Below are 72,089 nucleotides of genomic sequence, written 5' to 3' on the forward strand. Positions count from 1 at the left end.
CCCCCTTGAATCCATTCAAGGTCCCAAGCAGTCGTTCCAGGTGCGGCAGAGGTTCACCTGCATCTCCTCCAACCTCACCTATTGCATCCGTGCCGAACAAGCGTAGACTTGGCGATCGTTTCGCCGAACACCTCCGCTCAGTCCGCATTAACCAACCTGATCTCCAGGTGGCTCAGTACTTCAACTCCCCCTCCCATTCCCAATCCGACTTTTCTGTCCTGGGCCTCCTCCATGGCCAGAGTGAGGCCCACCGTAAATTGGAGGAGCAGCACCTTATCTTTCGCTTGGGCAGTTTGCACCCCAGTGGTATGGAAACATAGAAAATAGGTGCAGGAGTAGGCCATTCGGCCCTTCGAGCCTGCACCGTCATTCAATGTGATCATGGCTGATCATCCAACTCAGTATCCTGTACCTGCCTTCTCCCTGATCCCTTTAGCCACAAGGTCCACATCTACCTCTCTCTTAAATATAGCCAATGAACTGGCCTCAACTACCTTCTGTGGCAGATAATTCCACAGATTCACCACTCTCTGTGTGAAAAAAAGTTTTTCTCATCTCGGTCCTAAATGACTTCCCCCTCATTCTTAAACTGTGACCCCTTGTTCTGGACTTCCCCAACATCGGGAACAATCTTCCTGCGTCTAGCCTGTCCAACCCCTTAAGAATTTTGTAAGTTTCTATAAGATCCCCCCTCAATCTTCTAAATTCTAGCGATTACAAGCCGAGTCTATCCAGTCTTTCATCATATGAAAGTCCTGACATCCCAGGAATCAGTCTGGTGAACCTTATCTGCACTCCCTCTATGGCAAGAATGTCTTTCCTCGGATTAGGAGACCAAAACTGTACGCAATACTCCAGGTGTGGTCAAACCAAGACCCTGTACAACTGCAGTAGAACCTCCCTGCTCCTATACTCAAATCATTTTGCTATGAATGCTAACACACCATTCGCTTTCTTCACTGCCTGCTGCACCTGCATGCCTACTTTTAATGACTGGCGTACCATGACACCCAGGTCTCGTTGCATCTCCCCTTTTCCTAATCTGCCACCATTCAGATAATAGTCTACTTTCCTGTTTTTGCCTCACATTTATCCACATTAAAGACAGGCTTGAAATTAAACCCCTGGTCAACTCGTCCCTTCCCACCCGTACTACCCCCTCTCCGGGCACTTTCCCTTGCAACAGCAAGAAATACTACACTTGTCGCTTTACCTCCCCCCCCCCCCCCCCTTGACTCCATTCAAGGTCCCAAGCAGTCGTTCCAGGTGCGACAGAGGTTCACCTGCATCTCCTCCAACCTCATCTATTACCATATAACCATATAACAATTACAGCACGGAAACAGGCCATCTCGACCCTTCTAGTCCGTGCCGAACACATAATCTCCCCTAGTCCCATGTACCTGCGCTCAGACCATAACCCTCCATTCCTTCCCCATCCATCGGCTGCACTATTGCATCGGCTGCACTAAGTGTCAGCTGATCTACATCGGTGAGACCAAGCATAGGCTTGGCGATCGTTTCGCCCAACATCTCCGCTCGGTCCCCATTAACCAACCTGACCTCCCGCTGCTCAGCACTTCTACTCCCCCCTCCCATTCTGAATCCGACCTTTCAGTCCTGGGTCTCCTCCATGGCCAGAATGAGGCCCATCGTAAATTGGAGGAGCAGCACCTCATATTTCGCTTGGGGAATTTGCACCCCTGTGGTATGAACATTGACTTCTCAAATTTCAGGTCGTCCTTCCTGTCTCCTCCCCTTCTCAGCTCTCACGCAGCCACTGGCTCCTCCTCCTCCTCCTCCTCTCTTCTTCCCCTCCCACCCTCACTTTAGCCTGAACAAGGGTTTTGCCAGAAACGTTGCCTATTTCCTTCGTTCCATGGATGCTGCTTCACCCGCTGAGTTTCCCCGGCATTTTTGTCTTCCTTTGAAATTAAATCTCCGGTTTTTCCCCGAGACATATATCATTGCAGATTTGTTGACCCATCTCATCCTCCTATGTACGCCTATAAACCTCAGATGCTGTGGTGTCAATGTTTTGTAGGACATTGTAAATGTAGGATATCAGCTTCTGTGTATCTGCATGTCTATTCAAACACTCACCCAGTTGCCTGGACCTGCAGAGGAGTAGTCTTGCCTGTATGTTCTCACATAGTCCCTAACTTTGAGGTGTCTGAAAACATTATTGGTGTTCAGATCGTATTTCTCCTGCAATTCTTGGAAGGAGGAACGATTCCTCTTCTGATAAAGGTCTCCCACACTGTTGATTCCTTTGTTCTTCCATTGGGCGAAAACACCATCTAAAGTAGTGGGTTTAAAAGAGGGATTGTTTGCAATAGGAAGAAGTAGAGACATGCCTCTCAATTTGAGACTGAGCTTCAACTGTTTCCAGATACAAATAGTGCCATGTATTATAGGGTTATACTCATACATTGACTTATTCGGGGATATTGGAGACGGGACAATGGAGCCTATGGAGAAAGGCAAGCAATCTTCTCTTTCCATTTTTAGCCAGTTTGCCTGTTGGTACCAATCATCCCGCCAGAAAATTATGGTTTTAATATTTGTTGCCCAATAGTAAACGAGGAAATTGGGAAAGGCTAGTCCTCCATTCTCTTTGCATTTGCACGGGTGTCGTTTATGTATTCGGTGGCATTTGTAGTCCCAATTGAAGTTAGTAACAATGGAATCATATTTTTAAAGTAAGATATGGGAAGATATATCGGTATTGTCTGGAATATATATAAAAGCCGTGGGAGAAAATCATCGTTACGGCATTTAGTCTGCCGAGGAGGGAAATAGGCAATGGTTTCCAAAGTTGAATGTACGTATGAAGTTTACTGATTAATGGAGGGAAATTTGTTTTGAACAGAAGGGAATGTTTTCTGGTAACGTAATCTCCGAGGTATCTGAGTTTACCAGTAACTATTCTAAAGGGGAACTGTTGGAACTGGGTGACGTCTTGCTCGTTTATTGGCATAATTTCACTTTTATTCCAATTGATTCTGTAGCCAGAGAAGCAGCCGAATTGATCTATACTGGCTAGTAGATTTGAGGATACTGGTTCGGGGGTTAGTAATGTACAAAAGTACATCGTCTGCATACAGGGAAATGTTGTTGATAGTGTGTTTAGTATTGTATCCATAAATGCCTGAGTGGGACCTAATACTCTCGGCAAGAAGTTCTATGGTTAATACAAATAGCATCAGGGGAAAGAGCGCATCCTTGTCTATTGCCCCATAATAGGTAAAACATAGATGGAAGTATTTGATTGGTTAATACTCTAGCAGTCGGATTATAGAAGCTTCAGCCATGAGATGAATTTCTCGCCGAATTAGAACTTTTCCATCGCTGTGAAAAGATTCAACTTGGTCGAAAGCTTTTCCCGCGTCCAATGCGATGATTGTGAAGTCTTATTCGGTATTCTGTGTGAATAAATGATATTAAACAGGCGTCTCAGATTTAAAAAAAATGAGTGTCGTTTAGGTATGAACCCGGTTTGATCTGAGTGTACATGTTTGTCAATGACTAGGCTGAGTCTACGAGCCAGAGTCTAGGCTAAAATCTTCTGGTCAGTATTTAAAAGGGCTATTGCTCTATAAGATCCCGGCTCTTCAAGGTTTTTATCTTTTTTAGGAATTAGTGTGATAATTGATTCCGCTACAGTGTGCGGTAAGGTCTGGTCTTTGAACGCTTGGGTATAAAAGCTTTGTAGGCGTGGGGGAATTATGTTGTTAATCTTTTTTGTTAAATTCATTATTGAGCCCGTTTGGGCCAGTAGTTTTTCCATTTTTCAATGACTTAATGGTCTCAAATGTCTTTTATTGTTATCTCTGCACCCAACTCCTCACGTTCAGTCTCACTGAGGGAATGGAGATTGCACTTATACAGAAAGGTCTTCATCGTCACTGAATCAGATGATGTTTGAGACGAGTAGAGGGTTTGATAAAATTGTTGAAATCTTTCGTTAATATCTTTGGGCAGTGAGAGCAGTTCACCTTTTTCTGATCTGATTTTATGTGTGGTGCGACCATTCTCTAGTTTACAAAGTGGTCTTGCTAAACGTTTATGGGGTTTATCTCCGATTTCAACGTGGTTTTGTTTGCTGTATTGAAATGCCCTACTGATTCTTGCCGAGAGTATCTGATTTAATTTGAATTTGAGCGCAGCTATCTTATTGTGTTTTCTCGTGGTCGGGTCAGCAGTATTTTCGAAGTCTAATTGTTTTATTTGTTTTTCAAACTCCAATTGTTCTGCCCTATTTCTCTTATTCTGTGATGCTTGGTATGAAATGATGCAGCCTCAAAGAAGATTTTGTCTCAAAGAAGATTTCCATCTGTGACTTCAGGTAGTCACGAAACCCAGCCTCAGCGAGTATTTGTGGGTTAAATCTCCAGCACGGCAGTCTAGTTTTATTAGTAATGTTTAATGTATCATTGCTAACTGTCACTGTACGTGGGTGTTGTCACTTGCGGTTGGAGCACCAAAGCAAATTCCTTGTATGTGAAGGTACACAAAATTGCTGGGGAAACTCAGCGGGTGCAGCAGCATCTATGGAGCGAAGGAAATAGGCGGCGTTTCGGGCCGAAACCCTTCTTCAGACTGATGGGGGGTGGGGAAAGAAAGAAAAAGGGAGGAGGAGGAGGAGCCCGAGGGCGGGCGGATGGGAGGGTGGGAGGAGACAGCTAGAGGGTGAAGGAAGGGGAGGAGACAGCACAGGCTAGCCAAATTGGGGGAATTCAATGTTGATGCCATAAGGACGCAAGGACCCCAGACGGAATATGAGGTGCTGTTCCTCCAATTTCCGCTGTTGCTCACTCTGGCAATGGAGGGGACCCAGGACAGAGAGGTCGGATTGGGAATGGGAGGGGGAGTTGAAGTGCTGAGCCACCGGGAGGTCAGGTAGGTTATTGCGGACTGAGCGGAGGTGTTCGGCGAAACGGTCGCCCAACCTACGCTTGGTCTCACCGATGTATGTGAATACTTGGCCTCATTTTGATCTGGTATTTTATTTAATTCACATGTTTAATCGATAATATTTTATTATTAATGTTTACTTTTTTATGTGTCATTCCGAACTGTCACTATATGTCATTTTCACTTGAGGGCGGAACACCAAGGCAAATTCCTTGTATGTGAATACTTGGCCAATAAACGTATTGTACATTCATTCAATCATTCCTAAATAAATATGAACGATCTCTTGCGGACAATGCTGGAAAGTATTACGCACGACAATCCTCCAAACCCTAGTGTCCTCATCGCTCTAAAACTCGCACGGGACCACAATCTTGAGAAAGACATTTGAAAACCTCAAGAAAGAGTTGGCACGGACACTCAATGAAGGTAGACATCTCTCCCCCTTATCTGTGGAATGAGCTTCAAGTGAAGGTAGTGGAGGCAGGTTCATTTTTATTATTTAAAAATAAATTGGATAGTTATATGGACGGGAAAGGAATGGAGGGATATGGTCTGAGCGCAGGTATATGGGACTAGGGGAGAATACGTGTTCGGCACGGACTAGAAGGGTCGAGATGGCCTGTTTCCGTGCTGTAATTGTTATATGGTTATACCCCTCTCTCTCTCCCCCTCTCTCCTCCTCTCAATCTTCTTCTCTCTATCCCCTCTCTCCCCTCCTCCCTCTCTCCCCTTTCTCTCTCCCCCTTCTCGCTCTCCGCTCTCTCTCCACGCCTCCTTTCCCTCCCCTTCTCTCTCCCCTTTCTCTCTCTACCTTCTCTCTCTCCCTCCCTTCCCACTTATCTACCCCCTCTCTCTCCCCCTTATCTACCCTCTTCTCATTTTCTTTCCCCCTTCTCTCCCTCTGTTCCTCTCTCACTAAAACCAAATTTAAAGTAAATGAAATTAATGTAACTAAAACTACACTAAAACTAAAATTATAACTAATCTAAAACGGAACTCACCTAAACTAAGCTAAGCCAAACTATCTCCCCATTTCCCTAATCATGATTATATTTTATACCAATAAAAAGCAACAAAACACACAAAATACATCTTAACATAAACATACACCACAGTGACACCTCCACTGTGATGGAAAGCTAAAAAAAAATCAATCTCTTCCCTTCTTTGTCCTCCCGTACCTTGCCTCGTACCTTGCCTTGACGTACGATCTTGGCTCCCGTAGCCGGCGGTCAGTCCCTCCGCATCAGGGCGATCAAGCTCCTGCATTCGGGGGGGGAGGGGGGGTCTCAGCTCTCCCGCGCAGGGCGATCAGACCCCGGGTCGGGACTGGTCGAAACCTTCTGCGCCGTTTGGAGCTACTGACATCGCTCTACCCGAGACTGCGAGCTCCTCGATGTTGAAATCCGCAGGCCGCAATTGTCGCGTCGATTCCAGCAAAGGGATCGGCTCCGATGGTAAGTCCACGTCCCCGGGGCGGGGCTCAAGGTCAGTCCCGTGCGAGGCCACCAGCTCCAAAATGTTAGGCCACAGAGCGACCGGCGATACGACCCGGAAAACAATCGCATCTCCGGCAAGGTAAGAGTTGAACAAAAAGTTCCCCCGAGCACCTCCGCCAACTCCCACATAAAACAAATCACAGAACATTAACACAAACTTTGACAACACACTAAAAATAACAAAAATAAGATGAATAGACAGACAGACCGTTGGCAAGGCTGCCATCGTAGACGGCGCCACCTGGTGGTCTTTTATTGAAAACTACACTAACACTAAGTTAAACTCAAACTGAAGTAGAACTAAACTAAATTAATATTAAACTACAAAAAAAACGCTCTCTATCTCCCCTCTCTCACTTACTTTCTATCTTCCCCTCTCTCCCATCTCCATCTCCACCTCTCCCCACCCCCCCCTTCTCTCTACCCCATCTCTCACTCTCCCCTCACCCCTTCTCTCTATCTCCCCTTTCTATCTCTCCCCCCTCACTCTCGCACCCCTCCCCCTCCCGCATCTCTTTGTACACCCCTCCCTCTCTACACTGCCCCTTTCCCTCTAAACTACCCTCTCTCTCTCCCCTTTCTCTCTCCCCTTCTTTCTCTCCTCTTTCTCTCTCTGATCTTCCCACACCCCACTCCCCCCTCTCAACATCCCCCTCTCCCTCTCTCCCCCTTTCTCTCTCTCCCCCTCTATCTCTCTACACCCCCTCACTCTCTCTCCCCTCCCTATCTACAACCCTCCCCTCTCTCTACACCCCTCTCTCCCCTTTCTCTCCCCCCTCCTCTCTCTCCCTCCCGCTTTCCCTATCCACCCTCTCCCTTTTGAAACCCCCCTCTCTCTCTCCCCCCCTCTCTCTACACACCCAATATCTCTCCCCCCCTCTCGCTACACCCCTCACTTTACCTCCCCCCCCCCCTCCTCTCATTCTCTCTCTTCCCCCTTCTCTCTTACAAATACTGAACTATAAATGTCCTTACTTAGCAGAAGAGATTCCTTCTGGATTTCTGGCCTTGTACGTCTTGGCATTTCGAGCCACCTGTCATGGTCCCGAACATTTTGAAGCTGGGGGCGTTTCTAAGAATCTTTGAAGGCTTCTAGCTCGAAAATTAGAGTCGGAAATCGAGAGTACAAGTAAGAGAGTGAATCCCCCTCCGCACTGTCCCCTCACACACACTGCTCCCGGGGGGGGGGGGGGCAGACACACACGCACACACTCCTCCCGAGGGCCACACACTCACTCACACACATGTACGCGCACACACCCCCCACACACGCTCACCCCTCACACACACGTAGGCGCACAACCCCCCCCCCCCACACACACAAACGCACGCCCCTCTTACACACACACGCACACACACATACAAGCACACATGTACACGCACGCACACACACATGCACGCACTCCTCCCGGGGGTCACACACGTACGCGCACACCCCCCACCATGCGCTCACCCCCCACACACTCACTCACACACACAGTGAAGCTCCGTCCGCAATATCGTTTAAACATTTGCTTATTTGCTACAGAAAAGAGCTCAGTGCCTTTAACAAGTTACTACCAAGTTGCTCTCGCTGTCCTTGCCCTGTGTATCAACAAGCATGGTGTGTCCCCCCGAGCTATCTCTGCGATCGAAAATGCAATTCAAGATAATTTATATATGCATAGAAAAAAATTGGATGTTGGTAAGTTCGCTTGGAATCTATCACTCTCACACGCTTACCTCTCCCACACACACCTGTCTCACCTCTCTCTCACAAACACTTCTCAAGCACACACACACACACACACACACACACACACACACACACACACACACACACACACACACACACACACACACACACACACACACACACACACACACACACACACACACACACACACACACACACACACACACACACCTCTCTAATGCAGGTACAGCAGGCAGTGAAGAAAGCGAATTGCATGTTGGCCTTTATCGCAAAAAGAGTCGAGTAGGAGCAAAGAGGTCCTTCTGCAGTTGTACAGGGCCCTAGTGAGACCACACGTGGAGTATTGTGTGCAGTTTTGCTCCCTTAATTTGAGGAAAGCCATTCTTGCTATTGAGGGAGTGCAGCGTAGGTTTACCAGGTTAATTCCCGGGATGGCGGGACTGTCATATGCTGAGAGAATGGCTTGTACATTCTGGAGTTTAGAAGGATGAGAGGCTATCTTATTGAAACATATAAGATCATTAAGGGTTTGGACACGCTCGAGGCAGGAACCATATTCCCAATGTTGGGGGAGTCCAGAACCAAGGGTGAGAATTTAAGAATAAGGAGTAAGCTATTTAGAACGGAGATGAGGAAACACTTTTTCTCACAGAGAGTTGTGAGGCTGTGGAATTCTCTGCCTCGGGTGGAGGCCGGTTCTCATGCGATACTTTCAAGAGATAGATAGGGCTGTTAAAGATAGCGGAAGCAGGGGATATGAGAAGAAGGCAGGAACGGAGTACTGATTGTGGATGATCAGCCATGATCACATTGAATGGCGGTGCTGCTCGAAGGGATGAATGGCCTGCTCCTGCACCTATTGTCTATTGTGTCTCACACGCATCTCTCTCACACCTTACGCTCACACAAGTCAAGTCAACTATATTTGTCACAAACACATACAAGGTGTGAAGTGATGTGGAAGTGATAATGCCTGTGGGATTGTGCAAAACAACAGAACAGACCAGAACAGAACCAGTATTAACATGAAAAAAATTAAAAGACACACGCTACAGTAAATTAGTCCCTGGTGAGATAAAAGTTTACAGTCCTAATAGCCGGTGGGAAGAGACTCCGTCTCGTCCTCTCTGTTTTCACAGCGTGACAGCGGAGGCACTTGCCTGACCTGAACAGCTGGAACAGTCCGTTCCTGGGGTGGTAGGGGTCCTTCATGATCTTGCTGGCTCTGGATCTGCACCTATATAATAACCATATAACCATATAACAATTACAGCACGGAAACAGGCCATCTCGACCCTTCTAGTCCGTGCCGAACACATAATCTCCCCTAGTCCCATATACCTGCGCTCAGACCATAACCCTCCATTCCTTTCCCATCCATATAACTATCCAATTTATTTTTAAATGATAAAAACGAACCTGCCTCCTCCACCTTCACTGGAAGCTCATTCCACACAGCTACCACTCTCTGAGTAAAGAAGTTCCCCCTCATGTTACCCCTAAACTTCAGTCCCTTAATTCTCAAGTCAAGTCAAGTTAAACCTCCTGGTTTAAACGTCCTGCAGAGGGGCGGGGGTGAGTGTAGTTCCCATAGTGTGTTCGGCCGAATGCACTACTTTATGCAGAGCCTCCCTGTCCTGGGCAGAGCTGGTCCCAAACCAGGTTGAGATGTTGCCGGACAAGATGCTTTCTACAGCCCCAGAGTAGAAGCATTGAAGCATCCTCAGAGAGACTCTGAATTTGCTCAGCTGCCCGAGGTGGTAAAGGTGCTGCCTTGCCTTACTCTCCAGTGCGGCAGTGCATGTTGTCCATATCACATCCTCTGTGATGTGGACTCCCAGGTATTTGAAGCTGCTCACCCTATCCACAGTAGCTCAATTTTTCTCCAGTTGTGTGTATGTACTCGGATGTTGAGACTTTCTAAAGTCCCCAATCAGCTCCTTAGTTTTAGTGGCATTCAAGAGGAGGCTGTTGTCCTGACACCAGAGTGCCAGGTCAGCCACCTCCGCCCTGTAGCCTTCTCATCGTTATCAGAGATCAGGCCCAGCACCGCATTGTCATCAGCAAACTTGATGATGGAGTTGGAGCTGAACCTGACCACACAGTCATGTGTGTACAGGGAGTACAGTATCAGACACTCTCCATCACCCACACCTCTCTCATATACAGCTCTCTCTCGCACACCCACACTCACGTACTAACCCTCTCTCGCCCCTCACACTCCCCTCTCTCATCTTCTCTTCCCCCCTTCCTATCTCCCCTCTCTTTCTCCCCCCCCCCCCCCCCCCCCCCCCCCCCCCCCCCCTCTTCCCTTCTCTCTCTCTCTCTCTCCCAGACACAGCAGCAATGAGTGTACTTGGCCTGCAGTGTGCCTCCCCGAAATCACCCAGCATCCAGAAAGTTGTATGTCAAATCTTGAAAGTTGTTGGTCAGGACGGGACAATTGGTAATATCTACAGCACAGGATTAGCGGTACAGGTAAGATATATATAATAGAGATATCAGGTAAGATATATATAATAGAGATATCAGGTAAGATATATATAATAGAGGTGGGAGAGGGAGGAGGGGGAGAGGAAGATGGAGAAGGAGAGTGAGGGGAGAGGGAGGGGAATAGGGAGAGGGAGGGGAATAGGGAGAGGGAGGGGGATGGGGAGGGGGAAGAGGGAGGAGGGAGGAGGGAGGAGGGAGGAGGGAGGTGGGAGGAGGGAGGAGGGAGGAGGAGGAGGGAGGAGGGAGGAGGGAGGAGGAGGAGGGAGGAGGGAGGAGGGAGGAGGGAGGAGGGAGGAGGGAGGAGGAGGAGGGAGGAGGGAGAGAGGGAGAGAGGGAGCGAGGGAGAGGAGGAGAGGGAGAGGGAGGGAGAGAGGGAGAGGGAGAGGGAGAGGAGAGGAGAGGGAGAGGGAGGGGGAGGGCGAGGGAGAGGGAGAGGAGAGGGAGAGGGAGAGGGAGAGGGAGAGGGAGAGGGAGAGGGAGAGGGAGAGGGAGAGGGAGGGTGAGGGTGAGGGTGAGGGTGAGGGTGAGGGTGAGGGAGGGGGAGAGGGAGAGCTCTCTAGTAGTGTGCTGTATCTTTAAACTAAATTAAATCTCCAATCCAAGGAAAAGAGGGAAGACAGAATGAGAGAGAAAGAGAAACGGATGGGGTTGGAGAGGGGAACCGGGGGCTCACTTGAACTAGTCATAGAGCCATAGAGTGATACAGTGTAGAAAACAGGCCCTCCGGCCCAACTGGCCAATAATGTCCCTGCTACCCTAGTCCCACTTGCCTGCGCTTGGTCCATATTCCTCCAAACCTCTCCTATCAATGTACCTGTCTAGCTGTTTCTTAAACGATGGGATAGTCCCAGCCTCAACTAGCTCCTCTGACAACCTGTTCCATGCACCCACCATCATTTGTGTGAAATAGTTACCCCTCGGAGTCCTATTAATTCTTTCCCCCTTCACCCTCTTCCCCCAACCTATGCCCTCTGGTCCCCGATTCCCCTACTCTGGGCAAGAGAATCTGTGCATCTACCAGATCTATTCCTCTCATGATTTTGTACACCTCTATAAGATCCCCCATCACCTTCCTGCACTCCATGGAATAGAGACCCAGCCTTCTCAACCCCTCCCCATAGCTCACACCCTCTATTGCTGGCAACATCCTCGTAAATCCTTTCTGAATCCTTTCAAGTTTGACAATATCTTTCTGTAACATGGTGCCCAGAACTGAACACAATATTCTAAATGCGGTCTCACCAACGTCTTATACAACTGAAACATCTCCCAACTTCTAAACTCAATAGTCTGACTGATGAAGATCAAAGTGCCAAAAGCCTTTGTGGCCACCTTATCTACCTGTGACTTGGCTTTCAAGGAACCATGCACCTGTACGCCTAGATCCCTCTGCTCTACAACACTACCCAGAGGCCTACCATTTACTGTGTAGGTCCTGCCCTTGTTTGACGTCCCAAAATGCACACCTAACTCTTTTCCGTATTAAATTCCATCAACAGTTCCTCAGCCCACCTGGCCAATCGATCCAGATCCTGCTGCAATCGTTCACAACCATCTTAACTATCTGCAAAATCACTCACTTTTATATCATCATCAAACTTGCTAATCTTGCCCTGTATGTTCTCATCCAAATCATTGATGTAGATGACAAACAGTAACGGCCCCAGCACCGAACCCTGAAGCACACCACTAGTCACAGTCCAGTCTGAGAAGCAACATTCCACCATCACCCTCTGCTTCCTTCCATGGAGCCAACTTGCTATCCATTCAGCTATCTCTCCTTGGATCCCATGCAATCTAACCTTCCATAGCCACCTACCATGAGGAAACTTATCGAATGCCTTACTGAAATCTATGTACACAACATATACAGGTCAATAGACAATAGGTGCAGGAGTAGGCCATTCGGCCCTTCGAGCCAGCATCACCATTCAATGTGATCATGGCTAATCATCCGAAATCTGTACCCCGTTCCTGCCTTCTCCCAATATACCCTGATTCCGATATCTTTAAGAGTCCTATCTAGCTCTCTTGAAAGCATCCAGAGAACCGGCCTCCACCGCCCTCTGTGACACCGAATTCCACAGACTTACCACTCTCTGTGAGAAAAAAGTGTTTCCTTATCTCCGTTCTAAATGGCCGACCCCTTATTCTTAAATTGTGGCCTCTGGTTCTGGGCTCCCCCGACATAGGGAACATGTTTCCTGCCTCTAGCGTGTCCAAACCCTTAATAATCTTATATGTTTCAATAAGATCCCCTCTCATTCTTCTAAGTTCCAGCGTATACAAGCCCAGCTGCTCCATTGTCTCAGCATATTACAGTCCCGCCATCCTGGAATTAACCTTGTGAACCTACGCGGAACTCCTCAATAGCAAGAATGTCCTTCCTCAAATGATGGGACCAAAACTACACTATCTGTAATAGCCCTTGCCCGTCCAAATACCTGTTTCACACCCATTAGAAAACTCTCCAGTAATTTACCAACTGCGGATCTTAATCTCTTCGGCCTATATAGTTCCCAGCATTGTCCCTGCAGCCCTTCTTGAAACGTACTGCCCCTGTGCTGTATCTGTCGACTAAACAAAATCTCTAAAGCAAGGAGAAGTGAGGAGGAGGAGGGACAGGGAGTGGGAGAGAGAGAGACACAAACAGAGAGGGAGAGACGGAGGGAGAGATAGAGGGAGACAGTGAGCAATAGTGTCCCACACAGAAACACACAGACTCGCTCGCAGACTCGCTCGCAGACACACACACACACACACACACACACACACACACACACACACACACACACACACACACACACACACACACACACACACACACAGACTCGCACAAACACGGACACTCACACACATGCTGACACACACAGACACACATAGATACACACACACACACACACACAGACTCGCACAAACACAGACACTCACACACACACACAAATACACACACTGCCACACACACACACACACACACAGATACACACACAGATATACACACAAAGTTACACACAGTTACACACACAGTTACACACACACAGTTACACACACACTCACACACACACAGACAGATACACACAGCTACACACGCATACAGTACATAGATACACACATAGAACATATACACTGCGGGAGGGAAGGGAGCGCTGCACTGCAGGAGGGGAGAGAACGGGGAGAGGAGGGAGAATATGAGTATCTGTACCTGTGGGAGACACTTTACACAGACCTACTTCCATATGTCACTGTATCAAAATGTGTCTCTCTCAAACACACATGCTGTGTACAGAAAATCACTCTCCCCGTCACTTCCCCACTGATAAGGTCCCACATAGGAGATTAGTGGGCAAAATTAGGGCACATGGTATTTGGGGTAGAGTGTTGACATGGATAGAGAAGTGGTTGGCAGACAGGAAACAAAGAGTAGGGATTAACGGGTCCCTTTCAGAATGGCAGGCAGTGACTAGTGGGGTACCGCAAGGCTCGGTGCTGGGATGGCAGCTATTTACAATATACATTAATGATTTGGATGACGTAACATTAGCAAATTTGCAGATGACACAAAGCTAGGTGGCCGTGTGAACTGTGAGGAGGATGCTATGAGAGTGCAGGGTGACTTGGACAGGTTCGGGGAGTGGGCAGATGCATGGTAGATTAAGTTTAAGGCGGATAAATGTGAGGTTAAACACTTTGGTAGCAAACATAGCAAGGCAGATTACTATCTAAATGGCGTCAAGTTGGGAAAATGGGAAGTACAACGGGATCTGGGGGTCCTTGTACATCAGTCTATGAAAGTAAGCATGCAGGTACAGAAGGCAGTGAAGAAAGCGGATGGCATGCTGGCCTTTATTACAAAAGGAATCGAATATAGGAGCAAAGAGGTCCTTCTGCAGTTGTACAGAGCACTAAATGAGACCACACCTGGAGTATTGTGTGCAATTTTAGTCCCCTAATATGAGGAAGGACATTCTTGCTATTGAGGGAGAGCAGCGTAGGTTTACAAGGTCAATTCTCGGGATGGCGGGACTGTCATATGCTGAGAGAATGGAGCAGTTGGGCTTGTACACTCTGGAGTTTAGAAGGATGAGAGGAAATCTTATTGACAAATATAAGAGTTACAAGGGTTTGGACACGCTAGAGGCGGGAAACATGTTCCCGATGTTGGGGGAGTCCAGAACCAGGGGCCACAGTTTAAGAAGGAGTATTTAGAACGGAGACAAGGAAACACTTTTTCTCACAGAGTGGTGAGTCTGTGGAATTCTCTGCCTCAGAGGGCGGTGGAGGCAGGTTCTCTGGATGCTTTCAAAAGAGAGCTAGATAGGGCTCTTAAAGATAGCGGAGTCAGGGGATATGGGGAGAAGGCAAGAACGGGATACTGATTGGGGATGACCAGCCATGATCACATTGATCATGTGGCCTCCTCCTGCACCTATTGTCTCTCTACCCTCTCTCTCCCCACTCTCACTCTCCGTTTCTCTTCCCCTATCTGTCTGCCCCCTCTTCCCTCATCTCTCGCCCTCTCTCTCCCCCCTCCCTCCCCCCTTCCCCTCTTCACTTCTCGCCCTCCCTCCCAAACGTTGCCTCCTTCTCTCTCCTCTCTCACCCTCCCCCTTCTATATCTCTCCCCGCTCTCTATCCCCCCCCCCCCCCACTCCTCTCCCCCTTCACTCTCTCTCCCAGGCCTTATCCGTGAGTCAAGATATGATACCCAACAACACATGGGACCGCAGTATTTCTATCGATCGGTTATTAAACGCTTCCAGAGATGGGGAATTTAAAAATCCACAGACAGCATCTCAAGTAACCCCCTCCCTTGAAGGGAAATCATATCTAAACGTGGAGGTTACGTGTAAATATGATATTAGTAAGTGCGGCGCTCCTTCTTCTCCCCTCCCCGCCACAGTGCAGCGCTCCCTCCCCTCCCCTCCACTCCTGCAGTGCGGCGCTCCCTCCTCTCCCCTCCACTCCACACAGTGCAGCGATCCCTCCCCTCCCCTCCACTCCTGCAGTGCAGCGCTCCCTTCTCTCCCCTCCACTCCCTTGCTGCAGTGAGGCGCTCCCTCCCCTCCCCTCCCCTCCACACAGTGCAGCGCTCCCTCCTCTCCCCTCCACTCCCTTGCTGCAGTGAGGCGCTCCCTCCCCTCCCTTCCCCTCCCCTCCACACAGTGCAGTCCTCCCTCCTCTCCCCTCCACTCCTGCAGTGCTGCGCTCCCTCCTCTCCCCTCAACTCCCTTGCTGCAGTGAGGCGCTCCCTCCCCTCCACACAGTGCAGTGCTCCCTCCTCTCCCCTCCACTCCTGCCGTGCGGCGCTCCCTACTCTCCCCTCCCCACCACACAGTGCGACGCTCTCACCCTCCTTTATGCTCCTCATTTACTCTCTCCCCCTCCAATCTCTCCTCTCTCCCCCAGATTACGTGTAAAGATGATATTAGTAAGTGCGGCGCTCCCTCTTCTGCCCTCCCCGCCACAGTGCAGCGCTCCCTCCCCTCCACTCCACTCCTGCAGTGCTGCGCTCCCTCCTCTCCCCTCCACTCCCTCGCTGCAGTGAAACGCTCCCTCCCCTCCCCTCCACACAGTGCAGTGCTCCCTCTTCTCCCCTCCACTCCTGCAGTGCAGCACTCCATCCTCTCCCCTCCACTCCCTTGCTGCAGTGAGGCGCACCCTCCTCTCCCCTCCACACCTGCCGTGCGGCGCTCCCTACTCTCCCCTCCCCACCACACAGTGCGACGCTCTCACCCTCCTTTCGCTCCTTCATGCTCCTCATTTACTCTCTCCCCCCTCCAATCTCTCCTCTCTCCCCCAGGTAACCTGACTCTACCCCTCGTACTCCCCGCACATATTGAAGTCTCTCTCAAGGTCCAGGACGAAGTGAAAAAATCGTTCTCTGACCGGACTCTGGTACAAGTCCCCAGTGGGAGTTCCCTCCTAGAAGCGCTGGAGGAGGCAGAGAAGCTCCTACCAACGAGATTCAGGTAGGAGAGAGGGGGGGGGGGTTGTGGGGGAAGAGGGGTTAGACACAATAGACAATATGTGCAGGAGTAGGTCATTCAGCTCTTCGAGCCAGCACCGCTATTCAATGTGATCATGTCTGATCATCAACAATCAGTACCCCGTTACTGCCTTCTCCCCATATCCCCTGACTATCTTTAAGAGCCCTATCTTGCTCTCTTGAAAGTATCCAGAGAACCGGCCTCCACCGCCCTCTGAGGCAGGGAATTCTACAGATGCACAACTCTCTGTGAGAGCAAGTGTTTCCTCATCTCCGTTCTAAATGTCTTACCCCTTATTCTTAAACTGTGGCCCTGGTTCTGGACTCCCCCAACATCGGGAAAATCCACAGACAGCATCTCAAGTAATCTTCTCCCTTGAAGGGAAATCATATCTAAACGTGGAGATTACGTGTAAAGATGATATTAGTAAGTGCGGCGCTCCCTCTTCTGCCCTCCCCGCCACAGTGCAGCGCTCCCTCCCCTCCACTCCACTCCTGCAGTGCAGCGCTCCCTCCTCTCCCCTTCACTCCTTTGCTGCAGTGAGGCGCTCCCTCCCCTCCCCTCCCCTCCCCTCCACACAGTGCAGTGCTCCCTCCGCTCCACTCCACTCCTGCAGTGCAGCGCTCCCTCCTCTCCCCTCCACTCCCTTGCTGCAGTGAAACGCTCCCTCCCCTTCCCTCCACACAGTGCAGTGCTCCCTCCGCTCCCCACCACTCCTGCAGTGCTGCGCTCCCTCCTCTCCCCCCCTCCCTTGCTGCAGTGAGGCGCACCCTCCTCTCCCCTCCACACCTGCCGTGCGGCGCTCCCTACTCTCCCCTCCCCACCACACAGTGCGACGCTCTCACCCTCCTTTCGCTCCTCCATGCTCCTCATTTACTCTCTCCTCCTCCAATCTCTCCTCTCTCCCCCAGGTAACCTGACTCTACCCCTCACACTCCCCGCACATATTGAAGTCTCTCTCAAGGTCCAGGAAGGAGTGAAAAAATCGTTCTCTGACCGGACTCTGGTCCAAGTCCCCAGCGGGAGTTCCTTCCTAGAAGCGCTGGAGGAGGCAGAGAAGCGCCTACAAACAAGATTCAGGTAGGAGAGGGGGGGGGGGGGGGGGGGTGGGGGGGAAGAGGGGTTAGACACGATAGACAATATGTGCAGGAGTAGGTCATTCAGCTCTTCGAGCCAGCACCGCTATTCAATGTGATCATGTCTGATCATCAACAATCAGTACCCCGTTACTGCCTTCTCCCCATATCCCCTGACTATCTTTAAGAGCCCTATCTTGCTCTCTTGAAAGTATCCAGAGAACCGGCCTCCACCGCCCTCTGAGGCAGGGAATTCTACAGATGCACAACTCTCTGTGAGAGAAAGTGTTTCCTCATCTCCGTTCTAAATGTCTTACCCCTTATTCTTAAACTGTGGCCCTGGTTCTGGACTCCCCCAACATCGGGAAAATCCACAGACAGCATCTCAAGTAATCTTCTCCCTTGAAGGGAAATCATATCTAAACGTGGAGGAGATTACGTGAAAGATGATATTAGTAAGTGCGGCGCTCCCTCTTCTGCCCTCCCCGCCACAGTGCAGCGCTCCCTCCCCTCCACTCCACTCCTGCAGTGCAGCGCTCCCTCCTCTCCCCTCCACTCCCTTGCTGCAGTGAGGCGCTCCCTCCCCTCCCCTCCCCTCCACACAGTGCAGTGCTCCCTCCGCTCCACTCCACTCCTGCAGTGCTGCGCTCCCTCCTCTCCCCTCCACTCCCTTGCTGCAGTGAGGCGCTCCCTCCCCTCCCCTCCACAGTGCAGTGCTCCCTCCTCTCCCCTCCACTCCCTTGCTGCAGTGAGGCGCTCCCTCCTCTCCCCTCCACTCCTGCAGTGCGGCGCTCCCTCCTCTCCCCTCCACTCCCTTGCTGCAGTGAGGCGCTCCCTCCTCTCCCCTCCACTCCTGCCGTGCGGCGCTCCTCCATGCTCCTCATTTACTTTCTCCTCCTCCAATCTCTCCTCTCTCCCCCAGGTAACCTGACTCTACCCCTCACACTCCCCGCACATATTGAAGTCTCTCTCAAGGTCCAGGACGGAGTGAAAAAATCGTTCTCTGACCGGACTCTGGTCCAAGTCCCCAGCGGGAGTTCCCTCCTAGAAGCGCTGGAGGAGGCAGAGAAGCTCCTACCAACGAGATTCAGGTAGGAGAGAGGGGGGGGGGGGGGGGGGGGGGGTTGAGGGGGAAGAGGGGTTAGACACAATTGACAATATGTGCAGGAGTAGGTCATTCAGCTCTTCGAGCCAGCACCGCTATTCAATGTGATCATGGCTGATCATCAACAATCAGTACCCCGTTACTGCCTTCTCCCCATATCCCCTGACTATCTTTAAGAACCCTATCTTGCTCTCTTGAAAGTATCCAGAGAACCGGCCTCCTTAGGCAGGGAATTCTACAGATGCACAACTCTCTGTGAGAGAAAGTGTTTCCTCATCTCCGTTCTAAATGTCTTACCCCTTATTCTTAAACTGTGGCCCTGGATCTGGACTCCCCCAACATCGGGAACATGTTTCCCGCCTCTAGCGTGTCCAAACCCTTGTAACTCTTATATTTTTCAATAGGATCCTCTCTCATCCTTTTAAACTACAGAGTGTACAAACCCAGCTGCTCCATTCTCTCAGCATATGACAGTCCCGCCATCCCAGGAATTAACCTTGTAAACCCACGCTGCACTCCCTCAATCAGGGCCGGTCTTAGGATGTGCGGGGCCCAATTGGGAACAATTTTGGTGGGCCCCAGGTTCCCAGCCAAGGTGTGTCAGCCCTGTTATTTAGTATATATTATGAAATTGTACACTAGGTGCTATGGATTATACACTGTGTGAATCTCTCCTGCTTCCTCACGTTTGACTGTCAGTAGCTCCGCTGGCTTCCAACCTTTACCGTAGCAGTTAATTACCATAAAACTACATTATGTGATTGGACACAATGACCTTGGAGACAGCGGGTGATTGGACGGGAGGAAACCGAATTGTTGATTGGACGGGAAATGTAAGGCAAGCTGGTTGGTGATTGGACGCAACCCCCTTAGAGACAGCGGTTGATTGGCCACCAAATAATCGAGCACATATTGACAAATAGGAAAATAATAAAATCGCTGGTCGGTGCGAACTCAGTGGACTATCTGTGCTGTAGCTCCAAACTAAACAGTATAACATGCAGGTGAAATTCAATGATTATTTCACATGGTTTTTCACTGTATCTGACCAATCTCTGTTTAAGATGTTTGGTCTGCCTTCGGCATTGACTCTGAACTAAAAACATAAACCAGACTCAATTGTTTCATCACATTGGTCTCAGTAAACTCACACATCTCTGCATTCAAGAGGCTGCCGTGGTTGGAATCACCGGCTCTGAGACCTGAGTGGGTAAAGCAACTTGAGATCAACACAAAAGATGATAGCTCTTCTCAAAAAAAAAAAACAGGGACGTTTTTCACTCTAACCATGATGGCTTGCAAGGCGAACTATGACCTCGCTATGTAAATATTGTCGTAACGCTCAGTTGAGGTCAAATGAAGAAGATATTAACCATGTAACCATATAACAATTACAGCACGCAAACAGGCCATCTCGGCCTTTCAAGTCCGTGCCGAAGACTTATTTTCACCTAGTCCCATCTACCTGCACTCAGACCATAACCCTCCATTCCTTTCCCGTCCATGTACCTATCCAATTTATTTTTAAATGATAAAATCGGACCTGCCTCCACCACTTCCACTGGAAGCTCATTCCACACAGCTACCACTCTCTGAGTAAAGAAATTCCCCCTCATGTCACCCCTAAACTTCTGTCCCTTAATTCTCAAGTCATGTCCTCTTGTTTGAAACTTCCCTACTCTCAATGGGAAAAGCTTATCCACGTCAACTCTGCCTATCCCTCTCATCATTTTAAAGACCTCTATTAAGTCCCCCGTTAACCTTCTGCGCTCCAAAGAATAAAGACCTAACTTGTTCAACCTTTCTCTGTAACTTAGTTGCTGAAACCCAGGCAACATTCTAGTAAATCTCCTCTGTACTCTCTCTATACTCTCTCGCTGATAAATGTGAGGTGTTACACCTTGGCAGGACAAATCAAAATAGGACGTACATGATAAATGGTAGGGAATTGAAGAATACAGTTGAACAGAGGGATCTGGGAATAACCGTGCATAGTTCCTTGAAGGTGGAATCTCATATAGATAGGGTGGTAAAGAAAGCTTTTGGTATGCTAGCCTTTATAAATCAGAGCATTGAGTATAGAAGCTGGGATGTAATGTTAAAATTGTACAAGGCATTGGTGAGACCAAATCTGGAGTATGGTGTACAATTTTGGTCGCCCAATTATAGGAAGGATGTCAACAAAATAGAGAGAGTACAGAGGAGATTTACTAGAATGTTGCCTGGGTTTCAACAACTAAGTTACAGAGATAGGTTGAATAAGTTGGGTCTTTATTCTCTGGAGCGCAGTAGGTTAAGGGGGGACTTGATAGAGGTCTTTAAAACGATGAGAGGGATAGACAGAGTTGATGTGATCAAGCTTTTCCCTTTGAGAATAGGGAAAATTCAAACAAGAGGACATGACTTCAGAATGAAGGGACAGAAGTTTAGGGGTCACATGAGGGGGAACTTCTTTACTCAGAGAGTGGTAGCGGTGTGGAATGAGCTTCCAGTGGAAGTGGTGGCGGCAAGTTCGTTGGTATTATTTAAAAATAAATTGGATAGGCATATGGATGAGAAGGGAATGGAGGGTTATGGTATGAGTGCAGGCAGGTGGGACTAAGGGAAAAAAGTTGTTCGGCACGGACTTGTAGGGCCGAGATGGCCTGTTTCCGTGCTGTAATTGTTATATGTTAAGAGAGCGAGAGCGACAGAGAGACAGAGAGACAGAGAGACAGAGAGAGAGAGAGTTTAGTTTTTGTTTCGAGAGAGGGGAAGAGAGAAAGGGCAGTGAGAGGGAGGGGAAGAAAGAGAGGGTGAGCGAGAGATTGAGATAGGGGGGAGAAAGAGAGGCGGGGAAGAGAGTGGGTAGAGAGTGGGAAGAGAGAGATGGGGAAGGAAGAGAGTGGGGAGAGAGAGGGGCAGAGAAAAAGAGGGAGAGTGGGGGGGGTTCTAGTTTAGTTTAGATTAATGTAAACGTGATTTTTCAGTTATTTATTTTTAATTTGCAAAAAATTCTAAACACCTGTTTTCGTGTTTTTATTATGGGTTATTGTGTGTAGATTGATGATAAAAAATAAATGTCATCAATTTTAGAATAAGGCTGTAACGTAACAACATGTGTATTAAGGGAAGGGGTCTATATAATCTCTGAATATTATAAGTATAAGTTTAAATGTCAGTTTGTTAAAGTTTAATTTTATTTTCGACTGCAAATGGGAGCGGGAAGAGAGGAGGGGAAGAATGAGAGGGGAGGGATCGATGGTTTTGTTATAATTTAGTTTAGATTAATTTTGGTTTAGAGAGGGGGATTGGGAGAGAGGGAGAGTGAGGGGAGAGCTTTTAGTTTTATCTTAACAGTACATGTGTCTTTGTTTAGTTTAGTTTAAGTCAGGGGTGGGGAACCTGAGGCCTTCTTGGCCATTAAGTGCGGTCGTTTCAATGAATCCAAATTTTGTAGAACAAATCCTTTTATTTTATTAATATGTTTTCGCTCGTCTTTTATTATATTTATTTTAATCTTAAAATGAACGTATTTAAAATACCAAAGAGTAAATGAAGATTCAACAAAATAATCCTCCCCGACTGACGGCTAGAATTAAAACATTAGTAAGTCATGAGGGCGACTTAAACACCTGTTAAACTGAATGAATGCATGAATGAATGAATGGATGAATGAATGAATGAATGAATGAATGAATGAATGATTGAATGAATGAATGTATGAATGAATGAATGAATGAATGAATGAATGAATGAATGAATGAATGAATGAATGAATACGTTTATTAGCCAAGTATTCACATACAAGGAATTTGCCTTGGCGCAAGTAACAACAGGACATACAGTGACAGTTACGAATGAGGCATAAAACACTAAATATTAATAATAAAACTCCACTGATCAAGCATGTGAACCAAACAAAATACCAGAGCAAAAGGAGGCTACAGATTTTTGTCTATTCAGTAGAGCTACTACGTGGTAAAAAGCTGTGTTTATGTCTGGCTGTGGCAGCTTCGACAGTCCGGAGTTGCCTTCCAGAGGGAAGTGATTCAAAGAGTTTGTGGCCAGGGTGAGAGGGGTTAGAGATGATCTTACCTGCTCGCTTCCGGCGCTTGCAGTGTGCAGTTCGTCAATGGAGGGAAGGTTGCAGCCAGTAATTGGACCCTTGAAGACTGAAAAAGGTGAATTTATTATGGGGAACAAGGAAATGGGAGATGAGTTGAACAGGTACTTTGGATCTGTCTTCACTAAGGAGGACACAAACAATCTTCCTGATATAGTAGTGGCCAGAGGATCTAAGGGTGACGTAGGAACTGAAGGAAATCCACATTAGGCAGGAAATGGTGTTGGATAGACTGATGGGACTGAAGGCTGATAATTCCCCAGGGCCTGATGGTCTGCATCCCAGGGTACTTAAGGAAGTGGCTCCAGAAATCGTGGATGCATTGGTGATAATTTTCCAATGTTCTATAGACTCATGATCAGTTCCTGTGGATTGGAGGGTAGCTAATGTTATCCCACTTTTTAAGAAAGGCAGGAGAGAGAAAACAGGGAATAATAATAATAATAATAATCTTTATTGTCATTGTACAAGACAACAACATTTTGTTGGAGCAGTCCTCCAGCTGCACAGGAATATGAGTATAAAAATAGGTTTAAAAAAGAACTATTAAAAAATTAGACTATAAACATATAGGAGTATGGGCGGGTGTGTGAGAGAGAGGGGGGGGGGGGGGATCAGTGTGGGAGGGGGATAGAGTTCAGTAGTGTCACAGCTCTATGGTAGAAGCTGTTTTTTAGTCTTGTCGTGCGGGCGCACAGTGTCCTGTATCGTCTTCCTGAGGGCAGGAGGGTGAAGAGGCAGTGTCCAGGGTGTGTGCTGTCTCTAATGATGCCCTTGACCCTCCAGATGCAGCGGGTCCGGTAGATGTCCTCCAGTCTGGGGAGCTGGGTGCCAGTGATCCTCTCAGCAGTCTTAATGACGCGTTGGAGAGCTTTCTTGTTCTCTGCGGTGCAGCCAGAGTACCATACTGTGATGCAGTATGTGAGAACTGACTCGATGGCTGACCTGTAGAAGCTCACCAGCAGCTGTTGTGGGAGACGTGCCCTCTTCAAGCACCTCAGGAAGTGAAGCCTTTGGAGTCCTTTCTTGGCCGTCGCCGTGATGTTGACGGTCCAGGTCAGGTCATGGCCGATGTTGACCCCGAGGTACCTGATGTTCTGCACAGTCTCGCCGTTAATGGTGATGGGCTGATGGACGAAGGTCTTCGGTCTCCTCCTGAAGTCCAGGATCATCTCCTTTGTTTTTGCTGCGTTGAGGATCAGGTTGATCTCACGGCTCCAGCTCACCAGGTTCTCCACCTCTGTCCTGTAGGCGGCCTCGTTGTTACTCGTGATCCTGCCTACCACGATGGTGTCATCTGCAAACTTTAATATGGTGTTGGCCTCGTGGGTGGGTTTGCAGTCGAGAGTGCAGAGGGAGAAGAGGAAGGGGAACAACACACAGCCCTGTGGTGCACCGATGTTCAGGGTGATGCTGGAGGAGACCTGCCTCCTCATGCGCACAGTCTGTGGTCGGCCGGTGAGAAAGTCCAGGACCCAGCTGCTCAGGTGTGTGTTTAGGCCCAGGTGGTCCAGCTTGGTGACTAGTTTATGGGGCGGGGATGGTGTTAAAGGCGGAGCTGTAATCTATGGTCTAACTATAGACCAGTTAGCCTGACATCGATGGTGGGGAAGATGCTGGAGTCAATTATAAAAGATGAGATAGCCAAACATTTGGATAGCAGTAACAGGATTGGTCCGAGTCAGCATGGATTTACGAAGGGAAAATCATGCTTGACTAATCTTCTGGAATTTTTTGAAGATGTAACTAGGAAAAATGGACAAGGGAAAGCCAGTGGATCTAGTGTACCTGGACTTTCAGAAAGCATTTGATAAGGTCCCGCATAGGAGATTAGTGGGCAAAATTAGGGCACATGGCATTGGGGTATTGCCCCTATTGGGGGTAGAGTGCTGACATGGATAGAGAAGTGGTTGGCAGACAGGAAACAAAGAGTAGGGATTAATGGGTCCCTTTCAGAATGGCAGGCAGTGACTGGTGCGGTATCCCGAGGCTCGGTGCTGGGACCGCAGCTATTTACAATATACATCAATGATTTGGGTGGAGGGATTCAAAGTAACATTAGCAAATTTGCAGAAGGCACAAAGCTGGGTGGCAGTGTGAACTGTGAGGAGGATGCTATGAGAATGCAGGGTGACTTGGACAGGTTGGAGGAGTGGGCAGATGCATGGCAGATAAAGTTTAATGCGGATAAATGTGAGGTTATCCACTTTGGTAGCAAAAACTGGAAGGCAGATTACTATTTAAATGGCGTCAATTTGGGAAAAGGGGAAGTACAATGGGATCTGGGGATCCTTGTACATCAGTCAATGAAAGTAAGCATGCAGGTACAGCTCTTTCCCACTTTTCTCTCTCTCTCTCTCTCGCTCTCGCTCTCTCTCTCTCGCTCTCTCTCTCGCTCACTCTCGCATTCTCTCTCTCTCTCTCTCTCCCTTGTGCTAGTTTTGAATGCCAGACATCTCTCTATGGGCCCTTCCTCACTACCATGCAGGGTCTACAAGCCTCCGAGAAAGGGCAAACTTACTGGAAGCTACTGAGCGGATCCATTCCTCTCCAGCAAGGTCTGTAACCCTCCCCGCCGCTCCCCTCCCTTCTCCCCTCTCCTCCTTTCCCATCCCACCTCCCTCCCCATTCTCCCCTCCCCATCTCCCACCTCCTCTTCTCTTCTTCCAAAATTTCCACCCCTACCTTCTCCTCCCCTTCCCCTGGCCCACCTCACACGCTCCCCCCCTTATTCCCCCTCCTCTCCCCCCACCTCCATCTCCACACCCTCTCTCTCCCCACCAGTCCCGTCCCCATCCCACCCCCTTTACACTGTTGTTTTATATATATCTCTCTCTATCCCTGTCTCTCTATCTCCCTCTCTATCTCTCCAAACCATTAAACCAGATACACCGTAAATAACAATGTTTTCCTCCAACAGGAATCGCTGACTACATCGTTCGAGATGGAGAACACATTGTTATAATCCTAACCAAGCAAAGAGGTCATGGCTGTCTCTGTATGAATGAATGAATACGTTTATTGTCATTGCACAATACTGTGCAACGAAATTCCATTACATCTCCTCCGGCTAAAAAAGATACAAACACGACAACCATTGACACATATGTACACCTACTAGTAAAATAATAAATAAGTATTTAAAAAGAATTAAAAAGAATTTGGCGGCATTTCTTGGAATTACATTTTGCTTCCCCAGTGTTCTCTGTTGGAATTAAGCTCTTTTATCGCACATGGGTAGAAACTATTTTTTAGTCTACCGGTGCGAGCCTTCAGAGACATGAATCGCCTCCCAGAGGGTAGCAGAGTGAAAAGGTGGTTGGCAGGGTGGGATGTGCCCTGCTTGATATTTGTGGCCCGGCGCAAGCATCGAGCCCTATATATATCATCCAAGGAGGGCAGTTGAGCGTTTGTAATGCTCTGTGCAGTTTTTATAATTCCCTGCAGCGCCCTCCTCTCAGCCACAGTACAGCTAGCAAACCACACCAGGATTCCATAGGAGAGGATACTTTCCACGGCTCATCGGTAGGACAGCAGCAGCGGCTGTGAGACGTTTGCCCTCCGCAGAGACCTCAGGAAATACAGCCGCTGATGTGACTTCTTCACGAGAGTATCTGCATCTGATCCGACCCCTACACCCCCTCTTGTAGCTCCCTCCTCCCCGACCCCTACACCGCGTCTCCCTGTCTCTGTAGCTCCCTCCTCCCCGGACCCTACATCCCCTCTCCCCGTCTCAGTGACCCCTCTCCTCTCCTCTTCCTGCATACAATAACTATTTGCTTGTTGTCATGTCTGTTTCCGGAGAATTTTCTGGGAAAGATTCGATATATATTTTTAAGGATCCTGGGATTTTCCTCCCACCACCACTCAAAGCTTGAGGCAGGAATGTCGATTTGAATGAGTTAATCCTTTCCAAGAATGTAAAGTCTCATCAATTCTGAAATAGCGCGGCAGCACGGTGGCGCAGCGGTAGAGTATCTGCCTCACAGCGCCAGATACCCAGGTTAGATCCTGACCACGGGTGCTGCATGTACGGAGTTTGTAGTACCTGTGATCTGCGTGGGCTTTCTCTCGTTGTTCTAGTTTAGTCCCACACTCCAAAGTCGTTCAATAAAAATTGTAAATTATCCTTAGTGCGTAAGATTGTGTTAGTGTACGGGCCGAAGGGCTGTATCTCTAAACTAAACTGACAATCACACTAGCCTGTGATCGAGTGTGGCAGCCTCGCCAGCAGCTGTCTGTCCCTTCATCCTTTTAAAAAAAAAGTGTAGTGTGTCCAAAAGTTTGTTTTTGGAGGTCTTTTAGACGTTTGTCTGTGGGGGGTGGGAGGGGAGGGGGGGGGAGGATGAACCGATTTTCTCACTCACTACCTGGACGGAGATGCGTCTTTATTCCGAGTCGCAACTTCGCCACCCTCCTCGCAGACAAACATATGGATTGGCGCGGCCTTTCCTGCCGGAGACCGTCCAGAGCGTCAGCAGCGGCGCAGCACTGGATTCCATCACAGAACTGGCGATGTCTTGTTGGGGATCCCCGTGTGGAGCTCCGGAGTGTTGGGACTGCCCACTTTAACATCATAGAGCTGTAGTTTGCGGAGCTTCCAGCCGCGGGCGGCGCTGACTTTAACATCGCGGAGTCCTGGGACCTCTTGCAGGGGGTCACCAGCGTTGAATCTCCACCCAGCGGCCGATTCGGAAACTCAAAGCCGCTGAGAGTGTTCTCCGTTCCGACGCCGGTGCTCCGATCATCCCGGCGAGAGGGCCTGAACATCGGACCGCCCTAGCGGCGCCTGCGGAGGGCTCAAAGGCCCCGACCATGGGTGAACAAAGAGTAAGAGGACTGAACTTTATTGCCTTCCCTCACAGTGGGAAACGTTAATTCCGCTGTATGGGGATGTTCATGTTAAATTCTATCGTGTATTGTGTTCTTTGATTCGTATGTCTGTATGGTAACCCTAATCTCACTTTAGCAATTGGTGCATGTGACAATAAATGTCTCTTCTCTCTCTTGAACCGATAAGGCATTGAGATTCACAAGCTATTACATTTGACAAATCATTGAGATTGACAAGGCGTGGGTTGACTAGGCGATGAAACTGACTAGACACTAAAATTGACAAGGCATGGATACAGGGCCTTAACAGCATTATAGGCCCCCGGGCAAAGCAGTGCACTGGGACCCCTACCTACACATTTAGTTTTAGTTCCCGTTTTTTCACATCACTATAATCTCAATCTGGACACTTACTCCTGGCCTTCAATTCGTGTTCACTAAATTTGTCTCTAATTTCCCAAAGACAGGATTTCAGAGACTCAAGAAGATTCATGGCAACAAGTATGTTCGCATCCTCTGACTGCAGGACCTTACTTGTTCTGTTCACTCTTTCGAGAATATCATTCCAAAGAATTGTGAGAAAGATCGTTTCCAGGTTCTCCATTTTCTCGCTCAATGCTTCTGCCCCTCGCCTTGTGTTCACTTCAGAATCAGAATCAGATTTTATTCGCCAAGTATGTTTTGCAACATACGAGGAATTTCACTGACCAGGTCAGTCATACAATTAAAAGCAACAGACTCAAAAACACATTTTAACATCAACATCCACCAGTGACTCCTACACATTCCTCACTGTGATGGAAGGCGAAATAAAGCTCAAGTCCTTCCCTTAAGTTCTTCCTCGGTCGGGGGCCTCGAGCCTCCGTTGACTGGATGGTCTTGACTCCCGTAGCCGGTGGTGTTTGGGCCCTCCGCGTCGAGGCGTTCAGCTCCTGCATCAGGGGAATGTCAGCTCCCCCGCGCCGGGCGATCGAACCTCACGTCGGGGCTGGACGAACCTTCTACGGCGTTGGAGCTCCCGACTCAGCCTCTCCCGAGACTGCGAGCCCCTGATGGTAAGTCCGTAGGCCGCGGTGGGAGCGATCCTAGGCAAGGGATCCGCTCCGATGTTAAGTCCGCGGCCCACGGTGGGGCTCACGACAGTCTGAGGAGGACTCTAACTCCACGATGTTAGGCCGCAGAGCCCAGAGAATGTGATCCGGAAATTGATCACATCTCCGGGAAGGTAAGAACTTGAAAAAAACGTTCCCCCTGATTCCCCCCCCACACACACACACATAAAACAAACCGAAGTACATTAAATCAAACTTAAAAATAACAAAAAGATGAAAAAAGCGCGCAGACTGCCGGCAGGGCTGGCCATCTCCCCTGGTCGTGTGCAGTGTCAGCTGATACACAATCTAGTGCATGTTTCATATTTTCGAAACCCCCATACAGAGCATGGCCAACATCAAAATATGACGACCATCTCGTGTCAGACACACAACATGGTCAACCTAAAGATAATGCCAGAACATTGCATCGATGTGTAGAAGCAGAGAAAAAGGAATACAGACTGTAGCCAACACTCTGCCGCTTTGACATCCACCACGTTCAGGCCACTATCGCATCCAGACATATTTGAGGCATTGTCATGCGACTGACCACGTAAGTGTTATAGTGGAATGTTGTTCTCATTAACAAAATCTACAACAGTGGATGTAAACATGTGGAAAGTAAACATGCAGGTACAGCAGGCAGTGAAGAAAGCCTGCTTATAAAGGCACATAATGGCCTTTATAACAAGACGAATCCGTACGTATGTTGCAAAGCGTACCTGAAGCTGTCGCTGCGGGTGTGCGCGATTTTGGCGCCGTTTGGAGAGGGGCGGGTTTAAAACGCGATTTTCCCCTAGGCTGTTCAAATCGAGGATGTTCAGCCTAGTTAATTATTAACGAAATATCGCTGGAAGATTCCGTCGCTTTAGCTATTATTACTTTTAAGGGCTTTATCTAATTGTTATAGTAGTTTAAAAATTAACCTCTAAACCCCCGACCGCCGACAACGAGTCGGATCTCATACAGGGGACAACAGAAGGTAGGCTGTTTATTTTTACATTAAAAAGGGCTTCTTAAGATCCCTTTATACAAAGTTTAATGTTGCGAGTAGCTAATTTTGGCCCCATTATATCCTGCAGTATTTTTCTGGGCATTTGAGGCACAAATCTACCGCAATGTGAACGTTCTAAACCAGCGCGTTCACAGGATCCCACTAGAAAGCTGATTTAAATGGACTTTAATTTACAGCAATTGAACACTAAATTCATTCCAATTGGCCTATAAATTAATGTAAATTAGATTTAAAAATCATGTTTTATTGTGAATTATTTGTGAATATTATTTGGACACTTAGGCTATTTAAAAATGTTAATCATTTATTAAGAAATGGATAGATGTTTAGATCTAGTAATTGAAGTTTGAAATTAGCTACAATTGGGTAACTAACTAATTATATGCTTTAATTTCAGGTCATCCAAGTAAGATTATTTTATATTTGTTTCAGAATGCTTCAATCTATGATAACTGAAAATTTCATTCAGTTCTCTTAATTTTTAAGAAGGTTATGGGCTTTTGACTGTCCACGATCACAGCTTTTTTGTTACGTCCATAGAAAATCAATAGGAAACCAGATGCTAATTTCCGAGTATGTAAATGGCCATAACTTTTTTAATACTTGAGATATGAAAGTGAATTAGGTGTCAAATTAAACTTCTTTTTATGCTTTATCTGATGGGATAAATTGCAGACTTGATTTTTAAAATCTCAAAATTTTGTAACATTGCTACTTTCAAAGAGGTCCTTCTGCAGTTGTACAGAGCCCTGGTGAGACCACACCTGGAGTATTGTGTGCAGTTTTGGTCCCCTAATTTGTAGAAGGACATTCTTGCTATTGAGGGAGTGCAGCGTAGGTTTACAAGGTTAATTCCCGGGATGGCGGGACTGTCATATGCTGAGAGAATGGAGCGGCTGGGCCTGTACACTCTGGAGTTTAGGAGGATGAGAGGGCATCTCATTGAAACATATAAGATAGTTAAGGGTTTGGACCCGCTGGAGGCAGGAAACATGTTCCCGATGTTGGGGGAGTCCAGTTCCTCGCGGCCGACCACCACCATGGGACTGGAGCGGCGTTTCCTGCCGGGAGCGGCCGGGACTACAGCTTGGGCGGCGGCGCAGCGCTGGGACCCCATCACGGAGAGAGCGAGCGGGCGGGCGGGCGATGCCCTCCCTACCTGGGTCGCCTCGCCTCGCCATGCGGTAAACTCCGGAGCTGTGTGTGTGTGTGACCGCCCGCCCGCCCGCCCGCCGACTCCAACATAGAAACATAGAAACATAGAAATTAGGTGCAGGAGTAGGCCATTCGGCCCTTCGAGCCTGCACCGCCATTCAATATGATCATGGCTGATCATCCAACTCAGTATCCCGTACCTGCCTTCTCTCCATACCCCCTGATCCCCTTAGCCACAAGAGCCACATCTAACTCCCTCTTAAATATAGCCAATGAACTGGCCTCAACTACCCTCTGTGGCAGAGAGTTCCAGAGATTCACCACTCTCTGTGTGAAAAAAGTTCTTCTCATCTTGGTTTTAAAGGATTTCCCCCTTATCCTTAAACTGTGACCCCTTGTCCTGGACTTCCCCAACATTGGGAGCAATCTTCCTGCATCTAGCCTGTCCAACCCCTTAAGAATTTTGTAAGTTTCTATAAGATCCCCCCTCAATCTCCTAAATTCTAGAGAGTATAAACCAAGTCTATCCAGTCTTTCTTCATAAGACAGTCCTGACATCCCAGGAATCAGTCTGGTGAACCTTCTCTGTACTCCCTCTATGGCAATAATGTCCTTCCTCAGATTTGGAGACCAAAACTGTACGCAATACTCCAGGTGTGGTCTCACCAAGACCCTGTACAACTGCAATAGAACCTCCCTGCTCCTATACTCAAATCCTTTTGCTATGAAAGCTAACATACCATTCGCTTTCTTCACTGCCTGCTGCACCTGCATGCCTACTTTCAATGACTGGTGTACCATGACACCCAGGTCTCGCTGCATCTCCCCTTTTCCTAGTCGGCCACCATTTAGATAATAGTCTGCTTTCCTGTTTTTGCCACCAAAATGGATAACCTCACATTTATCCACATTATACTGCATCTCACCCAGCCTATCCAAGTCACCTTGCAGTCTCCTAGCATCCTCCTCACAGCTAACACTGCCCCCCAGCTTAGTGGAGGAGCCATGGAGGAGCTGTGGCTGCGGGAGTCGAGTGGAGCCGCGGGCGCGCGGGCGGCGCTGGATGTAAAACACCGTCCAGTCTGGGATCCCACATCCACGGTCCAGTTCAAATCCAAACTGTTTCTGTAACCGACTGCTCGCGCCTCCCTCCCGCCCAAAGATCTTAGAGCAGAGCTCCGGCCTTTACGCGGCCAATCACATGCTGTCTCCAAGGAGACTCGCGTCCAATCACATAATGAGGTCACGCGGCGTCCAATTAGCCGCTGTCTCCAAGGGGACTCGCGTCCAATCATATAATGACGTCAGTCGGCGTCCAATCACATAATGACGTCAGTCGGCGTCCAATCAGCCGCTGTCGTCGAGGAGATTCGTCGAGGACACAATCACCGACCAGCTCCCCTTAAAATCCGCGCCGGTCTAATTTCCGGCCTATCACCCGCTGTCTCCAAGGGCGTCGCGTCCAATCATCAATCAGATTCCCTTCAGATTGTTCAAGAAGGAACTGCAGATGCTGGAAGATCGAATGTACATAAAAATGCTGGAGAAACTCAGCGGGTGCAGCAGCATCTATGGAGCGAAGGAAATAGGCGACGTTTCGGGCCGAAACCCTTCTTCAGACGCCCTTCAGATTCCTGTCCATTTGACAAACCGGTCTAGTTCCAGGAGCAGAGGGGAAGGAGGAGAGGCGAGGAGTCAGTAAAAGCAAGCAAAGGTAGACCAGGACAGTTACTCCAGCGCTTAGTGTCTCTCTTCTCCACAGATGCTGCCAGACCCGCTGAGTTACTCCAGCACTTTGTCATAGAGCCATAGAGTGATACAGTGTTGCAAAGAGGCCATTCGGCCCAACTCGTACCCGCACTCCTCGATCCCTCGGCTTCACACATTCCCCCAGCGCCCCGCCATTCACAATGAAGATCCTGCCCTGGTTTGACTTCCTAAACTGCAACACCCTCCCCACCCCCAAACAATGTGACCTCCTCCCTGTGGCCTCCTGCCGCCTCCTGCTCCCTCCCCCCTCCTCCCCACCCCCAAACAGTGTGAACCCCCACCAGGCTCCCTACCCACTTCCTTGACTCACTTGACCCCGCCCAGTTCCCTGCCCCCCAATTCATCCCCCTCGGCACCAAACCCACTTCCCCCCCTCGAAGCCCCCCTCCCTTTGCTCCCCGTTTCCCCCAGCAACTCACTTCACCCCTTTTCCAAACCCCAGCCTCTCCCTCCCTCTATCCCTTCCTCTCTCTCTCTCTCCCCCCCATATCTTTCTCCCCTTTCTTTCTCTCTCTCCCCCACTCTCTCTCCCTCTCTCCCCCACTCTCTCTCTCTCCCCACACTCCCTTCCCCTCTCTCCCCCTCTCTCTCCCACTCTCTCTCCTCTCTTATAATTATAATAATAATAATTTTAATTAATGGTGCCTTTCAAGAAACTCACATAAGATGTAATAAACATACAATATGCAAAAAAGCACCAGTAATTATAAAATCAACAATAAACCATGCAATAAGCCACAAAGCACAGCACAAGTTAAGATTGGTATAAAATAAGATGCAGTTGTTGCGGTTAAAATGAATAAGCTAGTTTAAACAGATGGGTTTTCAAGATTCAAGAGAGTTTATTGTCATGTGTCCTAGATAGGACAATGAAATTCTTGCTTTGCTTCAGCACAACAGAATATAGTAGGCATAAATAAATACAGAACAGATCAGTGTGCATAATCCATTGAATATATATATACACACACATAAATAAGCAGATAAAGTGCAATGGGCTATTAACGATCAGAGTTTTGTTTGAGTTGAGTTTAATAGCCTGATGGCTGTGGGGAAGTAGCTGTTCCTGAACCTGGACGTTGCAGATTTCAGGCTCTTGTACCTTCTCCCTGAAGGCAGCAGGGAGATGAGTGTGTGGCCAGGATGGTGTGGGTCCTTGATGATGCTGCCAGCCTTTTTGAGGCAGCGATTGCGATAGATCCTCTCGATGGTAGGGAGGTCAGAACCGATGATGCACAGGGCAGTGTTTACAACATTTTGCAGTCTTTTCTGCTCCTGGACGCTCTAGTTGCCGAACCAAGCCACGATGCAACCGGTCAGTATGCTCTCTACTATGCACCTGTAGAAGTTCGAGACAGTCCACCTTGACATACCGACTCTCCGTAATCTTTTCAGGAAGTAGAGTTGCTGATGTACTTTCTTTATAATTGTGTTCTCGGACCAGGAGAGATCTTCAGGAATTTGAAGCTCTTGGCCCTCTCCACCATCGACCCATTGATATAAACGGGGCTGTGGGTCCCCATGCTACCCCTTCCAAAGTCCACAATGACTTCCTTGGTTTTGCTGGTGTTGAGAGCTCCGGGCCTGTGTTGTGAGCTTTCGCCTAAGTTCTGGAACTTCTGACCTGTGCTTTGTAGGCCCCAGGCCTGTGTCATAGGCTCCCGGCCTGTGTCATAGGCTCCCGGCCTGTGTCATAGGCCCCAGGCCTGTGTTATAGGCTCTGGTCATGTGTTGTAAGCTCTGGGCCTGTGGTGTAGGCTCTGGGCCTAACCTCTGGGCCACAAGACTGTATTATAGGCTCTGAGGGCTTTCTGATCACCACCTCCATCAGGCTATCAGCACAGAGCAGAGATCCTCCCCCCCCCCCCCCCCCGTCTCACTCTCTCCTCCCCCTCACTCTCCACCCTCTCTCTCTCACCCCTCTCTCTCTCTCCACCTCTCTCTCTCCCTCCCCTCTCTCTCTCTCACCTCTCTCTCCACCTCTTCCTTCCCTCACCCCTCTCTCTCTCCCCCCTCTCTACTCCCACTCTCTCCCCCTCTAGATATCCCTCCCCCTCTCTCTCTTCCCATCTCCCCCCCCCCCCGCTCTCTCTATCTCCTCCTCTCTCTCTCCCCCCACCACCTCTCTCTCTCTCCCAGCACCCCTTTGCTCCACATGGAAAACAACTCCTAGCATCCATCCAGTCAATTGAGACAAAAGCACACTGGATAGCCACCAAGTGGTCACAGGAGTGGAAGGCAACCTCATCTCCAATACACAGCTACATCTCTTCACCAGATAAAAGCTGTCCAGGGTCTGACCTCCCCAGAGGAGCATGGGTGAAGCTCAACAGACTTGGTACTGGAGTTGAGAGTTTCAATGGCAGCATGTGGAGATTCTGGCTCTGCCAGAGCCAATAGACAATAGGTGCAGGAGTAGGCCATTCGGCCCTTCGAGCCAGCACCACCATTCAATGTGATCACGGCTTATCATCCCCAAACAGTACCCCGTTCCTGCCTTCTCCCCATATCCCCTGACTGCTATCTTTAAGAGCCTTATCTAGCTCTCTCTTGAAAGTATCCAGAGAACCGGCCTCCACCGCCCTTTGAGGCAGAGAATTCCAGACACACAGCTCTCTGGGTGAAAAAGTGTTTCCTCATCTCCATTCTTAATGGCCTATCCCTTATTCTTAAAAATGTGGCCCCTGGTTCTGGACTCCCCCAACATTGGGAACATGTTTCCTGTCTCTAGTGAAAAAGTTACTTTTATAACGACTTAACAGGTTCGCTTCTTAATAAACAGACAACACACAAACTGTTTGGTAGACCATTATCGGCTGATGGAAGGGAGCAAGAATTCCAGCTAAGTGACCAATGTAGACACTTCACTGTCCACTTCTCTGAACAACAGAATTACATTACATTATATAGTGTATTTTCGTCACCTTAGCACATTCCACAGACATTAGTCATGGTCAGAGGTACAGGAAAAGGCATCACATCAAAGGCATTTTGTCACATGGTACAAGATATATTAAAAACATTGGCCATTTGATTTATGACATCTTACTTCTAAGAGATGACTCTAGCTCTTTCTCTCTTCCTCTCTGTCACCTCCTCCCTCATAAACATAGGACACTTGGTTTACGACATCTTACTTTTCAAATACATCATAGAGATGTAGCATCTCTCGTCACCTCCTCCCTCAGAAACATAGGACACTTGATTTACGACATCTTACTTCAAAGAGATGACTCAGCTCTTTCTCTCTTCCTCTCTGTCACCTCGTCACTTGGGAGACAATGTTATAGTATTTATTATCTCACACATTTATTATCTCACACACCGCAACCTGAGGCAAGCCTAATTTGACACTAAATATAAGCTGTAAGCTAGCCCAGAAACCAATTTTAATATCTTCTTATTTTTGTAACTTTATTCGGCTTCATCATTCCATCCTTTAACAAAATGTTGATAACTACAGTCCTTGCTGAGTACATACGAAAGACCATTAGCATCGCATCAGACAAATTACTAGTACAACTAGTAATACAATCAATCCATAGTGGACAATCGTTCCCCAAGTCCCTCCAAACATATTAAATGGCCACCAAACTACCCCGGAACTATAACCATGGAATTCAGCTCCTACCTTCCTTATTTTAGCTACTTCCATTCTGATATGGTCAGCCAAGTTGGTAATGTTGGAGGAAGCATCGGGAATAAAAGTGCACCATTCTCGATCTATTATTGCACATGTCCCTCCTTTTTCTGCCAGGATAAAATCTAAGGCCATTCTGTTTTGTAATACTACAGTCCTTAAAGCTACCATCTCAGCTGTTACCCCTTCTACCTCCTCCTGGTTTGCACTCAAGGAGATGGCAGTGGCATTAGCAAATGTCTATAAAGCGGAGCCCATATTAATTAGTCCCCGTGACACTATTATACTACCAAAGGACGGGAAGAGTATAATAAAAATTGCTCAGCCTTCGCTAGGCTTCACTTGTAAATCCCCATGTGCTGGTGCAACTGGCTCATGCTTCTCATACGTGGGACCACATATGCAACATAACAACACCCTGTCCAGCGATGAGGTCCTTTTAATCGTTCCCAAGTTGCCCCGTCTGCCGGCGGCATTCCTGGTAACCATGGGTAGGCCCAGGATCCACATACAAAATATGTGCCATTAACTGGTCGGGGTGGGCCGATAATGGTGGCTGCCTGAGTTGACATACAAGTACTGTTTCCCAAGAATACACCTGTGCCTTGGTGGTGGCAAAAACAGGTAGTATTAACTGGCCTGTGCGGATCTTTTACTATCTGTAGTCGGGGTATAACAGCTGCATTTGTCACGTTCAATTTCCAATCTCCTTTAAAGGGAGGGGTGTACCATCCTTCAAAGTTATTGTATTTCGGGCCTCCATAGGTGATGTTTATTGTTTCGTTTTTGGTATTTGTTATCCTTATGATTTTTAGACATGACGTTTTTGTAGCGGAGTTACAAAAGCACCTCATCGCTAGTCTCTCGGTAAGGTTTAATGGAATGGGGACAGGGGAATTCCTTCCTTACTGCTAGTCGGAACACCGGTGCATACCCAACATTCAGTCCCATGTGCCCGCACGGCAAACTCATGGCTCATAGCCAGATGGGTATTAGTCCATGTTACCGTGGCCATGGTTAGGATCGTCAGTAGAGCGAACATCACTCGTGCCATCCTTGTATCCAATCTTTTTGCAGTCTGAGAGATGTATCCAACGTGGATGGTTTTCAATGAGGAGGAGGAGCCATCTTGAGGAACGACTGCTAACCAGCAGTCGTCCGTTAAACTCGCTTTTTAAAAAAGTTTTTTAGTAAGTCCTGTCTCGTCCGTTTGGAGAAATTGACTTTTTAATGTGGGGGGTAGGGGGCAATTTTATTTCTAGGTCCCTACCTGGTCGGTGAGGTAACTTTTTCTCCGGGCTGCCCATCGACCCGTCCTCGCGGCCTACCAGCGGGCTTGGAGCGCCGTTTCCTGGCGGGGACCGCCCAGCACCTCGGCCTCGGTGGCGGCACAGCGCTGGAGCGCTATTGCGGAGCGGAGCGGGCGATGCTTTGCCTGGGTCGCCGCGCTGGAGCTCCAGTGAGCTGGACCGCCGAGAGCAACACCTCCGGGCTGCGGGTCTGCGGAGCGGGCGGCGCCGATTTCAACATCGGGAGCCTGGGAGCTCCAAACCGGCGCGGCCTTGTCAGCTCCGGAAGCCGCGGTCTCCAGCTTGGAAGCGGCCGTTCCAGGTGGCCCAGCCGCTGAGAAGCCTCTCCCGACGTCGGGGCAAGACCACCTGGTGAGAACGGCCAGGGACATCGGGCCTCCATAGAGGCAATTGCGGTGGCCTCAATAGGCCTGACTTTGGGTGAACTTGGGGTTGGGGACTGGACATTGTGCCTTCCCCCACAGTGCTATCCATTGTGGGGGGATGATTTTCTGTCTCTACGTAATCCTGTTAGTCTTTGTTCAAGATGGCTGCCGTGAAGAGAGAGTGGACGCTGGCGCGGTTTAGCTGCCGCTGCTCTCTCGTCACATTGTGTTTTTGATTTTTTGTTTTTGGACTGAATTATGTTTTTAATTTGTGTTTCTGTGATGTCTTTATTATTTATTTTATTCTGATTATATGTTTTTTATTCCTGTTAAGGTGTCCTTGAGATGTCTGAAAGGCGCCCAAAAATAAAATGTATTATTATTATTATTATTATTACTGCTGTTGGTGTAGTCAGCAGCACCTGGTATGGTCCGTTCCAATGGGGGCCGAGTTTCTTGCGGTTCCAATTTCTGATAAGTACGTAGTCCCCTGGTTGGACTATTTCGCACTGGTCAGCATCAGGTAGCGGCCTCTGGGACTCCTTTACCTGTAAATGCAATGCTGACAGAATATGGGTGAATCGTTGAACATAGGTAATTATTTCATCGTTTAATGCGTGTAAATCTAAGGTTCCTTCATAGATACATAGATACATAGAAAATAGGTGCAGGAGTAGGGCATTCGGCCCTTCGAGCCTGCACCGCCATTCAATATGATCATGGCTGATCATCCAACTCAGTATCCCGTACCTGCCTTCTCTCCATACCCCCTGATCCCTTTAGCCACAAGGGCCACATCTAACTCCCTCTTAAATATAGCCAATGAACTGGCCTCAACTACCCTCTGTGGCAGAGAGTTCCAGAGATTCACCACTCTCTGTGTGAAAAAGTTTCTTCTCATCTCGGTCCTAAAGGATTTCCCCCTTATCCATAAGCTTGTCCTGGACTTCCCCAACATCGGGAACAATCTTCCTGCATCTAGCCTGTCCAACCCCATAAGAATTTTGTACGTTTCTATAAGATCCCCTCTCAATCTCCTAACTTCTAGCGAGTATAAGCCAAGTCTATCCAGTCTTTCTTCATATGAAAGTCCTGACATCCCAGGAATCAGTCTGGTGAACCTTCTCTGCATTCCCTCTATGGCTATAATGTCCTTCCTCAGATTTGGAGACCAAAACTGTACGCAATATTCCAGGTGTGGTCTCACCAAGACCCTGTACAACTGCAGTAGAACCTCCCTGCTCCTATACTCAAATCCTTTTGCTATGATTGCTAACATACCATTCGCCTTCTTCACTGCCTGCTGCACCTGCATTCCTACTTTCAATGACTGGTGTACCATGACACCCAGGTCTCGCTGCATCTCCCCTTTTCCTAATCGGCCACCATTTAGATAATAGTCTGCTTTCCTGTTTTTGCCACCAAAGTGGATAACCTCACATATATCCACATTATACTGCATCTGCCAAACATTTGCCCACTCACCCAGCCTATCCAAGTCACCTTGCAGTCTCCTAGCATCCTCCTCACAGCTAACACTGCCCCCCAGCTTAGTGTCATCCGCAAACTTGGAGATGTTGCCTTCAATTCCCTCATCCAGATCATTAATATAAATTGTAAATAGCTGGGGTCCCAGCACTGAGCCTTGCGGTACCCCACTAGTCACTGCCTGCCATTGTGAAAAGGACCCGTTTACTCCTACTCTTTGCTTCCTGTTTGCCAGCCAGTTCTCTATCCACATCAATACTGAACCCCCAATTCCGTGTGCTTTAAGTTTGTATACTAATCTCTTATGTGGGACCTTGTCGAAAGCCTTCTGAAAGTCCAGATACAACACATCCACTGGTTCTCCCCTATCCACTCTACTAGTTACATCCTCGAAAAATTCTATAAGATTCGTCAGACATGATTTACCTTTCGTAAATCCATGCTGAATTTGTCCAATGATTTCACCACTTTCCAAATGTGCTGCTATCCCATCTTTAATAACTGACTCTAGCAGTTTCCCCACTACCGATGTTAGACTAACTGGTCTGTAATTCCCCGTTTTCTCTCTCCCTCCCTTCTTAAAAAGTGGGGTTACGTTTGCTACCCTCCAATAGCAACCAAGAAGCATATGAATTCATGCTTAACCACCTGCAGAAACTGGTAGAGACTGCAAAGGAGACGAACAGTCGGTGGAAACGTTGGGTCCCTCTGGATGAGCAAGAGAGCTTCCAGAAACACCTAAGAACACTCGAGCTTCTCGTCCCCAAGCTGGTTTCCAGGAAGGCTGACTTCAAACAGGCAAGAATAAAGAAGGACGCTGAAGGATTAGCACAAGCGGCGAATGCTTTCAATTATCCTTCACCAGCCATCAGACTGAGGCCCACGGCCCTTCCTAAGTTTACTGGAAACAAGGGTGACTTTTATAGATGGAGGAAGGATTGGGAAGCACTGCAAAAGCAAGGTGAACCCACTGGATCAAATGAGGTGAAGAAGGTTCAATTGCTGGACAGTCTGGAGGACAAAATTACAAGAGACCTCCACCTCACAAGTTATAACACTGCAGATGATATCTTTCGTGTCCTAGAAAACCGGTTTGGAAATCAAACAGCTATTGCTATTGAGATAGTGGAGGAGCTTCAGAGAATCCCACTTGTCAGAGGACATCAGCCACGTAAAATAGTGGAATTAATTCAAGCTGTGGAAAAGGCGCTTAAGGACTTAAGGAGCGATCTCGGAGACACAGGCGCTATTAAAAATCCACTGATGACAAAATCAATTGAAACCAAGCTTCCAGAAACCCTCAAGAAGGAATGTCTGGTTTATGTAGCTGACAAGAGGAATGCTGTGGCACCAGAGAAACGGTTTGACAGTCTCTTGTCATTTCTCAAAGAGCAGGAGAGCATATACGAACAGCTCGAGCAACTGAGGGACGAGGAGCCAAGTAGAAAGGAAACTTGGTCTGAACCAAGACATGCCAGAACCAAGTCTACCAAGTCGGGAAATGACCACACAAGTTGTGTAGTCTGTGGGGACGTAAAGCATAAAAGGAAGCTGTACTTCTGCAAGCAGTTTCGAGGGCTAAAGCTGACAGAGAAAAGAGCTGCAGTAAAGAAGTTGGGAGCATGCAAGAAGTGTCTTGAAGTTCATGATGATGGTTCATACTGCAAACTTGCATATCTGTGTAAAAATCAAATCTGCAAGGATGAACAGACTCCTGAGCATCATTTTTATCTGTGCCTCAATTATGAGATGAGGAAAAGCAGTGTGGATCAGAGAAGGAGTAAATTTGGTCCAGAGGAAGATAAGGGTAAGAAGAAATATACAGTGGACCAAGAGGAGTTTTTCAGCAAACTTCCACCAGAGTTGGCAAAACAATGCCGAGATGTGTTCTCCAACACTGCATCAAGAGCCTTCAACACTGCAAAGCATCAGCCAAGCCTCCTAAAGGAAGGTGGACTGCAAGAGCATCCAGTGATTATGATGCTTCTGGAGGTCGTAGCAAATGCTGGACAAAAGGTTGGGACATTAATTGACTTGGCTTCAGATACCAACTACATAACTCACAAGGCTGCGAGTAGACTGAACCTTAGGAGTGAAGACATCACGCTTATCGTCCATGGAGTTGGGGGGATGAAGGTCCACGTAGAGACGAGGCGCTACCTTCTAAAGATCCGAGTGAAGACTCCCAAGGGCACACTCAAGTCGCACCAGTTAGCTTGTTATGGATTGGACAGCATCGCAGATGTTCACAAACATGTGACACCACAGCAGCTGCAAAAGTTCTTTCCAGACGTCCCACTTGAGGAACTTGTGAGACCAAAAGAGATACATTTGCTCATTAGCCATAGAGAAAGTCAGCTAGCGCCTCAGAGGATTAGAACTGTTGGAGATCTCATTCTGTGGGATGGACCACTGGGAAAGACTGTTGGAGGTTGTCATCCTGAGCTATTTGAGAAGCTTACCATGTCAGCCCACATGTCCAAAACACACTTCGCAAGATCAATGAGAGCAGCTGCTTTAAAGTATGAGGAGCTCACTGCCCCAGTCCCTGAGGAACTTTCACCAAACGGACAGGTCGCCGTCAAAGTCCAGAAGTCACGTACATCAACCGCCAATCGGGACTTCTTGGATTGGTGGAAGTGGGATAGCATTGGAGCAGCATGCGAGCCAAAGTGCGGGGGTTGCCGCTGTGGAAACTGCCAGCCAGGCGGAAAAGAAATGACTCTTGCTGAAGAGAGAGAGCTCGAAGTAGTAAGGGAAGGCCTCACCTACGTAACAGGAGACCGTCACAGTAAAGATCCACATTGGCATGCTAGCTATCCTTGGTTGGAAGACCCAGCTTCTCTACCAAATAATAAAAGGACAGTGGAAGCCACATTTCTCAGGACGGAGAGGCAGCTATCCAGAGAACCTGAATGGAAAAGTGCCTACACAGCTCAGGTGCACGACATGGTGGACCGAAAGGCTGCAATCAAATTGTCCGAAGACATGATTGCAAACTGGAAGGGACCAGTGTGGTATGTGAGTCACCTTATTGCTCCAAATCCCCACTCTGTCACAACCCCAGTGAGACTAGTGTGGAACAGCAGCCAAAAGTGCAATGGTGTCAGCTTAAATGATTTGCTGATGAAAGGTCCAGACGTCCTCAACCAAATTCGCGCCGTCCTCCTCAGATTCAGAGGCGGAATCTATGCTGCTCTGGGAGACATAAAGAAGATGTATAACTCAGTCTGGTTGGAGGACCGTGAAGTACACTTACACAGATTCCTCTGGCGAGATTCCGAGGACGAGGAGCTGGGAGAGTATGCTATCACAAGAGTGAACATCGGAGACAAACCTGCGGGGTGCATTGCACAGTTGGCAATGCGTGAGACTGCTAATCTTCCTTCTTTTACCCACCTCAAGGATGAGCAACAAGTACTCCAGAAAGACAGCTATGTTGACGACATCCTCACATCTCCCAACAGCCTCGACCAGTTGAGAATCATCACAGCAAATGTGGAACGAATCCTAAAAGCTGGTGGGTTTGAGCTCAAGCCTTGGGTTCTGTCTGGCCAAAGTGGGAGGAAGGAGGACAGTGATGCTTTAAAGAAAAGCAAAATAAAAAGCATTATCCTACCAAACCAAATGTATGATGATGATAACAAGGCACTTGGTCTGGGCTACATTGTTGAAGAGGACATGCTCCACGTTATGGTGGTAATCAATTTCTCCAAGAGAAAGAAAAAGATGTGGCTTGGTCAAGGCCTTCTACAAGAGCAAATCAAAACTCAGACGCCAAATCCCCTAACAAGAAGAGAGCTTCTCAGCCAGGTAGCAGGGCTATATGACCCCATCGGCATAGTGGCTCCTGTTAAGCAAAAGGGAGCGATTCTAGTACGCAGAGCTTTCCAAGAAGCAAAAGAGGGAAGCTGTTCGGTCAGAGACACATGGGACATGGCACTCTCAGATGGACTCAGGGATGATGCAATTAAGCTCTTTGAAGAGTACGTACAACTTGGAAAAGTCAAGTTCGTCAGGGCACTGACTCCCTCTTGCTCCGCAACTGAACCCTTGGGAATCACCTTTTCTGACGGAAGTGAGCACACCTACGGGGCAGTGATGTACCTGAGATGGAATTCAGACCATGGCCCAATTGTCAGACTTGTGGAATCTAAGGCCAAGTTAACTCCCTTGGACCACAGAGGAGACGCTGTTAAAGCAGAGATGTGTGGAGCAGTGTTCGCCTCACGCTTAAAGAAGCATTTTGAGCTACACAGTCAAATTCAAGTGGAGAAGTGGTATCATCTTGTGGATAGCCAAACAATCCTTGGTGCAATACAGCGAGAAAGCTACGGATTTCAGACATTCTTCGCCAATCGGATTGGAGAGATTCAAACAAGCACCAACATTCAGGACTGGCGGTGGATTCCTGGCCCACAAAACATCGCTGATGTAATCACCAGAGGTGCCAGCCCTCAAGACCTTGATCAGTATTCGGAGTGGCAAAATGGACCGAAGTTCCTGGTATTGCCTGTGAGTGAGTGGCCAATAAAATCAGCTAAAGAACTGGCTGCCACTGCCAGAGAGAACATCAACAAGTTACAGAAGAAAGCTTTTGTTGCATCACTATCAAGAGCCAAAGTAGAGAACCAAGAACTGGAACCAACAAGCCCAAAGAGACCACCTGCAGGGTCAGCTATTCAGAACCTTGTTGATGTCAAGCGGTTCAGCGTTCTAACTCGACTGATCAAGACAGTCGCATGGATTTGGAGAGCAGCGAAGAGGTTTCTTGGCAAGAACAAAGCCCTAAACAATCCAAAGTGGGAGGCCATCTCTTTGACAGGAGTCATTACAATAAGAGAACAAGAAAATGCTCTAAAAGACATTTTTTGTGCTGCGCAATTGGGCACAACTTTCCCAAGCACCACAACAGATCGACTGGTAGCCTATAAAGACTAAGTTCAAACCTAGACGTCAAAGTTTGACTTTAAAGCGTCGAACTCCCAAGTGGTTCCATTGGAAGATCGAGTGGGAGGTGTCAAGTCAAACTGAAATGAAAGAACAGGTGCAGAAAAATGCTACATTGAAATCACGAGACAGTGATTAAAGTGGGCGGAACCCCAGCCTGCCGAGTTCTGCCTGGGGGTCAAAAGGGCACACAGCACCAGAAGCCAGTGAAGAAGACACAAGAGACTTGCGAGCAGCAAAACTTGAACAGTAAATCAAAAGGACTGTCCAAAAAGACTGCCGCGATAGCCAGAAAAGGCAAGCAGGACTGATTTTCTACAGACCCGATTGGCAGCCGGTAAGGACTGAACTCTAAATGGACTGAGCCGAAGACTGCAGCCCCAGAGACTCTGTTTAACCCTTTAATATCTGAGAAACTTGTCTGGCTAACGTGTTGATTGAGAAAGTTTGAAATATTGGTGGTGTTTGTTAACCAAGATGACGGGGTGATGATAGTGTTTGTTGTCTATGTAAAGTGCATCCTGCTTCATTGTGGGGTTAAGGGCTAATGTGAGCTAATTTCTAATACTTATATGCTATGTGTGGTGTTAGTTTAAATAATTGCATTTTAAAAAATATGATAAAATGTGTTAAAAAACAGTAAAGATTCATATGATATTAAGCTAAAAAATTGGTAACAGTAGTGGGCATTATCTGTATTTTTCATTTAATGAAATGTGAAAATTATTTTAAAAACAAAATGGCTGCTATGAGTTGGAATGTTAGATACATGTAATTTTCTGTTATTTATATTTGGTTACAGTAATGTGTATATTTTTTGCCTTTGTGTCTAAAGGTTTTTCACCTGATAAAGACCAAAGCTGATAAAGACCAAAACTGATAAAGACCAAAACTGGTAAAGACTAAAACTGCTAAAAACTGCTAAAGACTAATCTGCCAAAATAAAAGAAGGAGAAAATAAAAGGTGGAAAAGAAGTGTTTGGTCTGATTGAATCCAGTTCATCATTTCGGGGTAGATAAATCAAATCCCTTTCAAGCAGGGAATCTGCAAAAACATTAGAAGACTTGACAATAATACTCATATCCAAAACGGATAAGGACCCTGAAGAACCAGGGTCATATAGAGCAATACTCTTAAACACCGACCAGAAAATATTAACCAAAATTTTAGCCCATAGATTAAGTTTAGTGATTCATAAACGCTACTCATATTATAATCTGAGACGATTATTTAATATTACATACTCAAACAGAATAACTAATGTAGATCTAGCAGTCATCTCGTTAGACGCTGAGAAAGCATCCGATCAAGTGGAATGGCCCTATTTATTTTCGGTGATGAAAACATTTCAACTGGGTGAGAAGTTTTACACATGGGTTAAGCTATTATATATCAACCCAACAGCTAGAATAATGACAAATCAAATGTTATCATCAAAATTTGATTTATCTAAAGGCTGCAGACAAGGATGCCCGTTATCTCCGTTATTATTCGCCCTTGCTCTAGAACCACTAGCAGAAAGTGTTCGAGCACATCCAGAAATATATGGGTATAATACTAAAAATACAGTTAATAAAATCTCTCTAAATGCAGACGATGTATTACTATATATTACAAACCCAGAAATCAGCATTCCAAACTTAAACCTGATAACTCAATTTGGTTTATTTTCGGGATTAGAATTAATTGGTATAAAAGTGAGATTATGCCAATAACGGAGCCTAAGTTATACATATTGCAACAATCACCTTTCCGAATAGTAAATGAAAAATTTAAATACCTAGGAATTTATGTGACCAAGAAATATACTTCTTTATTTAAATTAAATTATGTAAATCAAAAAATGCCTTTACTTAATAAATTGCATAAGAATATTCAATATTGGAAAACACTTCTCATTTCAATGCTCGGTAGAATTAACGCTATAAAAATGATTTTCCTTCCGCAATTGCCATACCTTTTTCAATCAATTCCTATATGTCTCCCAAAAAATGTATTTAAAAAAGTTGACTCTATAGTGACAAGATTTATTTGGATAAACAAAAAACACGCATGCAAATCTAAGACCAAAGGAGGATTAGTTTTAGCAAATTTTTTATTTTACTTTTGGGCAGTCAATGTCAAAAATATGAATTTTTGGTTGGAAGATATGGATCAACAACCAGACTGGTTAAAGATGGAAAAGGAAGACTGTTTGCCTTTTGAAATTGGTCTGATTCTGTTCGCTCCCACAAAATTGAATTTAAAAATCTATAGTGAAAACCCTATAATATATAGTGGTATTCGAATTTGGAAACAACTAAAAAAGACATTAAAATTGGATAATTTATCACTTTCTCTCCCCATTGCAAATAATCCCTCATTTAAACCCTCAGTGTTGGATAACGGTTTTGCACAATGGAAAAATCATGGAATTAAAAAGATGGGATATCTTTAAAGAAATTGTATTTTTCTCTCGTATCGGGAGTTACAACAGAACTACGGATTACACTCAAATAGTTGTTTTAGATATTTACAACTTAAAGATTATGTTAAAACACATAAACGAGAATACAGAACCAGAGATTCTAGATGAATGTTTGAATAAACATCCTAACACAGTCAAATTAATATCGTACATTTATAATACTTTTCTAGACAGTGAGAATCCGTCGACGGAATTATATAGACTAGCATGGGAAAAGGAATTAGCTCAACCCATAATGAAAGATATTTGGGACAAAAGCCTACAACATATACACCAATGTTCGTTAAATGCCAGACATTCCTTAATACAATATAAAGTACTCCATAGACTGCATTATTCTAATACACAATTAATTACGATTTTTCATAATATCTTTCCTATCTGTGATAAATGTCAATACCACGTGGCTAATTTAACCCATACTTTTGTAAATTGTATAACATTTAAAAATTGCTGGATGGATATTTTTTAAATAATCTCTGTAGTCGTTAATATCCAACTGGATCCCGATCTTAAATTAATAATATTGGGCATATCAGAACAATACCTAAAGCTCACAATAAACCAAAGACATTTCCTTGATTACAGTATAATAATTGGGAAAAAATTGATATTAAAATTTTGGAAAAACCCAACAACCCCCACAATCAAGATGTGGATTATGGAGATGTCGGACACCTTACATTTGGAAAAAATTAGATTTGTCTTAATTGACAAACCAGAATTATTTATTAGAATATGGTCTCCATTTATAGATTATTTGAAGGTGTAGATTGGGCCGGCGCAGAGGCCGGACTGAAGCCTGAACCCAGAACTAGATGAATAGTTATGTTCTCTGACCTACGGACCTATCCCCCAAGGGAGATTTCAATTTTCCACACATAGACTGGGAAACACATTCTGTAAATGGGCTGGATGGGTTGGAGTTTGTAAAATGTGTGCAGGATAGTTTTTTGCAGCAATACATAGAAGTACCTACTAGAGAAGGAGCAGTGCTGGACCTCCTGTTAGGAAATGAGACGGGTCAGGTGGCAGAGGTATGCGTTGGGGAACAGTTCGGGACCAGTGATCACAATACCATTAGTTTCAATATAATTATGGAGAGGGTCAGAACTGGACCTAGGGTTGAGATTTTTGATTGGAGAAAGGCTAACTTTGAGGAGATGCGAAAGGATTTAAAAGGAGTAAATTGGGACATTTTGTTTTATGGGAAAGATGTGGAAGAGAAATGGAGTACATTTATAGGTGAAATTTTAAGAGTACAGAATCTTTATGTCCCTGTTCGGTTGAAAGGAAATAGTAAAAATCGGAAAGAGCCATGGTTTTCAAGGGAAATTGGACACTTGGTTCGGAAAAAGAGGGAGATCTACAATAATTATAGGCAGCATGGAGTAAATGCGGTGCTTGAGGAGTATAAAGAATGTAAAAAGAATCTTAAGAAAGAAATTAGAAAAGCTAAAAGAAGATATGAGGTTGCTTTGGCAAGTAAGGTGAAAGTAAACCCAAAGGGTTTCTACAGCTATATTAATAGCAAAAGGATAACGAGGGATAAAATTGGTCCATTAGAGAGTCAGAGTGGACAGCTATCTGCAGAGCCAAAAGAGATGGGGGAGATATTGAACAATTCATTTTCTTCGGTATTCACCAAGGAGAAGGATATTGAATTATGTGAGGTAAGGGAAACAAGTAGAGTAGCTATGGAAACTATGAGATTCAAAGAAGAGGAAGTACTGACACTTTTGAGAAATATAAAAGTGGATAAGTCTCCAGGTCCGGACAGGATATTCCCTAGGACATTGAGGGAAGTTAGTGTAGAAATAGCAGGGGCTATGACAGAAATATTTCAAATGTCATTAGAAACGGGAATAGTGCCGTAGGATTGGCGTACTGCGCATGTTGTTCCATTGTTTAAAAAGGGGTCTAAGAGTAAACCTAGCAATTATAGACCTGTTAGTTTGACGTCAGTGGTGGGCAAATTAATGTAAAGGATACTTAGAGATAATATATATAAGTATCTGGATAAACAGAGTCTGATTAGGAACAGTCAACATGGATTTGTGCCTGGAAGGTCATGTTTGACTAGCTTCTTGAATTTTTTGAAGAGGTTACTCGGGAAATTGATGAGGGTAAAGCAGTGGATGTTGTATATATGGACTTCAGTAAGGCCTTTGACAAGGTTCCTCACGGAACGTTGGTTAAGAAGGTTCAATGGTTGGGTATTAATGGTGGAGTAGCAAGATGGATTCAACAGTGGCTGAATGGGAGATGCCAGAGAGTAATGGTGGATGGTTGTTAGTCAGGTTGGAGGCCAGTGACTAGTGGGGTGCCACAGGGATCTGTGTTGGGTCCACTGTTGTGGATTAGTAAGTATGCAGATGATACTAAGATAGGTGGGGTTGTGGATAATGAAGTAGATTTTCAAAGTCTACAGAGAGATTTATGCCAGTTGGAAGAGTGGTTTGAAAGATGGCAGATGGAGATTAATGCTGATAAGTGTGCTACATCGGGGCAGGACAAATCAAAACAGGACGTACACGGTAATTGGTAGGGAATTGAAGAATGCAGGTGAACAGAGGGATCTGGGAATAACTGTGCACAGTTCCCTGAAAGTGGAATCTCATGTAGATAGGGTGGTAAAGAAAGCTTTTGGTGTGCTGGCCTTTATATATCAGAACATTGAGTATAGAGTTGGGATGTAATGTTAAAATTGTACAAGGCATTGGTGAGGCCAATTCTGGAGTATGGGGTACAATTTTGGTCGCCTAATTATAGGAAGGATGTCAACAAAATAGAGAGAGTACAGAGGAGAATTACTAGAATGTTGCCTGGGTTTCAGCAACTAAGTTACAGAGAAAGGTTGAACAAGTTAGGGCTTTATTCTTTGGAGCGCAGAAGGTTAAGGGGGGACTTGATAGAGGTCTTTAAAATGATGAGAGGGATAGACAGAGTTGACGTGGATAAGCTTTTCCCACTGAGAGTAGGGAAGATTCAAACAAGGGAACATGACTTGAGAATTAAGGGACAGAAGTTTAGGGATAACATGAGGGGGAACTTCTTTACTCAGAGAGTGGTAGCTGTGTGGAATGAGCTTCCAGTGAAGGTGGTGGAGGCAGGTTCGTTTTTATCATTTAAAAATAAATTGGATAGTTATATGGACGGGAAAGGAATGGAGGGTTATGGTCTGAGCGCAGGTATATGGGACTAGGGGATAATACGTGTTCGGCACGGACTAGAAGGGTCGAGATGGCCTGTTTCCGTGCTGTAATTGTTATATGGTTATATGGTTGTATTATTGATAGTGTATCCTACTTTTCTAATTTCTTTCTTTCTTTCTTTCTTTCTTTCTTTCTTTTTCCTATCTATAAATATAAATAAATAATTAGAGGCAATATTAATATGTAACCGATAAAGGAGGATCCCAGCTACTTTGGTAACTGGGTCCCTGGAAACCTGGATATTTAATATGTAACCGTTAAACAAAGTCTGTATTGGTTTGGACTATGATATGCAGATGCATCAAATAAACATTTATTTAAAATATATATATATATATATTTGACAGTGTAATCCAGCCTATTGCATTTTATGGTAGTGGAGTATGGGGTCCACTCAGTCACCATAGCTATATTAAATGGGGAAAACATACAACAGAGGCCCTGCATGTGGAATTTTGTCGGAACATTCTCTGCATCCAAAGAAAAACACCAACAAATGCATGTAAGGTGGAATTAGGCACATACCCACTGACACTAAATATCCAGAAATGAGCACTAAATTTTCGGAATCACCTTAAATCTAGCCCCCCAGATACCCTCCAGTTTAAAGCCCTTCAAACCCAAGAGAGGAAACCAGAAGAGTTCCCTGTGTCATTTGGTACTGAGACTAACTACCCCTATTCAGTTAAACCTTATCCAGTTAAACCCTGACCAGCCTCAGATCAATACTGATCCCCAATCAACAGTTAGAGTGAACCAAATTATCAAACAATGAAAATAAACTTATTTGGAACATTGGGATAAAGAAACCAAAATCCAAAGCAGATTAGAATGTTACTGTGCCATAAAAATGATTATCAATTGGCAGACTATCTCTCATCTGTAAGAGACATAAAGCAGAGACAGATCCTCACCAAATACAGGTGAAGTGACTACCATTTGGCATTGAAAAAGGAAGACAGAAGAGATTTTGGCAACCAAGAGAAAATAGAATATGCGGCCACTGTTTGACAGATGAAGTTGAAACAGAGGTACACTTCCTCCTAAAATGCAGAAAAATTGACAAAACTAGGAAAACATACTTTGGCAAACCCAGATTTTAAAGAATTAAATGATATATCAAAACTAAGAATAATCCTTGGTGAAGGTAATACGGCACATCTTGGTGCACAATACGTAACAGCATTCCATAACCTGAGAGACGGTGAATAACCAATATGCACACAGGCACGCACACACTAATTGAAATTAACTGATACTAAGAAATTAATACTGAATTGCTAAGCTTGTTATCCTGTTTGTACTGCTTACAGCTGCAAGAACGTGTAGCAATCAATAAAGGACTATAGGTGTGTTGCGAGTGTGTATGTTAATATATATATACGTGAAAGAGTTAGTTATTAATTGATTGTTGTCATATTTAAGCTTTCCTGTTGTAAAAGGCCAATTGTAATGCATGATGGGATTTGGACAACTTCCATCGTGACAAGGGTTTTTTTAACTTAAGGTGAAAAGTTCGCAGCTCTCTTGCAAGGTTTTTTATGCAAGTTGAAGAGGTTAATCAGATAAGAAGGGGCCCAGAGGATGCCATTGGGGTAACTGACTTTTGGCAAAGAGTGAAAAACAACTCCATATTTGGAGGTGGATGATGGTTTTTGTACATTACATCATGCAATTGGTTTTATTTCAGTACGTATATAAACTCGCGTGTTCTGGTATTTCTTTGTGTGTACTGCTGGAGATTCAGACGTGAAACTGTTGCCTCTGAGTCTCTCACTCCACACACGTCAGACGTCAAATTAAAGCTTTGTATGGTCTTAAGAATTTGTACCTTGTCTATCTTTTAAGTGAACTTTTTCATACGTACAGTGACATATCTATCCATGCACTGTATACTTGTATTTATATTTATGCATTTTAAATATGTATGTTATGTTCTGTGCCATAGGCTGCAAGGTGACTTGGATAGGCTGGGTGAGTGGGCAAATGCATGGCAGATGCAGTATAATGTGGATAATTGTGAGGTTATCCACTTTGGTGGCAAAAACAGGAAAGTAGACTGTTATCTGAATGGTGGCCGATTAGGAAAGGGGGAGATGCAACGAGACCTGGGTGTCATGGTACACCAGTCATTAAAAGTAGGCATGCAGGTGCAGCAGGCAGTGAAGAAGGCGAATGGTATGTTAGCATTCATAGCAAAAGGATTTAAGTATAGGAGCAGGGAGGTTCTACTGCAGTTGTACAGGGTCTTGGTGAGACCACACCTGGAGTATTGCGTACAGTTTTGGTCTCCTAATCTGAGGAAAGACATTCTTGGCATAAAGGGAGTACAGAGAAGGTTCACCAGACTGATTCCTGGGATGGCAGGACTTTCATATGAAGAAAGACTGGATAGACTCGGTTTGTACTCGCTAGAATTTAGAAGATTGAGGGGGGATCTTATAGAAACTTACAAAATTCTTAAGGGGTTGGACAGGCTAGATGCAGGAAGATTCTTCCCGATGTTGGGGAAGTCCAGAACAAGGGGTCACAGTTTAAGGATAAGGGGAAAATCTTTTAGGACCGAGATGAGGGAATCATTTTTCACACAGAGAGTGGTGAATCTGTGGAATTCTCTGCCGCAGAAGGTAGTTGAGGCCAGTTCATTGGCTATATTTAAGAGGGAGTTAGATGTGGCCCTTGTGGCTAAAGGGATCAGGGGGTATGGAGAGAAGGCAGGTACAAGATACTGAGTTGGATGATCAGCCATGATCATATTGAAAGGCGGTGCAGGCTCGAAGGGCCGAATGGCCTACTCCTGCACCTATTTTGTATGTTTCTATGTTCTATACATTGGCAATTTAATGATGTATTTTATCATGCCAATAAAGCATTTAAATTTTAAAATTTGCAAATAGAAAATTGATAGAGGGATATAGAGATGGATAGAGATAGAGATAGACAGAGAGAGAGAATGACAGAGAAATACAGCGAGAGACTGAGATAGACAGGGAGAGACAGAGAGAGATAGATGGAGAAACACAGACAGGGAGAGAGAGATGTCTGTGTTCATTATCCCGCAGTTGTTTACTATTTGACCAGAGAGAGAGATAGAGATAGAGATAGAGATAGATAGATAGAGAGAGATATAGAGAGAGAGACCCATCAGCCCCACCCGAGATTGATGGTCGTGTTGCGGCGGCGGCGACGGGACCCGGCACAGGCCCGACCCCAGGCCCAGGCCCGGCTCCCCGAGCTCCGCCAACCCCAGGCCCAGTCACTGTCTCCCGGGTGCGAGGCCGCGGCCTGGACCCCCCGGCACCGAATCCCCAGCCAGCGCGCCCGCCCCGCCCGCCCTGATCCACCGGAGCCTCTCACCGCGCCCGGCCCGGCCCCGGGTCCCCACTCACTCACCCACTCACTCACTCGCGGCTCATCCCCCCCGCTGCCCGTTGCCCCGGAGACAGAGAGAGAGAGAGACCGCGCGGGCAGGGGCCTCAGCCCGGAAATGACGTCACTGCCCCGGCCGCCCGTTGCCCCGGAGACAGAGAGACCGCGCAACGCGGGGGAGAGGGGGCATCAGCCCGGAAATGACGCCACGGCCAAGATGGAGCCGACCCGCACTGGACGGTGAGAGGGAGAGGGAGAGGGAGAGGGAGAGGGAGAGGGGGAGAGGGAGAGGGAGTGAGAGGGGGAGGGGAAGGGGAGGGTGAGAGGGTAGAGAGGAGAGGGGGGAGGGGCGAGGGGGAGAGAGAGGTCCAGAGTTAGAGGCGGGACGAGGGGAGGAGATGGGGGAGGGCGATGGGAAGGACGGTGAGAGAGAGGGAGAGATAGGGAGAGGGAGGGAGAGAGATATCTGAGCGGGGGAAGGCTGAGAGGAGCAGGAATAAGGGGAGAGGGAGGGAGAGAGATAGGAGACAGTCCGGGGAAGGGAGGGGGTGAGAGGCTGGGGTTGGAAAAGAGGTGAAGTGAGTAGCGGGAAGCAGGGAGCAAAGGGAGGGGGGAGGATTCAAGGGGGAGTGGGTTTGGTGCCGAGGAGGATGAATGGGGGGCAGGGAACTGGGGGGGAGAGGGAGGGGTCAAGTCAGTCAAGGAAGGGGGTAGGGAGCCTGGTGGGGGTTCACACTGTTTGGGGGTGGGGAGGAGGGGGGAGGGAGCAAAGGGGGGTAAGGAGCAGGAGGCGGCAGGGATAAGGGGCAAGGAGCCACTGGGAGGTCACGTTGTTTGGGGGTGCGGAGGGTGTTGCAGTTTAGGAAGTCAAACCAGGGCAGGACCTTCACTGTGGATGGCGGGGCACTGGGGGAATAGACAATAGGTGCAGGAGTAGGCCATTCGGCCCTTTGAGCCAGAACCGCCATTCAATGTGATCATGGCTGATCATCCCGAATCAGTACCCCGTTCCTGCCCTTGTCCCCTGACTCCGCTATCTTTGAGAGCCCTATCTAGCTCTCTCTTGAAAGTATCCAGTGAACCGGCCTCCACCACCCTCTGAGGCAGAGATTTCTAAAGACTCACCAACTCTGTGAGAAAAAGTTTTTCCTCGTCTGCGTTCTAAATGGCTTACTCCTAATTCTTAAGCGGAGGCCCCTGGTTCTGGACTCCCTCAACATCGGGAACATGTTTCCTGCCTCTAGCGGGTCCAATCCCTTAACAATCTTAGATGTTTCAATAAGATGCCCTCTCATCCTTCTAAACTCCAGAGTGTACAAGCCCAGCTGCTCCATTCTCTCAGCATATGTAAGTCCCACCATCCCGTGAATTAACCTTGTAAATCTACGCTGCTCTCCCTCAATAGCAAGAATGTCCTTCCACAAATTAGGGGACCAAAACTGCACACAATACTCCAGGTGTGGTCTCACTAGGACTCTGTACAACTCTGAGCCTTGCGGAATGTGTGGAGCTGAGGGATCTAGGAGTGTGGGTACGAGTTGGGCCGAAGGTTCTCTTTCCAACGCTGTATCACTCTGTGACTGTATGACAAAGTGCTTGAGTAACTCAGCCGGTAAGGCAGCATCTGTGGAGAAGATAATAATAATAATAAATTTTATTTTTGTGCGCCTTTCAAATATCTCAAGGTCACCTTACAGAGATTAACAAGAATAATAAAACATATAATCGGAATAAAATAAATAATAAAGACATCACCAAAACACAAATTAAAAACAGAATTCAATCCAAAGACAAAAAATCAAAAACACAATGTGAAGAGAGAGCAGCGGCAGCTAAAGCGCGCCAGCGGCCACTCTCCCTTCCGACAGCCATCTTGGACACAGACTAACATGTATACTTACACACAAAAAAATCATCCCCCCACAATGGTTACCACTGTGGGGGAAGGCACAATGTCCAGTCCTCATCCCCAGTTCACCCATAGTCAGGCCTATTGAGGCCACCGCTATTGCCTCTACGGAGGCCCGATGTTCCTGGCCGTTCTCAACGGGTGGTGTTGCCCCGGCGTCGGGAGAGTCCTCTCAGCGTCTGGGCCACCTGGAATGGCGGCTTCCTTACCAGAGACCGCGGCTTCCGAAGCCAACAAGGCCGCGCCGGTTTGGAGCTCCCAGGCTCCCGATGTTAGAGTCGGCGCCGCCCGCTCTGCAGACCCGCAGCTCTCGGCAGTCACAGCTCACCGGAGTGCTGGAGTAACTCAGCGGGTCAGACAGCATCTGTGGAGAAGATAGACACAAAGTGCTGGAGTAACTCAGCGGGTCAGGCAGCACCTGTGGAGAGAAGGAATGGGTGGCGTTTTGGGTCGACACCCGGTTTAGTTTAGTTTAGAGATGCAGCGCGGAAACAACAGGTCTTTCGGCCCACGGAGTCCGCGCCAACCAGCGATCACCCCGTACACTCGCACTATCCCACGCACATTAGGGACAATTCAGCAATTTTGCGGACGCCGATTAATCTACAACCCTGAACGTCTTTGAAATGTTGAAGGAAACCGGAGCAGCCGGAGTAAAAATCCACGCAGGTCAAGGCGAGAACGTACAATCTCCGCACAGACAGCACCCGTAGTCAGGATCGGCCCCGGGTCTCTGGCGGTGAAGCAGCAACTGTACCGGTGTGCCAGTGTGCCGCGCAGAATTATATAACAGTTTCCGCCGCCATAAACACACTCAATATGTGCTAGTAATTTCCTGTTTGCCAGCTTGTCGACCCTCTGTGTTCCCCTCCTGCAGGGTTTAGGAGCCGTTGCTGTGGACGGAGAGACGGGGACGTGAGCGGCCTTGACGGCAGCCAGGGTGCCGGTGAGCCCCCCCCCATCTGCTCGGTGTACAGGCGGACTGCGAGGGGCTGATCTTCGATGGAGGACTACATGACGGGGCACAACGAGGAGAAGCGTTATGAGTGTGATGTGTGTGGCAAGGCCTGCCGGTGCCCGAGCCAGCTGGAGATCCACCGGCGGGTGCACACGGGAGAACGCCCCTTCGACTGCTCGGAGTGCGACAAGAGTTTCAAGACGGCGAGTGACCTGGAGGCCCACCGGCAAGTACACACGGGCAAGAGGCCCTATGGCTGCTCCACATGCGGCAAGAGCTTTACCCAGTTGTCGGGGATGCGTGAGCACCAGCGGGTGCACAGCAGTGAGCGGCCCTTCACCTGCTCCGACTGCGGAAAAGGCTTCAAGTCGTCCAAGGACCTGAAGGTGCACAGGCGGTTGCATTCTGGGGAGCGGCCCTTCACCTGCAGCGATTGCGGCAAGGGCTTCACCCAGTCTAGCAACCTGCTGAAGCACCAGCGCACCCACACCGGCGAGCGCCCCTACATCTGCGCCCAGTGTGGCAAGGGCTTCACCCAATCCAGCAACCTGCTGGAGCACCAGCGCACCCACACTGGTGAGTGTCCCTACTCCTGCGCCCAGTGTGGCAAGAGCTTCACGCATTCCAGCAACCTGCTGAAGCACCAGCGCACCCACACCGGCGAGCGTCCCTACACCTGCGGCCAGTGTGACAAGGGCTTCACCCAATCCAGCAACCTGCTGGTGCACCAGCGCACCCACACCGGCGAGCACCCCTACAGCTGTGCCCAGTGCAGCAAAGGCTTCACCAACTCCAGCAACCTGCTGAAGCACCAGCGCACCCACACCGGTGAGCGCCCCTACACCTGCGACCAGTGCGGCAAGGGCTTCACCTGCTCCACCAAGCTGCTGTCCCACCAGCGGGTGCATGCCGGCAACCGTCCCGTCCCCAGCCCGGTGTGTGGAGAGCGCTTTGCCATGGCCTCCCACGCCCTGTCTCACCAGCACATGCACACCAGTGGCCAGCCCTACGTCTGCCCGTACTGTGGTGGGACGTTTGACAGCTCGCGGGGTTTGAGGCAGCACCGGCGGGCCTACGTCGGCGAGCAGCTGCTCCCACTGTGACAAGAGAGCATGGGGGCTGCTGGAGCACCAGCGGATACACACCAGAGAGACCCTTTGTGTGCGCTGAGTTTGGCAAGGGTTTCACCCGCATGTCCAGCCTGTGGCAACACCGGCGTACCCACAGCGGTGAGCGTCCCTTCCTCTGCCCGTCCTGTGGTCAGGGCTTCACCCACCTTGACCACCGGCGAGTCCAAACCAGCCAGCGCCCCTTCACCTGCCGCTCTGTGGCAAGGCCTTTGTCCGCTCCTCCAGCCTCGATTTCCCCAATCTGGGAAAGAGATTCTGTGCATCTAACTAATTAGTGTTCTATGCAAGATTCCAGCATCTGCAGTTTCTTGTGTCTCCCTCACCTATATCCACCTATCACTTCTGAAGAAGGGTCTCAACCTGAAACTTCACCCATTCCTTCTCTCTAGAGATGCTGCCTATCCCGCTGAGTTACTCCAGCATTTTGTATCCACCTATCACTTGCCTGGCTTTGTCCAGTCCCCATCTCTCTTTACCCACTTCCACCCCCCACCCTCTCAAATCAGTCTCAAGAAGGGTTCTGACTCAAAACGTTGTCTGTTCATTGCCTCTAAAGGCGTGGAGAAACTCAGTGAGTCAGGCCGCATTTGTAGAGGGAAAGGAATCTGTTAACAGCTGCGGCTCGCCTGCAGTCCGTCTGTTTACTTTTTTCTGTTGTTTTTTTTGTCTTGTTTTGGTCAAGTTTTAGTTTGTTGGGTTGTGTTAGAGGGGGGGGGGGGTGAAACATGTTCTCTGTCTCTTCCTTCGGGGGAATGAGACTTTTTCGTATCGTATCCCCCTTCTCTGCCTCCGTCTGCGCTGAGGCCTAATAGCGGAGCTGGCGGGCCTCCAGCCTGCGACTGACCCCGAGGCTCCGGAGGCAGAGCCAGCCAGGACTCACCAACGAGAGGCTGGCCGTCTTCGGGGCTGAGGCAGCGGTGGCCCGACTTGCTGGTGCGGCGTTCTGGCTTTCGGCGGCGGCCTGGAGTTGATGCAGCGGGGCTCGGAGCTGAGACTGCGGGACCCGGAGCTGGGGCAGCGGCCTGGAGCTGGGGCGGCTGCCCGGAGTTGATGCTGTGGCGGGCCGTCTCGGAGCGGAGACGGCGTTCCGGCTTTCGGCGGAGGCGACATCACCACGGAGGTCCGCTGGACTGGAGGGCGGCATCTCCGGCCTGGATCGATCGCCTCAGCGCAGACTGAGAACAAGGAGGGAAGAGACGGAGACTAAGACTTTGCCTCCATCACAGTGAGGATGTGCTTGGTGAACTCACTGTGGTGGATGTTTAATTTGTGTTTATTGTATGTTTTGTTTTTATTGGTTCTGTGTATGACTGCAGGCAACATAATTTCGTTCAGACCGAAAGGTCTGAATGATAATAAAGGAATCTAATCTAATTCTAATTCTAAGGCGACCACTCCCATCTCTCCTTTCCAACTTCCTCCACCCCCCACACCAAGCAGTCTGAAGAAGGGTCCTGACCTAGAATGTTGCCTTTCCATGATCTCCAGAGGTGCAAGTTACTCCAGGAGATTGTGTCTCTTTTTGTAAACCAGCATCTGCTGTTCCTTGTATCTATACTAGGCGTGTATTTCACCCTACACTTGCGCTCGGTCCACCAAGGCCTGCTGGATCTCCCGGGTACCAACCATTTTAACTCCCCTTCCCACTCCCACACTGATCTTTTGTCCTGGGCCTCCTCCATTGCCAGAGTGAGGTGACACACAAACTGGAGGAACAGCACCTCACAGCTTACAGCCCAATGACACGAACACTGAATTCTCCAATTTGAGGAGATTTTCCCCTCCTCCAAATGAAATCCTGGCATCTGTCCTGACCCCAACTCTTTTTTCCAACTCCCCCCCCGACTCCATCAGTCTGGAAGGGTCCAGACCCGACACGTCGCTTGACCATTCCCCTCCAAAGTGCCGGTAGATCTCAGCAGGTCAGCCATCCGTGGTGGGAAACGGATGGAGAAGTGTTCCTAATATAAGCCCTCCTTGGCCCTGTCGAGGAGCAGACAGTCAACAGTACCAGCATCTTCTCATTCATACTGTACCCAAATGAAAATGCAAAAGTGAGCCAAGCTGCACACAGCCGACGGCTCACAGTACCAGCTGCCTACCACTGGCCCAAAAACTTAAAAGCATTTTAAATTGTTTTTTTAAAAGAAAGTCTTGACGCATTTGTGCATTGTGTAACAAATAAAGCAAGTTTTTCCTGACCTGACTGTGTTCTTCAGAATTCTTCAGAATCCATGTTGTGCTATCAATAATGAAAGAAAATGCCAACCTTCGCCAGAAATGATAAGAAATTATTCTTGCCTCCATGCATATCTGTAGCCATAGGGCAGTCGGACACCTCCCCACTACTTCAAAGATAGTCCCTGCACTTGGCAATATCATTTGGCCGCTGTTGTATTTTATTTGTTTAAATGGATTTGATTAGATTAGGAAATGTTTCCTTTCCTACAAGGGCCTTTCCTCTGACGAGTTTCTATAGCAACATGTCCACTCTTGCCTTTATGAAGAGACTAATGATTTCTACTGCAAGGTATGACTGACAAATAATGGATTATCTGTACAAAATAATGGATTATCTGTACAAAATAAGATCCTATGATTCAATTGTGGTCAAATCCTAGTCACTGTCACCTTTTTCTAATGCAGCCGTCACCGATGTTGCAGAAGAAAATGAGTCATTATTATACACACGGTGCACAACATACTTTTTTGATCACAAACAACGTTACATTTAGTTTCAGGCTATTCTTCACCAATCCTCACTATTTGAAGCCATTTCAGCCTTCAATGGTGAACATTGCTTATCTCTGCTGATAGATACTTTTAGCTGGTTACTACACCAAGTGGGACCCGTTGGGTCCCTTCCCCAATGGGGGGGGGGGGGGGCATGGCGTCACACAGGAAGGCAGGTCCCCGAATTCCACCACTCACCCATAGCTCCCAACTGACTGGTTCCCGCTGTGACATAGGAGATGGAGGCATTACTGTGCGGGCTAAATGCTGACCTATTGGGTCTGCTCCCCCAACGCAAGATTCTACCACTCACTCGTTACCCCAATGTAAGCCATTCCCCAAAGCAATATTCCACCACTCACGCATTGCCCCCAACTACGCAGGCGCGGCTCATTTATTCTCATCCCCCAGCACTCCCCTCCTCCTTTTCACCCTCCCTCTTCAATCCCTAGAGAGGGAGGGATGGGAGAGAGGGAGTGGGGTAGAGAGGATGGGGTTAGAGAGGGAGGGTGTTAGAGAGGTGGCATAGAGGGATGGGGGTGGGGTTAGAGTGGGAGAGTGATGGGGTAGAGGGAGTGGGGGGGGGTAAAGAGGAAGAGGGGCAGAGATGGATGAGAGTAGAGGGAACGGGAAGTGAGGTAGAGGGAGGGGGATAGAGTGCGGGGGGTGGGTAGAGAGGGTAGATCGGGAGGGGGCATCTTCCTCCCCCACCCCTGCCCATCTCCGCCCTCCACACGAGAGAATTTACTCTGCTTGTGTATGTAATTTTTGAATGCAATAATTCTCTCTCCTTCTCTCACTCTCTCCCCGCTCTCTCTCTCTCTCTCCCTCTCTCCCTCAGCCTTTTTCGTATTTTTTAATGTGTGACATTTTTTATCCAGCTCTTGTCCCAATTCTTGTACTCAATGCTCTGACTGATGAAGACAAGTTTGACAAACTGCTTCTTCATCACCCTGTTTATCGCTTTCAGATAATCATGTACTCGTACTATCGGTGGTCTCTGTGTCCTCCTACAACATTCTCAGGGGCTCTGCTGCCATTTACAGTGTAAGTCCTGCTGCTGCTGCTGCTGCTGCACTGATTTAACTTGCCACTTTGCACTTGTCCAAGTTAATTTCAATCTGCCATTATTCCTTGGCCCACATTTCCAGTTAATCTGGACCCGGCTGCAATTTCAGAGAGTAAGTCAGTCGCTTGCTTTAAAGTCCTGTACATCACCAATTTTGCTGCTGCTGCTGCTGTCTACAAACTTACTGAGAGAGAGGGGGGAGAGGGCATAATACTCTGAAAGCGCTAACACACAGATACAGATAGACGGGGTGATGAAGAAGCAGCAGCAGCAGTAGTTTGTCAAACTTGCTCGCCTTCATCATCAGTCAGAGCATTGAGTACAAGAGTTAGTTGGGACGCATCATGTTAGAGCTGCTGTACAAAAGATGATAGTGTGTGTGTGGGGCAATACTTGCGGAGTGTGGTGTACTATTCTTGTCCCCAAAACTACAAGAAGCATTAATTGTGAGAAGCAGTGGTGAAAAGATTCATTTATTAGTGCTGGAGTGAGCGAGCGCTTCTGTGTGAGTTTCTTAGCAACAGGAGCCTGATACTAGTAGAACTTTCTTCGTAACAGAAGCCTGTTGGCAGTAGGCCTTCCTTGACAACAGACTCGGCCTTCTCTAGCAACAGGTGCCTTTACTTGACAGGCTCCGAGGTCCATAACTTAGGCCAAATCCCAGAGGTTAGGCCTGGGCATGTAACATTGACATTAGGCCTACAAAAAACAGGCTCTGCGGTCCAGAACATAGGCCAAAGCCCACAGTAGGAGGGGTGGGAGAGAGGGAGGGGGGTAGAGAGGGAGGGGGCAGAATGGGAGGGTGAGTGTGTAGAGTGGGAGAGAGGGAGGTTAGAGAGGAAGGGGTGCAGAGATGCTGAGGGGTAGAGGGAGGGAGGTGAGGGGTAGAGGTAAGGGGATAGAGTGAGAGGGAAGGTAGAGAGGGTGGGAGTGAGGGTAGATCGGGAGGGGGCATTTTCCTCCCCCACCTCTCCCCATCTCCCTCCACGTACTGAGTGAGAGAGAATTTACTCTGCTTTTGTATGTAATTTTTGAATGCAATCATTCTCTCTCCGCCACCCACTCTTTCACCCTCCCCTCTCCCCTCTATCTCTCTCCCTACCTCCCTCCCATCTCTCAGGGGGAAAGAGAGGGGGCAGGAGAGAGTGAGGGGGAGAGAGGGGGGAGAAATCATGCTTTATTTTGCTTTTATTAATGCATTTCATCATCTAATTGCTGATTTTTGGCCCAAAAGGTTTCACTCTAAAACATTTAGTTCCAAGCAGAAATACACAAATATATTATATCTGTCACTAAGCACCCACAAAAATATCTTGCAATAATGCTCTTTGGTTCAGAGGTTTTGTACGTTGGCGTCAGGCCTGTGTTTTAGGCCCCAGGCCTGTGCTCCTGGCTTTGCCCAAAGTTCTTGGCTTCCGGGCCTGTGTTTCGTAGGCTTCACGGCTGTTTTATAGGCTCCGAGCCTGTGTTGTGGGCTTTCGCCTAAGTTCTGGAACTTCCGACCTGTGTTTCGTAGGCCCCAGGCTTGTGTCACAGGCCCCAGGCATGTGTCATAGACTCCAGGCTTGTGTCATAGGACCCAGGCCTGTGTCATAGGCCCCAGGCCTGTGTCATAGGCCCCAGGCTTGTGCCATAGGCCCCCGGCCCGTGTCATAGGCTCCAGGCCCGTGTCATAGGCACCAGGCTTGTGTCATAGGCACCAGGCCTAGTCAAGTCACTTTTATTTCTATAGCACATTTAAAAAACAAGTCTCGTTGGCCAAAGTGCTTTACATTGGTGGAGGTACTAACGTTATACAACAGTGGTTCATGGATTAAATACAAGCATCACTACATACATATAGCCCTCGCTCAGAGGACATCAAGAAAGGTTTGGGAGTAGGGATGAGTTTTAAGTCTTGACTTAAAACAGTCGATGAAGGGGGCAGTTCTGATGGGAAGAGGGATGCTGTTCACAGTCTAGGAGCTGCAACCGCAAACGCGCGGTCGCCCCTGAGCTTATGCCTAGACCGCGGGATGTTCAGTAACCCCAAGTCGGCCGATCTGAGGGACCTGGAGGTGGTGTGGTGGGTAAGCAGACATTTGATGCAGGTGTGGGCATCCCATTAAGGGCTTTGTAGACATAAAGGAGGTTCTTGAAATTTATTGGGAACCGCACCGGGAGCCAGTGGAGAGAGGTCAGGTTTGGGGTGATGTGTCCATTTTTCGGGTGCCCATCAGGAGTCTCGCTGCGGCGTTTTGGACCAGTTGCAGGCGGGACAGGGAAGATTGGCTGATGCCAGTGTAGAGGGAGTTGCAGTAATCTAGGCGGGAGGAGATAAATGTGTGGATGATCTTTTCGAGGTCATCAAACTGGAGGAATTGTTTTATTTTAGCTATCGTCCGAAGCTGAAAGAAGCCAGCTTTTTCCACGGCATTGACTTGTTTGTCAAATTTCAATGCTGAGTCAAATATCACGCCAAGGTTTTTAACGTGAGGTTTGAGTAATGGGGTAAGGCTTCCAAGGCTGCCTGCTATTATTTTGATTGAGTTCGAGGGACCGAGAAGGGTGACCTCAGATTTACTCTCGTTTATTTGGAGGAAGTTCTGGGCCATCCAGCACTTTATATCCTCGAGGCAGCGGATAAGGTTAAGTAGATTTGATTGGTTTTTGGGCTTCAGGGGGAGATAGAGTTGTGTATCGTCTGCGTAGCAATGGAAGGAAATGCCGTGCCTTTGAATGACTTGGCCTAAGGGGAGCATATACAGGGAGAAGAGAATGGAGCCAATGATGGAACCTTGTGGAACCCCACAGTAGAGGCTCGCTGGGGAGGAGTAAGAGTTACCTATGTTAGTAGAGAAACTCCTACCTTTGAGGTAGGAGATGAACCAGCTCAGGGCAGTGCCATCAATACCAACCCCGTATCGGATGGTGTGGTCAACAGTATCAAATGTGTCATTTGCTCCAGGCCTGTGCCATAGGCCCCAGGCCTGTGTCATAGTCTCCAGGCCTGTGTTATAGGCTCCAGGCCTGTGTCATAGGCTCCAGGCCTGTGTCATAGGCTCCAGGCCTGTGTTTTAGGCTCCAGGCCTGTGGTGTAGGCTCCAGGCCTAATTTATGGGCCACAAGACTGTATTATAGGCTCTGAGGCTCTGATCACCCCCTCCGTCAGGCTATCAGCACAGAGCAGAGACCCCCCCCCCCTGTCTCCCGCCCCACTCTCTCCTCCCCCTCACTCTCTCCCCACTCTCTCTCTCTCCACCCACATCTCTCCCCCTCTCTCTCCCCCTCTCTCTCCCCCTCTCACTCTCCCCCCTCTCTCTCCCCTTCTCACTCCCCCATCTTTCTCTCCCCCTCCCACCCCCTCTCTCGCCCCCACTCTCTCTCCCCATCTCTCCCCCTCTCTCTCTCCCCCTCTAGATTTCCCTCCCCTCTCTCTCCCCATCTCGCCCCTCTCTCTCTCTCACCCCCTCTCTCTCTCTCTCTCCCACCTCTCTCTCCCCATCTCTCACCCTCTCTCTCTCCTCTCTCTCCCCTCTCTCTCTCTCTCTCTCTCCCTCGCTCTCTCTCTCTCTCTCTCTCAACCCTCTCTCTCTCCCCTCTTGATTTCTCTCTTCTCTCTCTCCCCATCTCTCTCCCCTCTCTCACTCCCCCCACTCTCTATGTCCCCCCCCCCCCACCTCTCACTCCGCCGTCACCCCTTTGCTCCACATGGAAAACAACTCCTAATATCCATCCAGCCAACTGAGACAAAAGCACACTGGATAGTTGTCACAGGAGTGGAAGGCAGCCTCATCTCCATTACACAGCTACATCTCTTCACCAGATAAAAGCTGTCCTGAGTTTGACCTCCCCAGAGGAGCATGGGTGAAGCTCAACAGACTTGGTACTGGAGTTGAGAGTTTCAATGCCAGCATGTGGAGATTCTGGCTCTGCCAGAGCCATTAGACAATTCAGTATTCAGTATTTATTTAATATCATTTTCACTGAGTACTTGCATACACAGAGGAAACGAAAAAAAGTCACTCGATCAGTTTCCATTCAGTGTAGTTAATAATTTAAAAAAAAGGATAAATACATAGAGCTTTAAAAACAAATTAAAATTACCATATCTAAAAACAAAAAGTAGGCCTAGGGTTTACAATAGAATAAAAACAGACATTCCGACCGACAGTGGCTTTGCTTTGACAGGTGTCAAAGTATGGACAAGGTTGAATGTGTTGGTGAACGATATATGGGGAGGGGACACAGTCCGTTAACCAGTCTTATTGCCTGTGGGAAGAAGCTGTGGAGCATCCTGCTGGTTTTGCAGCTGATGCTTCTGTACCTCTTCCCAGATGGCAGAATGAAAATGTGGTGTGATGGATGAAAGGGGTCCTTGATAATGGAGATGGCTCTGCTGATGTTCCGCATCTTGTAGATCTCCAACAGGAAAGGGAGTGGGGCACCAATGATCCTGCTGGCTTTCTTCACTATCCTGTTGAGTTGATTTTATTCGTAAGCCTTGCAGCTCCCAAACCAGGAAGTGATGCCGTAGGTCAGTATGCTTTCGATGGTGCCCCTGTAGAAGGTCCTTAGATGAGCAGTAGGGAGACCTGTTTTCGTTAGTCTCCGGAGAGAGTGGAGCCGCTGCTGAGCTCTTTTGATCACTGCTGTGGTGTTGGTCGTAGAGGTCAGGTCATCCGACAGGTGGAGTCCTAGGAACTTCAGACTGCTGACCCTCTCCACAGCAGCTCCATTGATATGCAGCGGAGTGTGATGGTGTTTTCCAGCCCTTTTGTAATCGATCACCATTTCCTTAGTCTTTTCCACATTGAGAGTGAGATTGTGAGATCTGCACCATTCTGTAAGCAGCTCCACCTCCATCCTGTACGCCGACTCATTGTTGTCGCTGATGAGACCCACCACTGTTGTGTCATCAGCGAACTTGTTGATGTAGTTGTTGCTGAGTCTAGCAGTATAGTCATGAGTAAGCAGACTAAACAGCAGGGGGCTTCGGACACAGCTTTGGGGTGAGCCAGTGCTCACAGCGATGGTTCTTGATGTCCGACTGCCCACCCTGACTGTCTGCTGCCATTGTGATAAAAGGTTAAGGACCCAGTTGTAAGTGCCAGTGTCCACCTTTAACAGCTTCAGCTTCTCCACCAGCTGCTGTGGGATGATTGTGTTAAAAGCGGAGCTGAAGTCTATAAAGAGGATCCTGGCATAGTTATTCTTCCGGTCGAGATGTGATAGTGCGAGGTTGAGTGTTGTAGAGACTGCGTCCTCTGTGGACCGGTTGGCTCTATAAGCGAACTGAAGTGGGTCTAGGTCGGTAGTTTTTAATGTGCTGCATGACCAGCCGCCCAAAACAGTTCATTAGTATGGGTGTGAGAGCCACTGGGCGAAAGTCATTGAGACAGGCTGGGTTGGGATTCTTCGGGACAGGAACGATGGTGGCACTTTTGAGACAGTTGGGCACTACTGCCTGGCTGAGTGAGATGTTAAAAATGTCTGTAAAGACATCTTTTAGTTGCTCGGCACAATCCCTTAAAACGCATCCAGGGATGTTACCCGGCCCTGCAGCTTTGCGTGGATTGACGCTGGCAAAGGCCTTTTTAACTCCGGCTGTGGACAGCCTGAGTGATTGGTTGCTGGGTGATGGCAGGAGTGCTTGTATCTGGGTGGTATTTTTAGCGCCTCTTCGCTTCCCTGATCCCCCGGGATAGGTTACTCCGTGCCAGTTTGTATGCTGCGTTGTCCCCAGATTTGAATGCAGCATTCCAGGCTCTCAATAGAGAACAAACTTCCCCAGTTAGCCAAGGTTTCTGATTGGCATGCATCTTGACAGTTTTAACCACTGTCACATCATCATTGCATTTATTGATGTATCCGATGACGGACTCTATATATTCTTGGAGGTCAATGCCACTGTCACCTGTTGCTGCCTCTCTGAAAATGGCCCACTGTGTGGTTTCAAAACAGTCTTGCAATGCTGCGGTAGCTCCCTGTAGCCATATTCTGACTTCTCTGACCATTGGCCTGTCCTGTTTCACCCTGGGTCTGTATGCAGGTGTGAGCATAACCAGCAGGTGGTCAGAGTTGCCGATATGGGGGAGGGGGGCTGCTCTATATGAATCTTTGATGTTTGTGTACACCAGGTCTAGTGTGTTCTTTCCCCTGGTTGCAATATTCACATGCTGGTAGAATTTAGGCTGAACAGATGTAAGACTTGCCTGGTTGAAATCCCCAGCTGCCATGAAGAAAGCATCGGGATGTTCCCTCTGCTGCTCACTGATGTTATTGTAGAGCTTTGTCATAGCATCCTTCACGATCGCGCTCGGTGGTACATAGGCGGCCGTTATAAAGACTGCCATCAGCTCCCCCTCTCTCTCTCTCTGTCTGTCCCTCTTTCTCACTCTCTCTCAGTCCCCCCCCTTCTCCCCTTTCTCTCTAAACTGTGCTGCACACTCTAAATCTACACTCTACATGATAATGCTGCTCTCTCTCCTCCCCTTCTCTCTCCCATTCATCCCTTTCGCTCTCCCTCTATCTCTCTGTCTCCCCCTCTCTCTCTCACCCTCTCTCGCTCCCCTCTCTCTTCCCCCCCTCTCTCCCCCTTTCTCTTCCCCCCTCTCTCTCTCTCCCCCTCTCTCTCCTCCTTTCTCTTCCCCTCTCTCTCTCTCACCCCCCCTCTCTCTCCCCCCTCTTTCTCTCTCCCCCCTCTTCCCCACTGTCTCTTTTTCCCACTCACCCCCCTCTTCCCCACTCTCTCTCTTTCCTCCACTCTCTTCCCCTCTCTCTCTCTCCCCCCAACTCTCTCTCTCTCCCCTCAGGCTCTCCGCCAACGGTGATCTCTCCAATATCTCCAACAACATAACAGAATTGCCAAACCAGCAACTGTAAGTTTTCCTGAATTATCGCCAGTATTCGAGTTACGATTAAAGAATGGGTCGACAAGTCCATGGATCTCGTTTGAGGAAGGACATACATGTTATTCAGGGAGTGCAGCCTAGATTCAACAGGTTAATTCCCAGGATGGCGGGACTGACATACACTGAAAGGATGGGTCGAATGGACTTGTATTCACTGGAATTTAGGATGAGAGGAGATCAATCAATCAATATTTATTACATGTCATTTGAACCTCAGTGAGGCTCAAACGAAACTCCGTTTCCACAGCCATACAAACAAAGACAATATCCTACAGACATACACACAATTCAATTTACAAAAACATCCATCACAGTGAACCCACTGTGATGGAAGGCAAAGCCTTTTCTCTCCCCTGTTTTCCATTTCTCTCCCGATGTCAAAGCCTCAGGCGGGCGATGATAAGTCCCATTGCCATTGTAGGCCGCGCGGGGCGATGTACGGCCCCGCTCCCGGTCTGAATGTCACAAGGTTGGATCCCCCGGCGGGCGTTGGAATGTCCCACGACCATGAAGCCGCACCGGGTGATGAAGAAGTAGCAGCAGTAGTTTGTCAAACTTGCTCGCCTTCATCATCAGTCAGAGCATTGAGTACAAGAGTTAGTTGAGACATGCATCATGTTAGAGCTGCCGTACAAAAGATGATAGTGTGTGTGTGGGGCAATACTTGGGGAGTGTGGTGTACTATTCTTGTCCGCAAAACTACAAGAAGCATTAATTGTGAGAAGCAGTGGTGAAAAGATTCATTTATTAGTGCTGGAGTGAGCGAGCGCTTCTGTGTGAGTTTCTTAGCAACGGGAGCCTGATACTAGTAGAACTTTCTTCGTAACAGAAGCCTGTTGGCAGTAGGCCTTCCTTGACAACAGACTCGGCCTTCTCTAGCAACAGGTGCCTTTACTTGACAGGCTCCGAGGTCCATAACTTAGGCCAAAGCCCAGAGGTTAGGCCCGGGCATGTAACATTGACATTAGGCCTACAAAAAACAGGCTCTGCGGTCCAGAACATAGGCCAAAGCCCACAGTAGGAGGGGTGGGAGAGAGGGAGGGGGGTAGAGAGGGAGGGGGCAGAACGGGAGGGTGAGTGTGTACAGTGGGAGAGAGGGAGGTTAGAGAGGAAGGGGTACAGAGATGCTGAGAGGTAGAGGGAGGGAGGTGAGGGGTAGAGGGAAGGGGATAGAGTGGGAGGGAAGGTAGAGAGGGTGGGAGTGAGGGTAGATCGGGAGGGGCATTTTCCTCCCCCACCTCTCTCCATCTCCCTCCACGTACTGAGTGAGAGAGAATTTACTCTGCTTTTGTATATAATTTTTGTATGCAATCATTCTCTCTTCGCCACCCACTCTTTCACCCTCCCCTCTCCCCTCTATCTATCTCCCTACCTCCCTCCCATCTCTCAGGGGGAAAGAGAGGGGGCAGGAGAGAGTGAGGGGGAGAGAGGGGGGAGAAATCATGCTTTATTTTGCTTTTATTAATGCATTTCATCGTCTAATTGCTGATTTTTGTCCCAAAAGGTTTCACTCTAAAACATTTAGTTCCAAGCAGAAATACACAAATATATTATATCTGTCACTAAGCACCCACAAAAATATCTTGCAATAATGCTCTTTGGTTCAGAGGTTTTGTACGTTGGCGTCAGGCCTGTGTTTTAGGCCCCAGGCCTGTGCTCCTGGCTTTGCCCAAAGTTCTTGGCTTCCGGGCCTGTGTTTCGGGCGATGATAAGTCCCATTGCCATTGTAGGCCGCGCGGGGCGATGTACGGCCCCGCTCCCGGTCTAAATGTCACAAGGTTGGATCCCCCGGCGGGCGCTGGAATGTCCCACGACCATGAAGCCGCACCGGGTGATGTACGGCCCTGCTCCGGGTCGTTCCAACCCCGCGACTCGGGCTGGAGAAGTCGTGTTGCGGGAGCTCCGGAAAGCGGTCTCTCCACCCGGTCCCGCGAGCTCCCGATACCCCGACAGTCCACCGGACCTGCGGCTGCAGCTGGAGCCTCCGAGCTACGTGGTCGGGCCGCAGCAGTGAGTCACCACCGCTCCCTACGCTCCGATGCCGGACAGCCCCATGATGGTAAGTCCGCAGCTCCGCAGGCTCCGTGACTGGAGCCTCCAGGTCGTTCAGGCTGGAGGCCGTTCCACGGTGCTAGGCCCCAACGACAACGGATCTTATAGAAACATAAAAAATCATTAAGGGATTGGACAGGCTAGATGCAGGAAACATGTTCCCCATATTGGGGGAGTTCAGAACCAGGGGTCACAGTTTAAGCATAAGGTGGTCAGCCATTTATGAGTAAGATGAGGAGAAACTTTTTCACCCAGAGAGTTGTGAATCTGAGGAATTCTCTGCCACAGAAGGCAGTGAAGGCCAATTCACTGGATGTTTTCAAGAGAGAATAAGATTTAGCTCTTTGGGCTAACAGAATCTATTATGGTGAATTTATTATGGGGACCAAGGAAATGGCAGATGAGTTGAACAGGTACTCTGGATCCGTCTTCACTAAGGAGGAGTCAAACAATCTTCCTGGTGTACTAGTGGCCAGAGGCTCTGGGGTGTCAGAGGAACTGAAGGAAATCGACATTAGGCAGGAAATGGTGTTGGGTAGACTGCTGGGACAGAAGGCTGATAGATCCCCAGGGCCTGATGGTCTGCATCCCAGGGTACTTAAGAAAGTGGCTTTTGAAATGTGGACGCATCTGTGATCATTTTCCAATGTTCTATAGACTCAGGATCAGTTCCTGTGCATTGGAGGGTAGCTAATGTTATCCCACTTTTTAAGAAAGGCGGGAGAGAGAAAACAGGGAATTATAGACCTGACATCGATGGTGGGGAAGATGCTGGAGTCAATCATAAAATATGAATTAGCGGCTCATTTGGATAGCAGTAACAGGTTCGGTCCAAGTCAGCATGGATTTACGAAGGGGAAATCATGCTTGACTTATAGTCTGGAATTTTTCGAGGATGTAACAAGGAAAATGGGCAAGGGAGAGCCAGTGAATGTAGTGGATTGGCTCTTTCAGAAAGCATTTGATATGGTTCCACATAGCAGGTTAGTGGGCAAAATTAGGGCACATGGTATTGGGGGTAGAGTGCTGACATGGATAGAAAATAGGTTGGTAGACAGGAAACAAAGAGTAGGGGTTAAAGGGTACCTTTCATAATGGCAAGCAGTGACTAGTGGGGTACCGCAAGGCTCGGTCCAGGGACCACCACTATTTACAATATATATCAATAATTTAGATGAAGGGATTCAAAGTAACATTAGCAAATTTGCAGATAACACAAAGCTGTGCGGCAATATGAACTGTGAGGACGATACTCTGAAAATGCAGGGTGACTTGGACAGGTTGGGTGAGTGGGCAGATGCAGTTTAATGTGGATAAATGTGAGGTTATCCACTTTGGTAGCAAAAACAGGAAGGCAGATTACTATCTAAATGGTGTCAAGTTGGGAAAAGGGGAAGTACAACAGGATCTGGGGGTCCTTGTTCATGTCAATGAAAGTAAACATGCAGGTACAGCAGGCTGTGAAGAAAGCGAATGACATGTTGGCCTTCATAACAAGAGCAGTGGATGTTGTATATAAAGCAGTGGATGTTGTATATATGGACTTCATTCAGTAAGGCCTTTGACAAGGTTCCTCATGGAAGGTTGGTTAAGAAGGTTCAATGGTTGGGTATTAATGGTGGAGTAGCAATATGGATTCAACAGTGGCTGAATGGGAGATGACAGAGAGTAATGGTGGATGGTTGTTTGTCAGGTTGGAGGCCAGTGACTAGTGGGGTGCCACAGGGATCTGTGTTGGGTCCACTGTTGTTTGTCATGTACATCAATGATCTGGATGATGGTGTGGTAAATT

At 47.9% G+C, this 72,089-nt stretch overlaps 1 protein-coding gene and 1 long non-coding RNA gene across 2 annotated transcripts; both read left to right on the top strand.

The window, feature by feature from the left end:
- The first annotated feature begins 5,202 nt into the window (after positions 1-5,202).
- On the top strand, positions 5,203-18,113 carry LOC116970160. Its single transcript, XR_004411038.1, has 6 exons — positions 5,203-5,346; positions 7,399-7,548; positions 7,948-8,103; positions 10,451-10,593; positions 15,286-15,447; positions 18,103-18,113. It is a non-coding gene; the product is annotated as an uncharacterized LOC116970160 (long non-coding RNA).
- Positions 18,114-18,544: 431 nt separating this feature from the next.
- Positions 18,545-25,893, top strand: LOC116970161 (transcobalamin-1-like). The gene is made up of 3 exons (XM_033016868.1): positions 18,545-18,762; positions 25,321-25,439; positions 25,802-25,893. Exons 1-3 carry the CDS (start codon positions 18,545-18,547, stop codon positions 25,891-25,893), a joined length of 429 nt encoding a protein of 142 aa, XP_032872759.1.
- Positions 25,894-72,089: the final 46,196 nt, after the last annotated feature.

Source organism: Amblyraja radiata, unplaced genomic scaffold (assembly GCF_010909765.2).
Source record: "Amblyraja radiata isolate CabotCenter1 unplaced genomic scaffold, sAmbRad1.1.pri scaffold_590_ctg1, whole genome shotgun sequence".
NCBI classification, from domain to species: domain Eukaryota; kingdom Metazoa; phylum Chordata; class Chondrichthyes; order Rajiformes; family Rajidae; genus Amblyraja; species Amblyraja radiata.

Excerpts from the sequence above, each read along its gene's own strand:
- LOC116970161 (XM_033016868.1), top strand. The coding sequence starts at position 18,545 with ATGCTCCTCATTTACTTTCTCCTCCTCCAATCTCTCCTCTCTCCCCCA. Across the intron at positions 18,763-25,320 it reads CTCCTACCAACGAGATTCAG|TTTTGAATGCCAGACATCTC; the intron begins GTAGGAGAGAGG and ends CCCTTGTGCTAG. Across the intron at positions 25,440-25,801 it reads ATCCATTCCTCTCCAGCAAG|GAATCGCTGACTACATCGTT; the intron begins GTCTGTAACCCT and ends TTCCTCCAACAG.